The 69,514-nt window shown below is 37.6% G+C and overlaps 1 protein-coding gene across 1 annotated transcript; it reads right to left on the bottom strand.

Moving 5' to 3' along the window:
* Window positions 1-10,770: 10,770 nt before the first annotated feature.
* LOC130927508 (vang-like protein 1) lies at window positions 10,771-51,017 on the bottom strand. The gene is made up of 8 exons (XM_057853396.1): window positions 50,864-51,017; window positions 40,500-40,722; window positions 39,217-39,388; window positions 26,270-26,874; window positions 23,703-23,836; window positions 16,312-16,462; window positions 15,188-15,422; window positions 10,771-12,654 (listed from the first exon to the last, which is right to left on the bottom strand). The coding sequence occupies exons 2-8, from the start codon at window positions 40,559-40,561 to the stop codon at window positions 12,394-12,396; spliced, it is 1,620 nt and encodes a 539-aa protein (XP_057709379.1). The 5' UTR covers window positions 40,562-40,722; window positions 50,864-51,017; the 3' UTR covers window positions 10,771-12,393.
* Window positions 51,018-69,514: the final 18,497 nt, after the last annotated feature.

The following is a 69,514-nucleotide window of genomic DNA, read 5'->3' as shown; positions in this document are numbered from 1 at the left end:
TCAAAATTTTGAGTTCCAGTGGGTGAGCCCCGGGGGAATCCCCACTGCCATCTTAAGGGCTGTTCCAATTCCAAAAACAGCTAAGTGAACTTGGTGAGATGGACTCTCAAAGGGCTCAGTGATCGAGTGAAAAACAATGGTCACTCCGGAGCTCCCTGTATCCCACAATGCATTGCAGTGGTACACGGAAAATATGTCCATGCGGTGGTGATAATGAAGCTCAAATACCGTTGGCCGCTGTCTATTTACCACCAAAGAAGAAGAAAATGAATGGAGGAGCCAGCACGGTGTTTGAATGTGATACCAAACTGCCTTTGGAATTGTAAAATTTATCATTGTTGTTAATAAATAAAAATAAAAATTTGACTGTATGTGGCAGTTATGGCAGGACGTATGGAATCACAGGAGTGCCAAAATAAATAAATAAATAAATAAACATTAAGAGAAATAAATGAATAAATAAAGACTAAAGTTACTTTATTATTGACTTTCACTTTTGTCGGGAAAAAAAGGAAAAAACAATGACAATAATTTGTCATTGATGTTTCTATTTCGCTTGCCATTTCTATTTTGCTTTTTACGAAAGAAATGGTCTGTCAATCGAATGGCGTTGGGAGGGACTGAACTTAAACTTCAAATAGGATAAATCTATTTGAACAACAAATATGTTGACAGATTGACAGGTATAGACAAATAAATAAATAAAAAAATGCCCAAATAAAATTTCATACAAAATTTATAATTCTGATAATTCCCAGGTACCAACGTATTGCCATCAAGCGCGGAATACTTCTCCGGCTTATTGACATGAGTCGCAGTATATTTTGTGCGATGTGGAATAATGGTGCCACCAGGGGGTGGCGAGGCCTGGCCACGGCTGCCCCCAATGAATTTGTTGGCTACCCCACTGGTCACCCCACTCACCAGGATAATGTCAGATTGTAGTAGCTGCGGAACTCAAAATTTTGACTGGACTATTATTGACTATGTACATTAACACAATATAATAGTATACAATAAACAATATAACACCATCAACAAAAGTATTTCAGAAGGTGTGTCTTGAAGTCTTTCTGACAATTTTCTACTGGCCTGTGTATTACCGCAACATAGTAAAAACCTGAAATTATGGCTTTTATTTTTTGGTGTGCTACCCCAAGGTTTTAAGTGACCCCATTTGGCCACCCCTATGAAGAATTTCGGGAGGCTCTACTGATTTGAAATAGGCAGTATAGCGCTACTCCAACACCTTGTGGTTGTTCCATGATTTTCTTGCCTGTGAGTGAACGAGGGCAGGTGTGTTCCATTTACGTCTTTCGCTCCCCCTCGGCCCACTTTCCCTCCACCCTCCAAGTGGCCTCAGTGTGACGTCACAGCAAGTGCTCAGGGCAAGTGAGTGAGGGCAACTCAAACCGTGATTGGAACGCAGCCTGGGTCTTTGTCAGTCACGTGCCCAAACTAGCGGACACGCCCCCAGGTGCCATGTTGGTTGTACCGCGGATGTAAACAAAACACAACAATAGTCGCTCCGACGCCACATTACTGCCTCCAACTTCATCACTGGATATGACAAACTACCCCGTTTACGGTATCAGTGCTTACACAAATGAACAGTTTAAAAACTATAAATCTCTCGAAGCTCACGGACATTTCACGAATGGCTGGGTGCAGGCTCTCTTCTCATTTCGACCGCAAGACTGCGAAAACACAGCAGTCACTCTCGTTGCTCCTCCCAGAAACATGGTACAGCTCTTACTTGAACATTGTTGAACTTGAATTGTACCTTGACTATCATCTTAAACATTACATGACTAAAACAGGTGAAGGAACTGTCATAATGACATACAAATTCATGTATATTACACAATATATTGTTTCAGTGTTGACATTGCCATGCAAAGATGTGCACTTCTCTCAATGTAGGACTTGTCATGTGAAGTGGGACAAATTTACTTGAACACTTTATTCTACAACTAGTGTTTTTTTTTTTACTTTGTATGCACATATTTTATATTTCCTTGTATTGCTATTTTCTTTTTACCATTGTGGTGCCGCTGTTTTGAGAATTTTAGTAAAACTTGTATATATAAAAAAAAAGTAAAACTGTGATGCTTCTTGTTTTGTTAGCAAACATCGTATTTCCATACAGTGTTCTCCACAACATTGCTTGACTGTAATTAGTAAAGAAAACTACTTTTCATTATCAAAACCAGCACTAGTTCTTTATGTACCTGAGAGGCAAAGACTCAAGAAGACTTCAAAATTGTCATTGACATACTTTATTAAACAGGTTTAGGTCATCTAAAAACGTATAAAAACTTTGCTTGCACAAATAATACAAAAAGAAAACTAATTGTACTAAGCTATTGTTGGGCAATGGTTTGTCAGGGCACAGCACACAGTGACAACCTTATCCAACATTGTGGCTTCTTCACCTTCACATGGAAGAATCATGTTTATGGGTTTGGTTCCTGTTAAGATCTTATACTTCTGACAAACATTTCCGATGACCCTTTCAACATGGATTCTCAAATGTGCTATTTTCCGAGTTTCCTCCACATCTTTAGCTGCTAACTGACAGCGGCCTTTTGTAAATGCTGGGAGTTTGACCTCTGCACAGAACATGCCCACACATTCCTGTATGTCAAAACCTCTGTCAGCCAAGACAATGTCCCCAGGGAACAAATTATCAAGAAAACCACTGTTCAGGGTTATATGTTTGTCACTTGTATGACCTCCCCAGCCTTTTGATGAGAAACAAATGGCTCCCTTAAGTGTAATACCTATTAAGTACTTCATATTGTGGTGGTGCTTGTAGCTGGAAAACATTTGGGCACGTGCTTTCAGATTTGATGGTTTCTCTGTGAAAATGTCAAAACAGTCAATAATCACAGTCTGTGTCACATCCTGACTGGTGGTGAGCGTCTCATCCTCTGTGATTAGCTGATCACCTTCTTCTCCAGCTTCATGTGTGCCCTCTTCAGTCTGTAGCTGACCACTTTCTTCTCCAGCATCAGGTGTCCCTTCCTCATTCTGTTGGTGACTGTTTATTTCACCAGGTTAAGATGATCCCTCCTTGGTCTGCAGCTCTTCAATGTTTGCATCCTGCTGGACCCCCATCTCTGGTGTTTGCAATGTCTCTTTCCGTAGCTGCACACGCCCAGTTCGTCTTGCAGAGCGTGCAGTGTTTGTCGGTGTAACAGATGTGTGTCCCAGATGTAGGGATGGTGCCCAGTCTGGGTCAGTCTCCATCATTTCATAAGCTGGTTCACCTGCAATCACATTAGGTTTTATTTAGAAAGTTAGGTAAGATTGGATGTTTCCATGGCATTTCACAATCATAACCACATAATAAGACATGTTACCATCCCATCCAACCATACCATCAGATCTCTCAGATCACAAGAGGAAATGTCACATATTGATAAATATTTCTTTGCATTTTTGCTGTTTACCTTTATCTTTCCTATCATTCACTCTGTAATGTTTTTATAAACAATGACTGAATAAATTAAACACTGATTTATCACAAACAGATTAACCCATTTCCACTGCCCTCCCTCTTTGTGAAGCTGGCTAGCTAGCTAAGGTTAGCCAATGATAAAATAGCGACTTTAGAAAAGAAAAAAACAGCATATTCAGTATCAATACTTAAACAAAAAAAGCTCTGACTTGCCTTATGAAAATGCCGAGAGCAAACACGCATGAAGTCACCCTTCCGTCTCACCGCTGCGACCCAGGCCAGGCCATCCGACGCCTCTTCGTTAGTTCCTCAACCTGCTGTCCATAACCTCTTTTCCAAGTGGGGAAACGAAAAAATCTTATGTCGTGGTCAACTTTGCTGCCAATTTTGTCGTATGATTTAGTATGGCAGTCTTTCACACAACACGAGTGTCCCATTTTTATCAAAGACAATGATGAAAGCAAAGACGATTCTCACTGTTCAGTTGTTTATACCCAAAATGGCGATTTGACCCACAATGCACTGCAGCTTTTGCAAGCGTTGCGTCACCTGACAAAGACCAATAAAGGTCTTGTAAGCTCATTTTCAGGATTTGTTTCTAAATACATAACGTATATTTGAATGTGCATGATGATAACATGTGCAAAGACTGAGAACAATTTAGTGTTGACTTGCTGAGTTAAAGGTATAAAGTCTTTTTCACCTAAGTCTACAGGATGGTCAAGCCTAAATTAGGGAATTATAAATACATAAATCAAACAATTTCTGGTCCACCAATCAAGAAAGTATAATTGACTGTAATTGCCTCAGGATACCACAAGATAGCACTACATTAGCCACCAGTTGCCTGAATCTGATGTTGCCTTTCAAAATAAAGGCACAGTACTTTGAGACATACAGTACTGCTAATCATCTGTTTGTCAGTCAGCCTATTACAGTTCTTTTTCTAGAATTTTCATGAGAGTACTTTAATTCAAATCACGAGGTGATCTAATGTGGTCGTACGGCTCTTGAATATCATAGATATTTTTAAAAAGTCAAAAATTTACTTTTCCCAAAAGTCAACTTTTTTGACATATTTGCAATGTGCCGAGAGTCCTGGCATGTTTTTGACAGGTTTCCTGGCGCTCCTGGGCCCATAAGTGTTTTTTGACCGTTTTTTAAACTTTGAAAAAATGCGTAAGCGCCCCCCCCTTTAAAAAAAATCAAAAATTGACTTTTCCCAAAAGTAAACCTTTTTGGCATATTTTGGTGGTGCCGAGAGTCCTGATGTGTTTTCGGAATATTTCCCGGCGCTCCTCTGCCCAAAAGTGTTTTTTGACCGTTTTTGAAATTTTGAAAAATTGCGAAAGCACCCCCCCTTACAAAAAAGTCAAAAATGGACTTTTCCCGAAAGTTAAATTTTTTGGCATATTTGGGTGGTGCCGAGAGTCCTGATGTGTTTTCGGAACATTTCCCGGCACTCCTTTGCCCCAAAGTGTTTTTTTAACATTTTTGAAATTTTGAAAAATTGCGTAAGCACCCCCCCCCCCCATACAAAAAAGTCAAAAATGTACTTTTCCCAAAAGTAAACTTTTTTGGCATATTTGGCTGGTGCCGTGAGTCCTGATGTGGTTTTTAAACGTTTCCCGGCGCTCCTTGGCCAAAAACTATTTTTTGACCGTTTATGAAAATTTGAAAACTTACGTAAGCACCCCCCTTACAAAAAAGTCAAAAATTGACTTTTCCCAAAAGTCAACTTTTTTGGCATATTTGAGTGGTGCCGAGAGTCCTGATGTGGTTTTGGAACGTTTCCCGGTGCTCCTTGGTCCAAAAGTATTTTTTGACCGTTTTTGAAATTTTGAAAAAATGCATAACCACCCCCTTACAAAAAAGTCAAAAATGGACTTTTCCCAAAAGTCAACTTTTTTGGCATATTTGGTGGGTGCCGAGAGTCCTGATGTGGTTTTGGAACGTTTCCCGGAATTCCTTTGCCAAAATTATTTTTTGATTGTTTTTTAAATTTTGAAAAAATGCGTAACAACCCCCCCTTACAAAAAAGTCAAAAATGGACTTTTCCCAAAAGTCAAATTTTTTGGCATATTTCAGTGGTGCCGAGAGTCCTGATGTGGTTTTGGAACGTTTCCCGGCGCTCCTTTGCCAAAAACTATTTTTTGACCGTTTTTGAAATTTTGAAAAAATGCGTAACCACCCCCCCTTACAAAAAAGTCAAAAATTGACTTTTTCCAAAAGTCAACTTTTTTGGCATCTTTGGGTGGTGCCGAGAGTCCTGATGTGGTTTTGGAACGTTTCCCGGCGCTCCTTGGCCCAAAAGTATTTTTTGACCGTTTTTGAAATTTTGAAAAAATGCCTAACCACCCCCCCTTACAAAAAAGTCAAAAATGGACTTTTCCCAAAAGTCAACTTTTTTGCATATTTCAGCGGTGCCGAGAGTCCTGATGTGGTTTTGAAACGTTTCCCGGCGCTCCTTGCCCAAAAGTATTTTTTTACCGTTTTTGAAATTTTGAAAAAATGCGTAACCACCCCCCCCCCCTTACAATAAATCAAAAATTGACTTTTCCCAAAAGTCAACTTTTTTGGCATATTTGAGTGGTGCCGAGAGTCCTGATGTGTTTTTGGAACGTTTCCCGGCGCTCCTTGGCCCAAAAGTATTTTTTGACCGTTTTTGAAATTTTGAAAAAATGCGTGACCACCCCCCCTTACAAAAAGGTCAAAAGTGGACTTTTCCCAAAAGTCAACTTTTTTGGCATTTTTGGGTGGTGCCGAGAGTCCTGATGTGTTTTTGGAACGTTTCCCGGCGCTCCTTAGCCCAAAAGTATTTTTTGACCGTTTTGGAAATTTTGAAAAAATGCGTAACCTACCCCCCTTACAAAAGAGTCAAAAATGGACTTTTCCCAAAAGTCAACTTTTTTGCATATTTCAGCGGTGCCGAGAGTCCTGATGTGGTTTTGAAACGTTTCCCGGCGCTCCTTGCCCAAAAGTATTTTTTGACCGTTTTTGAAATTTTGAAAAAATGCGTAACCACCCCCCCCCCTTACAATAAATCAAAAATGGACTTTTCCCAAAAGTCAACTTTTTCGGCATTTTTGGGTGGTGCCGAGAGTCCTGATGTGTTTTTGGAACGTTTCCCGGCGCTCCTTAGCCCAAAAGTATTTTTTGACCGTTTTGGAAATTTTGAAAAAATGCGTAACCTACCCCCCTTACAAAAAAGTCAAAAATTGACTTTTCCCAAAAGTCAACTTTTTTGGCATCTTTGGGTGGTGCCGAGAGTCCTGATGTGGTTTTGGAACGTTTCCCAGCGCTCCTTGGCCCAAAAGTATTTTTTGACCGTTTTTGAAATTTTGAAAAAATGCGCAACCACCCCCCCTTACAAAAGAGTCAAAAATGGACTTTTCCCAAAAGTCAACTTTTTTGGAATATTTGGTGGGTGCCGAGAGTCCTGATGTGGTTTTGGAACGTTTCCCGGCGCTCCTTTGCCAAAAACTATTTTTTGACCGTTTTTGAAATTTTGAAAAAATGCGTAAGCACCTCCCCTTACAAAAAAGTCAAATATTGACTTTTCCCAAAAGTCAAATTTTTTGGCATCTTTGGGTGGTGCCGAGAGTCCTGATGTGGTTTTGAAACGTTTCCCGGCGCTCCTTGGCCCAAAAGTATTTTTTGACCGTTTTTTAAATTTTGAAAAATGCGTAACCACCCCCCCTTACAAAAAAGTCAAAAATTGACTTTTCCCAAAATTCAACTTTTTTGGCATCTTTGGGTGGTGCCGAGAGTCCTGGTGTGTTTTTGGAACGTTTCCCGGCGCTCCTTGGCCCAAAAGTATTTTTTGACCGTTTTTGAAATTTTGAAAAAATGCATAACCACCCCCCCTTACAAAAAGGTCAAAAGTGGACTTTTCCCAAAAGTCAACTTTTTAGGCATTTTTGGGTGGTGCCGAGAGTCCTGATGTGTTTTTGGAACGTTTCCCGGCGCTCCTTGGCCCAAAAGTATTTTTTGACCGTTTTTGAAATTTTGAAAAAATGCGTAACCACCCCCCCCCCTTACAAAAAAAGTAAAAAATGGACTTTTCCCAAAAGTCAACTTTTTTGGCATATTTCAGCTGTGCCGAGAGTCCTGATGTGGTTTTGGAACGTTTCCCAGCGCTCCTTGGCCCAAAAGTATTTTTTGACCCTTTTTGAAATTTTGAAAAATTGCGTAAGCACCCCCCCCCTTACAAAAAATTCAATAAAATTGACTTTTTCCAAAAGTCAAATTTTTTTGGCATATTTGAGTGGTGCCGAGAGTCCTGATGTGATTTTGAAACGTTTCCCGGCGCTCCTTGGCCAAAAACTATTTTTTGACCGTTTTTGAAATTTTGAAAAAATGCGTAACCACCCCCCCTTACAAAAAAGTCAAAAATGGACTTTTCCCGAAAGTCAACTTTTTTGCATATTTGGATGGTGCCGAGAGTCCTGACATGTTTTTGACACGTTTCCTGGCGCTCCTCGGCCCAAAAGTTTTTTTTTACCGTTATTGAAATTTTGAAAAAATGCGTAAGCATTCCCCTTACAAAAAAGTCAAAAATGGACTTTTCCCAAAAGTCAACTTTTTGGCATATTTGGGCTGTGCCGAGAGTCCTGACGTATTTTTGGTACTTTTCCTTGCACTCTGTGGCAAAAAGCGTTTTTTGACCATTTTTAAAATTTTGAAAAATGCGTAAGCGCCCCCCTTACAACATAGTCAAAAATTGACTTTTCCCAAAAGCTAACTTTTTTGCCATATTTGGGCTGTGCCAAGAGTCTTGATGTGTTTTTGGTACGTTTCCCGGCGCTCTCTAGCAAAAGTGTTTTTTGACCGTTTTTGAAATTTTGAAAAAACCCTTACTATAGTTGGCCGAGCGCATTACCGGCTACATCACAATCACGTGACAGATACTTAAGAGCCGTGCGCGTTCCGGCTGAGTTCAGAGTTCACAGAGAGTCCCATGCGGCCGTACACAGCAACTCGCCAAGCCACAAGCTGTTTGGGAGGCTTGCACAGAGAAAACCTTTCCTCACTCACAATCATAAACGCAAACGTCTGGAGTTCGCCAAGCCGTATTGGGGCTTCAACCGGGACAGTGTGCTTTGGTCAGATGAGACCAAGATTGAGCTTTTTGGCAACAAACACTCTAAGTGGGTCTGGCGTGCCACAAAAGATGCACTTGCTGAAAAGCACCTCATACCCACTGTGAAGTATGGGGGTGGGTCAGTAATTCTGTGGGGCTGTTTCGCTTCCAAAGGCCCTGGGAACCTTGTTAGGGTGCATGGCATCATGAATGCTTTGAAATACCAGGACATTTTAAATCAAAATCTGTTGACCTCTGCCTGAAAGCTGAAGATGGGTCGTCACTGGGTCTTTCAGCAAGACAATGACCCTAAACATATGGCCAAATTTACACAGAAATGGTTCACAAAATCAAGCTCCTCCCATGGCCATCTCACTCCCCAGACCTCAACCCCATTGAACACCTGTGGGGTGAGCTGAAGAGGAGAGTAGAGAGGAGAGGACCCAGGTCTCTGGATGATTTAGAGAGATTCTGCAAAGAGGAATGGCTGAAGATCCCTCTTTCTGTCTTTTCCCATCTTGTGAAACATTGTAGGAGAAGATTAGGTGCTGTTTTGTTGGCAAAAGGGGGTTGTACAAAGTATTAACACCAGAGGTGCTAATAATTGTGACACACATTGTTTGATGTCAAATAATTATTTCTTTCTGTGGGATTTTTTTCCCCACTGAATAAATGCACTTGTATTGATGGTTGGATTTTTCTCTTTTTTTCCATTAAGGTCCCATATTATTTAGAAAGAAAGAAAAATATTAGAAGCTAAAAAACACATAATTATTATAAATCCAATAAATATGGAGGGCACTGTATTTTTCTTGATTGAAACAACTTTTTCGATTGAAGTAATGTTTTGTGTTCAGGTCACTTTTTGGCTAGGACATTTGTGTCTTTATTATGCAATAAAAAAAATAAGTTGCTTCCAACAAAAAAAAAAAAAAAAAAAAAAAAAAAAATCCAATCAATCAAATAAAAAAAAATTCATAGAAAAAGTTTGCGCATGCGTCAATCATCGTTTAACAAAGTGAGCAGCTTGAGAGAGTTTGAGCAGACTCACTATGAAGCATTTATTAAAGCCAAGCATTTTCTTCCTACTTTATTCTTGTTTAAAAATAATTCGGTGGGACAGTAACAATGTTTAAAACGTATCATAATTCTTACATTTTGAAGTGCTTAAAAACCATTTATAAATGATACTTTGGGGGGGGGGGGTGAAAAAGCATGTCTTATATATATGTATCTTTTTTCCAATGTTAAATCTGAATAAATACATTGAACACGCACAAAAGATTGGGGGCGGGGGACCGCTACTTCGCGGTTTTCACTTATTGCGACGGGTTCTGGTCCCATTCAACCACGAAAAACGAGGGATAACTATTTCTGAAAAGCTTTAAGAAGCAAGAATCATTCCCACCACTCGTCGGGCCGTTGTTGTGCCGACACCGGCCGTCAGCTCAAGTCCCAGCCGAAAATAACGCGTCGGGACGACGGGATCGATGGGAGGCGCCCCCCTCCATCCGAGAGCATGCCCCTTTATTTGACTCAACAGTGCGTTTCTTCGTTTATATTACCGCTAAATACACAAACTTGACGCTAACTTAACGGGAGCTATTTTTTCACGGGAGATTTTTCTAGCTCTGGCAGTGTTCAACGCAAGCTGCAATGAATGGCAGTAACTTTATTATATCACAAAATATGAAAACGATTGAAACCATTACTCACCAAATTCAATCTGCTGGCAAATACAAGCAAGCGTGTATGCTGCGCTCTGGTCTGCCCCGGTGTGGATAAGGCCTGCTTTTTGTTTTCGCAGCTTTGCAATGCAACCAAAGGCTCTCCAAGAACTCCATGTACACGTGAAGAGTGCGGGCGGTTGGAATAATAGAACGCAGTTTGGGCCGATGATTGGTTGTAGTCAGCGAAGCAGCCAGAAGGATTTGCTGACTGTCCAAGTGTCACTTTTTTAAAGGACCGATTTATGAAGTGTTCAGTTTACGTACTAAGTTAACCACATTATAATAATTAAATAAAATCTCCCGACCCCCCCCCCCACCACCACCACCCAAAAAGAATTTCTCCTCGGATCTACGCAATTCACGTAGGTCACCCTTTTTTACTTCAAAACGTCGAATTTGAGGTGAGAGATTTTCATGCCTGAAGTTCCATGGCAGCAGTGTTTACTTGGCATGTTCTTTTTAAAAAGATTACCGGCAGAAAACAAGCAGTAATAATAATAACATGAGTTGTATAAGAGGGCGTCAATGTTGACCCACTTCTGGGTTACGATGGCGACGTCATGGTCTAAAAATAGCATTGGTGCGGTACGCTATTCCCCCATGCCTTGGGTGGGTTTTCTCCGGGTACTCTCGTGTAATCGCACATCCCATGATGAAAATGCACTGTAGGCTGTTTGAACATTCCAAATCGTCCGAGGTTTGAGTGTGTGCGTGAATTGTTGTTTGTCTCCTCGTATTTAGTAAATGGTTTACAGCTAATAGTTAGCGGAGATAGGCTCCAGCACCCCTGCGACTCTTTTGAGGATAAGCAGCTTGGAAAATTAATGAGTGAATAGATTAATTTAGTTGCTAGTGTTATAGGCTTATGATCCTTGAATTGCCCTAAAATACACAAGGGAAATAGATATGCCTAAAAATCAACAGGAAGTGACCTGATTTGAACAGGAAGTGATCCAAAAATGCCCCCAAATTAAGAGGAAGTGACCAAATATCAACAGAAAGTGGCCCGGAAATTCAACCGGAATAAAAATACCCAATAATACACGAAAAATTGATCTGGAAGTGACCTGGAAATGCCACAAAACCAACAGGAAGTGACCTTTAAACGCCCAAAAATCAACAGGAAGTGACCCAAAACGCCCCAAAAATCAACAGGAATTAACCCTGAAATGATCCAAAACATACAGGATGTTAAGATAAAACTGAAACAACAATAATCTACGATTGATCGACCACCAAAATAATTGTTAGTGGTAATGTAATGATTTAAAATTCAGTACAAATGCATTTTATTTACTTTTTTTTTTTTTTTTTTTTTAAACAAATGCCAATTGGACACAGCTCCTGTGACCAAATGTTCAGTAGTACAAAAAACACAAATACACTTATATGTCAAGACAATGTATGTACAGACATTATGAAACTCTAAACTACATCAGTGACATCAGTACATAATTATGAAATGCCAATATTAAATCTAAAATGCAGTTTTGACATGTGCAGTTAGTCAAGTGATCAATAGGTGGCAGTAGTAAAACAATCATCCTGACTACTACTCAGATCCCAACACAAGTGAATAAAATCCATAGCTTATGTCACCCAATATTTTTTAAACTTTTTTTGTTTTTAAAACTGCTCCCTGTAATCACGTAATGTTCATATATAATATGCCAAGTCTCATGCTTTTGAGAAGTTTTGTAATACTTTTGAAGATATTAAAAAAGACCTATACGTTACACTCAGAAAAATGAAACATCAACTTTGTGCTGATGGCAATGGTTGAAGTCATATCCACAATGTTGTTCGCACAAAGTAAAAAACAAAAGATTAAAAGTCCAAGCAATACACAATTTTAATATAAAAATTATGCAGGGAATAATGCACATTGACTTATAAATACTGTACATTGTAGGCTAATTCAAAACTAGCAGTCAAGTTTTTGTTATTTTTCTGGCCACGCTTATGGCAAACGTCTTTTCCAAAACGCATTTGTGCATCTTAAAAAGTCACATACTGTTCCACATGCATACACAATAATGGGTCCTTTCTTTTTTTTTTAATCCAAAAAGGATATCCAGGTCATCTTCTGTAAGCAAAAACCACAAATCTAAATGTTGTTAAACTGAAGTTTCCGACTGGAGCAGAAGAACAAACTTGTGCGATTTGGGGTCGACGTAGGATTCGCTGACCCGGATGTACGGGATGCTCTTGACGGTGACGGCTAGGTTAAAATCAAGGCAGCGGAGCGTAAAGTCGGCGCCATCCTTGACGCCGCTGGTGACCGACGCCTCGCTTACGAGTGTCCACTGGTCGGCCAGCCAGCGCTCGGGGCCGTACTGCAGGGTGGGGCCCGGGGACAGGTATGTCTCCAGGAAGGCCTGACCGCACGCCACACAAAACAAAAAAATATTGTTGTAAATTAAAACTTTTCAAAATATATTTTTTCATTTAAAACAACAAATAAATGAATAATTTAAAAGATCAATTCAAAAGTAAGTGTTTTTTTTTTTTTTTTTTAACCCTTATAACCAAGTTTCCTGAGGGAAATAAGGGCGGCACCATATTGGAAAATGTCTGCCCAGAACTTTAGAAAGAAAAACATGAATTACGGTTGAAGTAAGCAGTGTTTTGACAGAGTTAAAACTGTAACAAAAAAAACAGAGGAACCCACGGAATCTCCAAAAGTGGATTCAGCACGATGTAGATGACACTCCGAGACTAACTGCGCTGTGCGTCAACTCCTGGAGGCGCCTATATATATACTGTATACAGTGGAGAGAACAAGTATTTGATACACTGCCAATGACTTGTTCTCCCCACTGTATGGTTTGAAGTGGAATGTTTTGAACAGCTTCCAGCTTCAAAGCGCCAGTGCGGATCAACCTCGCCATACGCCTTTAATCGAAACTAGCTGCAGACAAGAAGTTAAGGATGTGATTTAAACCTAAGGATATACCTAAAATATTGTATGATAGTTCTTATCACTTCGTTGATCATTCATGGACACACTTATAACAACCTGTCAGCCTGTGATGACGTGAGGTGTAGATTGATACGCCAGCCATTTGAGTGACCAAAATGAGGTGAAATTACAAATAATATTACATTTGCCGAATGCAGAAGGGCTTACACGGATTTTGTTGTTACAAGGAAATACTACAAGGTATGTACATATAAACAAAAATAGTACGCCATTCTTTTTTATTGCAGAAATTAATCGCAATAAAACATTTGGACAATATGATTCCATTTCTCGTTTTATTTGAAACGATTGGTGCATGTGCAAAACAGGTCAATAAATCACAATTTAGAAAATTATTAGAAAAATAGCAAGAATGTGATATCAGAAAGGAGAGCTCCGGAGCCTCGACAAACTTTCACCTGACATTACGGAGACCCTCAGCGGCCTCTAGACGGGCTTTCTCCAGCTGTCCTCTGTAATTCCTGCTCCAATAGCGTACCTTAAAGTTGTTGCAGTTAAAAAGTTCGTAGTTGGATTTTGGGATTGAGCTGGCGGTCCGTCGTGAGGCGAGCCACCGTCTCCCAGCCCCAGCCTCTCGGCCGCCCCCATGAAGAACGCACGTAGTCTCGATGTACTGTATGTCCATCAACGTACAGTAAGTGTTGTTATGAGGCACATCAACTTGTCTTCCCTTGCCTAACAGCGTTTTCCACCTGTAAACAAATGAACAAAAAACTTTTTAACTCTTGCATGTATGCGTTGGCATAATTGTGCCATCCAACACTGACTGATTAGCAACAGGCTAGATAATTACAATCATCGTAATAAAAATATCAAAGGCAACATGGAAACAAAGGTTTCATGCTCAAGATTTTAGCTTTAGTATTTATTGAGCACTGGACACATGAAAATGCAGGGATAGGAAGAACATACCTTCCATAACACAGCGGCAAAATGGCTACAAAAACACCCGGTCTTTGTGGTGGCACGAACTTAGTTCCAAATCTGCCTTCACGAACATGTTGTCCTCCCCTGTCGTGATGATGGCAGATGGATGCGGTATTTCCAAATTGTCTTTTTAAAGGGATTTTAATGAGTAATGTTACTCCAGCTCCACTGTTTTGGAAGGAGAAATTCTAAAACGGAAGTTGCGAGCAGACATGCGGGAGTAAAGCAGATGTACCTCGGAAACTTGCCTATAAGGGCATATGTGTCATATTTTATATATTTAGTTTGAGCAATATGGTATTTCTTTCCCCTGAAAAATTATATTTAAAATATTTTTGTTTGTTTGTTCCGATGGACCACTAAAGGCTCCAAATTTAAAAAATTTCAATTTGCTGTCAATTATTCAGGGGTTTGTGCTTGAAAGTTAAAGTAGGTACCATATGTATTTTTAAAATAAAATACATACGATACATTTTAAATAAATAAATAATCAAATATAATAAATACAAATCAGGTTCTAATTAAAAATGAAAAGTAATTTAAAAAATCTTTTAAATGTAAATGTATTTTTTCAAACATTTATTACAGTATGAATTAATTTAAAAATTAAAATTCATAAGATTTGAGTGAAAAAAAAAAGTGAATATTAATTTGTGATGGAAAATAATAAATTTGAACAAATCATAAATAAAGTATTTTAAATATAAAACAAATTATGTTCAAAAAACAAAAAATTATTAAAGAAATTAATTCTTTTAAAATGTGGAGTAGATCTAAAAAATAATTCAATTGTAAAACAAATGCAAAGCTTTTTCTTAATGTAGAATTTTTTAAAAATAAAAATAAAATTTCAAAAAATGATTTTAAAAAAATGTTAAAAATGTAAATTTTTTAGAACATAAATAATAGTAAAGAAAATAAATAAATATAAAGAAAGAAAAAGTGGAGACAATAAACATAAATAAAGACATAAAGATTGATGAGAACTTGAAGCAACTGACCTTGGGGCTCATGTTATTAATGAGACAGAAAGCCAAGTGCTTCTGGATACTCTCCATGCTGTGGCACTGCTGCCTCCTGGTGGTGCGGAGGTACTTCTGCAGGGCACGTGCCATGGAGGGGAAAACGGCTAGCGCGGCCTCACGCACGTCCATGATGTCCGAAGGGGACGCACGCTCATCCTCCTTCTTCATGCGACGCACATGCGTAAAAGCCTCTTCCACTGCCACCACTAATCTAAAAAAAAAATACCAACTTGGTCAGAAATCTTATCTAGCCCTGCTGCAAACCATTATTTTCAGAGTCCATTCATTATTCTTGCCATCAGTCGACTAGTCAACACATAAAATATATAAAAATATGGTTATATTATTCTGGTCTTTTACATTTTAGCTGGAAATGTGCATTGGAACCAAAACCATGCATTGATAACAGTTGGGCTAGAAATACTAAATATTGAGGTGTATGGTTATTTTCTAAAGGGAAAGCAAGTATTTCAAACTCTCATTTTGACCCATTACAAAGATAATCATCTGCTTTTATTGAGGATTACATAAATCTGGGAATATTTACTGCCCCCCCATTAAAAAAACAAAATCAATTAAAATACAACAAATTGGTATTTGTTTTTTCCACCATGTTTTTTTTTAAATTTATGTATTATAACAAAAAAATAACAAAAAAAAACTAAAACAAATGTTTAAAAATCTAGTTTTTTTCTTGTTTGTTATTCATTTTTTTTAAATAAATAAAAAATCAGTTAAAAAATGTTTAGTCTTTTTTTAACTAGAAAAACAAAGGACATCAATTTTAACAATAATAAAAAATAAATAATAAATGAATAATAAAATAATTATAACAGTTTTCATTTTTTAATTAGTTTTTAAGTTAAAATATGTTTGAAGTTTTTTCCCTTCTGTGATTTTTTTAGAATAAAAAATAAAAATAATAATTAACTATCACGAGGCTCAAAAAAGATTTTGACCATCTTAAGGTCAAAAATGTCTCGAAACGCTTTATCAGCTATCAAAAAAGTTGCTCGTCGATTAGTCGATGATTGGCGGCAATGCAAATCTTATCTTACGTAAACATTGTTGCCCATTTTGTATTCTATCCTGTTTCTTACCTGGCTTTGCGTTTACGGACTCGCCTTTCGTAGTCCGCCTCCTCGTAGTACAGCTCGTTGTGGGCGCTGTCTTTCCGTTTTTGGGCGGCTGCGACGGCGGCCTGGGACTGGCTCCCGTTGGCGGCTGGTGCACCTGCCACGCTCCCCGGAGCTGCGCTCGACAAAAGGAGAATGGAGGACATCACCTTGAGCCTAGGAGGTGATCTCTGACATGTTAATAATGGACTGTGATTCAACCTTCACACCCATAAGCTCATCACTGCTTACATCAGCCACTTGAGAGCGTTGATTTAACTCTTTCAATGCCACTGATTATGGTAGACTTCAAATCATGTAGCGCCCAATCATCCCTCTGCTGTCAAATGACACGAGTTTATCAATAGTAGACCATCCGACCCATTTGAAATGGGAGGTTCAAATGAATGTTTCCAGTCAGAATAGAATAGACGTCAAATGCCATCAGTGGCACTGAAGATGAGCATTCACAGTAGTGTTGTTTTCGTCAATGATGACGATAACAAAAATATTTCGGCGACGAACAATTTTTTCATTACGATGACGAGCTAAAAACATGTCTTGAGAGACTAAAACACAACCAGACGAACGCAGTTTTCGTCTAATGAGACGAGAACGAGATGTAAATGTGCTATATTTTCCGTCGTAAGTTCACAATGTGTGACATTTAGCCTGCATCGTAGCAGTGTTTGGTCGTGTCACTCATGTGACTTGCTGTGACACACACATATTTACTCACCGGTTTCCTCTCCAGGCTCCAGACTTGCCTTTTATGAAACACTTCAGGTGCTGCTTGGTAAGTTTTGCTTTTTTTATCTTGGCTAGAGGTACAATGTTGCGTTAGCCTTTAAACGTCTGTGCTGAGCGTTCATCACACACTAAATGTAACTTTAGCATTAGCATAGCATTCGCATTAATCGAGATGAGTGTCTTAAACTCTTGGAAAACCTTTTAGATACAGTTCGTGGCGTCCAGGTAAGTTTCATTAATTGAAAATAATGTACAGTGGTACCTCTACACGCAGAGTTAATTCGTTCCAGGACCTTGTTTGTAAACCGAAATGGTCGTATGTCGCGCAGGATTTTCCGATAAGAATACATTATAATTCCATTAATTTGTTTCGCAGCCCGAAAAACTACATTAACCCTTTAACACCGAACGTGTCGGCAGCGACGCGTATACGCATATTGTTTTTGAAGCTTCGTCACGCTGTAATTACATCACCCACGTGCCGCTGGTTGGCCTCGTTTGAAAGTGTGGAAGTTGATGTCCACACCAGTTTTTATTTGAAGTCAATCGGCCAAGAAAAACGGGAGATTATGTCATTTGAGTTTTATAGTTTTATTGCACTCATAAATATGCATTAAAACGCTGCATGGACCATGTATCCATCTCCATATTTCCATCATTTCTTGTCCTTTTTCAAAACCGAAAGCAGCACGAAAGACTACATATCCCAAGAGCCGTTGTGATGTCAAGAAGGACGAACCGAATGTGATCATTTTTAATAAATTTCCCAGCGAGGCGCCAACTATTGAAAGGGAGGCATGCGAGGCAAGCAACGGCCGGTTGGTTTGAGCAAGCGACTTTGAAACGTGCAGAATGAATCTAAAACTACATTTAGCCCAAGCTAATGCATTATTTCATTAACTCAAGGAAGAAGATGAGCCGTATTTGTCGTTGTTTTCTTGGGATGAGTCGGCGTCTCGGCGAGTAGAAGTGACAGCAGCGCGCAAACGGCGAAAGAGTAGGCTGTGTGACGTTGCGTGTGGGGACGCAGCTCTGTGACCTGTTCAAGAAGAAGCTTTATTGAGTGCTCAAAAAAAAAAAAAAAAAATTTATTGGGTCGCATGCATGAAAAATTTGAATGAACTAAACTACTTGTCAATATTTTTTAAAATACTTTTTTTCAATGTTATATATATTTTTTCTTCACTATAGTCTTTTATGTAGATGTGTGTTCGAGAAGCTTGATTGCATGTACGTATATACTTTTGATAAGGTGATGGGTACAACACCTAACTTCACAAAGAGATATCCTCCAAACCCTTTTTTGTGTTAGATGATAGATTACTTTTTTTTCTTACTATTTTGCACAGTATATAACCTGTTTTGACCATAGTATGTGTAAAGGCCAAAAACGAGGCTATGACCATACCTGCTGTTTGTGTTGAATTGTCAAACATAAAACTATTCAATCTTACTTTTTTCTATTGAATGTTTATCCTAACAAGTTGAATAAATATTATCAAGCTTCAAAACGGTTGGTCGAGCATGTTTGGTTGTCAATGGGACATCAACATTACAAATTTTGAAAAAAGATTTTGGGATTTTTTTGTCTTTTTGGGTCCAAAATGTGGATTAGAATTGTTCAGTGAAGAAAACAACAATTTAGACATGAAATTCAAGGTGTCCTGAAAAAAGGGACCCAACTTGGCCATTGTAAACATTTTTTTCTTTGAAATATAAAGGCAACATCAAATGCATGCAAATTCGGCCAAAATAGGCTTAGGTGTTAAAGGGTTAAATACTAAATAAATACTGCTGGTACTATTACAAATGGCAATTACACATAGCAAAACAAATAAAGTATTCATAAAAACCGAAATAATAATAATAATAATTCCTGTAATAATGTAATGAATCGGGATGTAATGTGGCGGACGTGTTTTGCGTGCTGTGCGTGCCACGAAGATCGTGATGTCCTTGTAGACTTTATAATTATGTGCTTCCCTGTCAATGTTCATTCGAAATTGTTGGAAACATTTAATTTATTTATTTATTTATTCATGGACTGAAACAATTCTGAGTAATTATCGACTAAAACTAGACGAAATTTGTCCTGAATTTTCATTGACTAAAACTAGATAAAGACACTTTGTAATGACTAAAATATGACTATGACTGAAGAGTATTTCCGTCCAAAAGATTAAGATGAAAATTAAAACGACTGCCAAAAACAACACTGACTCACTGACTCACTTTCAGTCCTCCCTGTTGCCAGTGAATGGCACGCCATGAGTTAATTGTAAATATACAATAACAATAAACAACAAAACAATATACCTCTACATACGAAGTTAATTTGTTTCAGGACCTTGTTTGTAAATCGAAATGGTCGTATGTTGAGCAGGATTTTCCCATAAGAATACATTATAATTCCATTAATTCGGTTCCACAGCCCGAAAACCTACAATAAATCCTTAATAAATACTGCTGGCACTATTACAAATGGCAATTACACATAGCACAACAAATAAATTATTAATAAAAACCTGAATAATAAAATATTAATAATTCCTTTGATAATGTAGCGAATCAGGTTCTAATATTGCGGACGTGTCTTGCGTGCTGTACCTGAATGCAGTGCAAAGATATAAAGGTGCGGTTGAGATTTTACTTTCTCTTTTTAATGTTTTGTTGTTGCCATCAACTGGGGCGGACAGTAGGCGTGTTGTGTTGCACGAGTTCTGAAATATACAATAAAAACCTGACGAAGCTGGCGATTTCTTTGGCAATGTTACCACAATAATAATTGTCACCTTAACTTACTGTATAAAGACTGGCGAAAGGAAGTCGGAGGAGGACCGTCAAGATCGTAGACATTCTACGGCCGTATTGTTGAGCCAGTTCACCGATGCGCAGTCTACGCTCATATTTTTCTATCATTTCCGTCTTCATTTTAATGGTAAGCTTTTTACTTTTTCACCACCTGCACTAACCTTCTTGGAACCTGTGTGGATTTCTCTCACAAGAAAATCCGCCATGCGTCTCGGCGCTGTCATGTAGTGGTATTTCGAACATGTCATTGGATGTAGAGACAAATGGCGAGTCAAATTTTACGTTGGATGTCGAAAAGATCGTGTGTCGAAGCGATCTTATGTCGAGGTACCACTGTACTGTTTTCCTGCTGAGTGTGTATTATCATCACGAAGATGGTGAGGTCCTTGTAGACTCTACAATTATGTGCTTCTCTGTCAATGTTAAAACAATTTATTTTTCTTCAGCTTTTAATGTGCAATGACTGTTTATGACCTTGTCTTTTATTTATTTTATTTTTATGTGTTTGTTTTATCTTTGAAAGTTAACTTATTTTCCTGTTATATGGTATGTAAAGCACTTTGGACTCCTTAGCGGATTTTTTAAATGTGCTATACAAATATATTTGATTGATTGATTGATTGATTGATTGATTGAATGTTCATTTGAAATTGTTGGAAACATTTTACTTATTTATTTATTTATTTATTCATTTATGGACTAAAACGTACAGACAAAAACAATTCTAAGTAATTGTCGACTAAAACTAGACGAACTTTGTCCTGAATTTTCATTGACTAAAACTAGACGAAGACATTTTGTAATGACTAAAACATGACTATGACTGAAAAGTATTTTCGTCCAAAAGACTAAGATGAAAATTAAAAGGGCTGCCAAATACAACACTGTCTCACAGTCAGTCCTCCCTGTTGGACATCTATCGTTGTCAATGGCACACTATGAGTTAATTGTAAATATTATATTACTTGAGACCTGGCGTCCACATACTAATGTGGATATCACATTTTGGGTTATGTAGGCCACACTAAATGTTAATATTTTGGCCTCCGTGACCCAAAATGTGATAATCACGTACAGTATCTCAACGCCAGGTCTTTTTTAAATGACCAAAAATTAGTCACTAGCTTGCCGTATGAAGTGATAAGCAGGCTAGAACATTCATTAACCTGATGTGCTTGTGGATGCAAAATGAGATTGGTGCAGGTGAAAAGATAAAATAGAACGTAGAAGATGGGAAGCTTAAGTATGCGAGGAATGAATTATTTAAAGCTTGAAATCCCACCACCCCCTGGAGGCCTCTCTGTTGAAAAGGGGGTGGGGGGTGGTGGGATATGCAGCCTTGAACTAACATTCTCTCAACTAGAGGAGCATCTACAAATATGACATTGTGACGTTACAGGCTGGGAAAAAGAAGCATTAGTAGGGATGCAGTGTACTCATTATGTCACGCACGGAGTGATTTCCTGTGAAAGTGCCTTGCAAGAGGAGGGAGGAGTCGGACATGGCGCTACTTACGCTTCCGCAGCAACCTTCTCAGCCTGCTTCGCAAAGCTGCTCACAGAAAATGTGGCCAATCAGCCCACAAGATGTAGTGGTTAGTGCTTTTGCCTCGGTTTGGAGGTCAAGGTTGTCAGCCTCAGTTTTATCAGGACAGTGAAAAACGGGGTGTTTGAACTTTGTTGTTAACGCAAAAGACCAGTTTTTTAATATGAAGGAGGGCTGCCTTGACTAATCAAAAACGAATTTATGTTGAAATTAGTCTACTATTTTGTTAAAGTTGATGAATAAATTAGAAACACTGTTGACTGATTACTAGGTGTACATATATATATATATATATATATATATATATATATATATATATATATATATATATATATATATATATACTAGGGCTGTCAAACGATTAAAATTTTTAATCGAGTTAATTACAGCTTAAAAATTAATTAATCGTAATTAATCGCAATTAATCGCAATTCAAACCATCTATAAAATATGCCATATTTTTCTGTAAATTATTGTTGGAATGGAAAGATAAGACAAGATGGATATATACATTCAACATACGGTACATAAGGACTGTATTTGTTTTTTATAACAATAAATCAACAAGATGGCATTAACATTATTAACATTCTGTTAAAGTGATCCATGGATAGAAAGACTTGTAGTTCTTAAAAGATGAATATTAGTACAAGTTATAGAAATGTTATATTAAAATGCCTCTTAATGTTTTCGTTTTAATAAAATTTGTAAAATTTTCAATCAAAAAATAAACTAGTAGCCCTATTCTGTCCTCAATGTGTGTGAGTACACAAATTGACAGATAGCGAACATAAGTTCCAAAAAGAAATCAGACGGTGTGGCAAAGTAGCATGGGCTTTACTGAAGTCATCTCTTTTTGACAGGAGCACGTTTCTTGTATTTTTGTAAAACTGAAAATAACAAGGCAATGTGTCAATAACTTGCATAAATCACAAAATAACATAAAATGTACACACACGTGTCCATTTGAGCAGTAGCACTAGCCAATTAGCTCACAAGCATCTAACAATGTAACTGCATTTCACCATATATGTGAACAAATTCAAATACACATCATCAATAACTATCTAATGCTCATGAATATAAACAAAGGAGGAATATAACTCACAAGCGATGCATGTATTAGACACAAACAGTGTGATGGGGCTATGAGAACTGGCACTGAATACTGGATGCGGACGTTAGCTGGTCTGAATAGCACTGTCTATTAGTGTGAGTTTGCGTCGACATATAATCACGTCAAAAAAGCGCGCCCAAACCCAAATAATCAGCTGCACTGAATCGCCAGCAGAGGGCGACATTACGCCACATAACATATGCAAGTCACACCCAAGCGCCAGCAGAGGGCGGAAAAACTCCATAAAACACAATTAACAAGTTGGCCTTTCACTGTACTGACATTTAAATCTGTCTGAGCGGGCCTAGTGCGTTAATTGCGTCAAATATTTTAACGTGATTAATTTTAAAAATTAATTAACGCCCGTTAACGCGATAATTTTGACAGCCCTAATATATACATATATACACATATATACACACACACATATACTGGTATATATATACGCACACACATATATATATATACACACACACACATATATATATATATATTTATATATATATACAATATAAACATTCTCTTATCTATTTATTTTCATTTATTATTCATACAAAAGTATCTGAAGCTTTTGGAATTTCTCACATTTCTGCATAAAATCACCAACAAATGTGATCTGATCTTTGTCAAAATCACACAGATGAAAATACAGTGTCTCCCCCTTCTGTCATTGTTTGCATACTATCCTGATTAAAAATAAAAACCTGTAAATGTTTGGTTTTAGTTAAAGCAAGTTAAAGTTTTTTCATCTTTGTGATTTTGCCAAAGATCAGATCACATTTCTTTATGTTAAAAAAAGACAAACAAACAAAAAATAGAAAAACCTAAATATTTTCCTAAATGATTATTGTCATTCTGTCATCAGGAACTTTCTAATGAATCCAAATGAAAAATTTGCAAAGATCTGCTTTTGCGCTGGAGAACTATCATACACTTACACAATGTTCCTAGCACTTTCTCAGCGCTGTATTTGGCTCCAAATTTCAATGCATATTTGCAGCTTAAACGTAAAGCCCCGAGTAGTATAAACGTAATTTATACATGAGCAGATGTATGGAGTAAATAATGGGTGCTGAATGGCCAATGAAAATAAGGTTTTGTTGCAGCTCTGCTTAGGGGTAGTGCTGTATGATATGGCAGATGCTGTGCCTACCGTCGACGTTGTAAACTTTGAATCCGGCCGGGTGCTTGGCAGCGCGGTGCTTGGTGGCCGACAGGAGCGCTGGGTTGTGCAGCGGGAAATCTCGGTAGTAATACTCCAAGACAGTTAGAGCTGCGTTCTGAATGCTGTGGGATGCAAAAGAGAGAAAAGCTCTCAGCATTGATGGTAAGAACAGTATATTATTTGTCATTTAATTTAGTTATTTAATTAACCTAAATGGTTGATCTCTAACTGCTATGCTATCTGGGACTTGTTTGACGTCACGCCAGCGCTACTTTCTGTTAGTTTTGAGCGTTGCTTTCAAGTTGGGAAGCTGGGGTGAACGGCAGTTAACATTATTAGAAGGCAGAGAAAGGGTAAACGGCGCGGGCTCGGCGATGCCCCCCGTTAGCTCGCTATTAGCCCGCTAGCTTAACGAGCAGCTTTTGTTTTCACCGCTGGACCGGTGCCACTAATAGCTGCCATTTTCCTTGTTGAATTGCCCAAGATTTTGACCTCATTTTTCTCGGAATTATTGTGCAGCCATTGAGGTATGTTTTTGTAGGCAAATATGTCTCTATTGATTGACTTTATAGCATTATTGTACACACTGTCATGATTGTATTTTCTAAATGTGTGTTCATAGTTTGACAGTGACAAATAAATGAATGTCAGTTCTAAGAAGAACTATGGTGTGATTGATGTTAAGGGAGAGAAGAAATATCTACAGTATCTTATTTTTTACTTAATTTTATTAATATGATGTATATGACATTTCGTGTAAAACAGATGGAGGACTTGCTTATGATACAGCCAAACATAACTGTTGTTTTCCCTTGGAATTATGGCAAAGACTAAGTGTTGTTATCAACCTATCCTTTTGTTTGTTTTTTTTTTATCTTTTATTTTTGTGCGGTATTTTTTTCTCCTACTTATACTAAATGGGCCATGAAAAAAGACTGATCAAATTGTTTTTTTCTGATTTGGCTGAGAACTATCACATCATGCCCATGTATCCAAAAGCTCAAATAAAAAGATGTCTACAAAATTTTTTTAATAATAATACAGGTTTTTGGATAGTTATTTTGAGATTAAGGGTGCTTAAAAGGTAAATTCCAAATGGAACGGAACTCGTTCGTTAACTGGGGACTCCCTGTATTTAGATTTGCAAATATTTATTCCAATGTATATATTTATTTCATTTTTATTTTGTAATGTCAACATTTATTTCATTTTATTAAAGAAATATCGGTAATTGTATTAGTCTTTGTCCATCAAACTGCCAAAACAAAAATAGGAATAAATTAATAAATTGAAATAAATTAGGGCTGTCAAACGATAAAATAATTTAATCGAATTAATCACAGTTTAAAAATCAATTAATCGTCATTAATCGCAATTTAAACCATCTCTTAAATATGCCATATTTTTCTGTAAAATATTGTTGGAATGGAAAGATAAGTAGTGATTGAAAATACACCACAAGGTGTCAATGGCGAGTTTTAAATTAATTAGAGATCTAGCCAAGGCAAAGTCTGAGTAAGTTTTATGTACTAGTATATTTTGCATAGCTATCTTGATTGGGAATGCCAGTTCTCTTTGCACTGAGCACTTTTCTTTTTGTGAACATTATTTTTTGAGAGATAGGAATATTATTTTTCCTGTGCTTTCACTTCCGCCCAAATGCATGATGGGAAGTTGGGCAACCATGACTGTCAGTGGCTGCAAATGGTATACAGTATGTTCTGCGGTGTGTTCAATTAAGCGTATTAAGAAAACGGTCGGCTCCCGCTCCGCCCAAAAGATTGCTGGGAAGTTGCGCAACCATGACTGTCAGTAGTGGCTGCAAACGGTAAACAATATGTTCTGCGTTGTGTTCAATTAAGCGTGTGAAGAAAAAAATCGTTTCCTGCTCTGCCCAAATGCATGATGGGAAGTTGGGCAACCATGACTGTCAGTGGTGACTGTAAATGGTATACAGTATGTTCTGCGATGTGTTCTATTATGCGTGTCAAGAAAAAGATCGTCTCCTGCTTCGCCTAAATGCATGCTGTGAAGTTGGGCAACCATGACTGTCAGTAGTGGCTGCAAATGTTTTCCAATATGTTCTGCGTTGTGTTCAATTAAGTATGTTAAGAAAAAGATCGTCAATGAATACCTGTGTCCACTCGCATTTTTCTGCCTTTTCGCTCCCAATGTGCTAAAACGGCGTCATTGTTAACTGTAAGAAGCAACGCATGAATGGGTAATTCGGTGCATGCGTTAATTGCGTCAAATATTTTAACGTGATTAATTGAAAAAATTAATTCCTGCCCGTTAACGCGATAAATTTGACAGCCCTAAAATAAATATAGTATATAAATACCCAACTAATAACAGATTTATTTGCAGTTAGGTAGAAAAAGGTAGATATCCAGTTCATTCTTGCTGTGAATGCTCATTTTACAGGCAGGCAATGAGTTGTATTCATTGAATTAACTTTGGCAGTCATTCATTGCCTGACAACCTTGATTTGGACGTCCATTTCCGTCAATGGCAGCCAATGAGATTGTCTCCCAAAAAACATAACTTCAGTTTACCTGAGCTGTCCGATGTTGTAGTGTCTCGTCTCTCCGTCAGTGGAGCGAATGACGCATATGTTGTAGCATGGTCGCAAGTGACGCAGCTCAAGCAGCACCACCGCCAGGTAGTGGACAAAGAGCTGCGAGTCCACCAGTGACACGGCGAACTGAACCACGCCGTGGTAGTCCTCGTCCTGCGCGTCCAGGATCCGGACGCCGTAGAAGAGCCAGTAGGACATGGCCAGCAGTAGCGTTAGAGTAGAGAGGAAGGCCCGGCACGCGCACACCCTGGGCAGGCTGGCGCGGGCCGGCCGCAGGAATAGCGCCCAGATGGCCGTTAGGAGCATCAGCAGCTTGAAGGAGAGCGACAGGAAGAGACCCTCGCAGGCGGCGCCGCAAGGCTGCAGCCTTTCCGGCCACATAACCACAGGCAGGAGAAGGAAGACCAGCGGGGTGGCCAGAACCATCACGCCCCCGCACAGGCCCGCCGCTAGCGGCAGGTAACGGCGGAAGCCTCGGGCGCGATCCTGGAGCCCCTTGCCCAAGCCCACCACTTCCTCCTGAGAAATGCTCAGCTCCGATGTGCCCGTCACCGCCGTAGTGGTTTCGCCCCAGTTGTCGTCCTAGTGGGGCAGCAAAAAATGAGAGAATTTGAGAACTTGGTTTTTCAGGCTATCACTGAGTACTTGGACTGCCAAAGTTAACTTCGTTAACAAAGTTAAAGCAACACTTGGTAACTTTTTAGTTTTGGTCGATTTTAGCGATGACGGTGGACAAAAGCAGTAGTGTTTTGCTTTAAGGTAGACAACGTTTCCCATGAGGACCAGCTCACACCTGCACAGTATCGAAAAATAATCAATCAATCAATCAATCAATCAAAAATCTCCTGGTCGCCTGCAGATGGATTAAACCATATTTCTGTTTCCATTGCCTGTGTGGAGGATAAATAGTAATAACGTAATGAATTCAGTTGTAGCTAGCTAGCATAGCTAAAACAATAGCATATGATGGTTAGCAACCGCGTGGCTTAGTGTGGCTATCCCTGCCACCCCATCGAACTCGTCAGCGCTGACGATTTGGGTTGAGGGGCTGGGGGTGTCACACCAGTGAGTGAAAGCCGGGCCAATGTTTATTCTACATATCCAGGTAGCCTCCCTTTTTTTCCTCCTTAGCCAAAACTTTTTGTCTCCTTTGTTGCTCTGCCATCTTGGCTTCCGTCTTTATAATGAATGGGAAAATGGGGAATTGACGTATGCCATAAAGCAGGCAGCCCATTTGTAGTTTTTTTTTTTTTGTGTGACAGGGATCCTGCCACCCTCTCCAAAGTTAATTCGTGCAGGTGAAAGTGATACAGACCCCCTCAAAATATAAAAGAGGTGCCTTTCAACTAGTCAGTTGACCTATCATCACAAATGTTATGAAAATATTTTATAAAGGTTGAAAAGTTACCGAGTGTTGCTTTAATCTTTGGCTGCCATTGATAGCAATAGATGCCCAATCCATTTTAAGTTAAATTTTATTCATTTCATTTTTAATTTTTTTTGTTTGATTTAGTTATTTTAGTTTATTGGTGGATTTTTGTTTTTCTATTGTTTGTTCCAAGATTTATTTCCAATTTTATGCATTTAATTCAATATTAATGCATTTCCACTTTTTTTCATTTTGTGTATATTTCCATTCTTATATACTTAATTCAATGTGTTTTTCCATTTCTTCTTGTTTGATTTCAATTTTCATTTACTGTATATACTTTAATGCTCATTTCCATTGGCTGTTTGATTGGCAAAGATAAATACCGTAACTTCATTTTGCACAAGAGAACATGTGTGCCAAAATGATATGAATAAAAGAATGAAATAAATTAGGGCTGTCAAACGATTAAAATTTTTAATCGAGTTAATCACAGCTTAAAAATTAAGATATCGTAATTAATCGCAATTCAAACCATCTATAAAATATGCCATATTTTTCTGTAAATTATTGTTGGAATGGAAAGATAAGACACAAGACAGATATATACGTACAACATACTGTACATAAGTACTGTATTTGTTTATTATAACAATAAAACAACAAGATGGCATTAACATTAACATTCTGTTAAAGCGATCCATGGATAGAAAGACTTGTAGTTCTGTAGTTCTTAAAAGATAATGGTTAGTACAAGTTAAAGAAATTTTATATTAAAACCCCTCTTAATGTTTTCGTTTTAATAAAATTTGTAAACTTTTCAATCAAAAAATAAACTAGTAGCTCGCCATTGTTGATGTCAATAATTACACACTGCTCATGGTGCTTAGGCCTGTCGCGATAACAAATTTTTGCGGGCGATAAATTCTCTCATAAATTATTGCGATATGCGATATTATTGCGCCCCCCCCCCCCAAAATTTTTTTTTTTAACCAATTTCCAATAACACAGTATGAATACAGTATATATATTAATAATACTAAGTAATATTAAGTACACCCATTTACACACAATAAATGTTACTCTTAAATTTAAAAATACTTTTTAAGAAATCCCAACTAAAAACAATAGACCATGCCTCTTTTGAGTAAATGACAACAATATCAATACCGCAGAGTAACACGGAATAATTAAAATGTCTTTTTCAAGGGGAGATAAAATTGCACTTCAAAAACTTAAGCATCAGTGACGTGCGGTCAGGGGAGGCAGGTGAGGCAGAGCCTCACCTGTCATCATGACAAAAAAATAATTATAGCATCAAATTTATATTAATATTTGTCCACTGCTCTTTATGTATGACTCATTTCAAACATTTTTTATAGTCAAAATCGCTGAATTTGCCTATTTCCTGTTCAAATAAAGAAATGAAACGAGAGGTGCGGCAGCAACGAGTAAAGCCTCACCTCTGAATGCGCAATCCATAACAAACTGGGTTGGCACATGGAATTGGAGCGTGCTGGTTGCCGTACATCTGAATGTCGCCATTATAATGTTTCCAAATACGTTCATTTGACCTGATTTTCCACAGTCTGGCTAATGTCTTTAACCCTTAAAGTTTAATGTTTGTTGGCAACATATTTAGTTTTGCTGATGGGAAATAAAACCGCAGTGAAAAGGCACAGGTTGCGGCAGATGGTACTCTGCCGCACTGAAAGGGGGCGTACGTGAAACTGGACTTTCTGTCAAAAGTGGACGCGATTAACACAACACCGGAGCTAAAAGGTTTGCTTCAAACTACGGGAAAGAAGATAACTCGCGCTTTTCAAACGGACTGGTACACCCGAAAAGACTGGCTATGTGTCTGTCCTTCGAAAAATCGCCTTTGCCGCTTTCCATGCCTTTTCTTCTCAACTTATGCCAATGTCTGGACTAACACGAGATATTGTGACCATAAAAAAACTACCACGAAGCCTCAGCAAACATAAGAGCTCGACCACTCACATTCAATGCCTGATTGCTTTAAAAACTTTTGGAAGCTCAAGGATCGATTTGGCTTTGAGGAACAGCGGAAGCTCAACGGTAGCATCCACAATTCTAAGGTAAAGGACAACCGAAAGAGTTGTCATCTCATCTCATCTCAAGAGTTGCTCTATAATTGGAACACACCCTTGAACACACTCTTAAAAAGGGGAACCACCACCCCGGTCTGCCAACCCAGAGGCACTGTCCCCGATGTCCACGCGATGTTGTAGAGGTGTGTCAGCCACGACAGCCCCACAACATCCAGAGACTTTAGGAACTCCGGGCGGATCTCATCGACCCCTGGGGCCTTGCCACCGAGGAGCTTTAAAAATTTAACAAAATTCACCAAAATCAAAAGAGATTGTTGAAACAATAAAATGGAATTAAATAAATAAGGTGGCTGTCATTGACGGCCATAGACGTCCATTGAATTTGTACTGAGAGTGGGTTTCAGACTGGTTGTGAACACATCTGCAGAATATTTGACAGCATTTTTATTAGCAAAGTGACAAAAGCAAAAGAGGAAAATGAATGTCATAACACACATTCCTTCTTCTTCATTATTACAGAAGTAAATCTATTTGCAGACTTTGGACAAATCTTTAGACATGCTTTGAAGCATTTTTAGGGCGACGCGCACACAAAATAGATCAATCCTTCCCCCGCCTGTTATCATAAATTAGCGTCATATTCATCTTCTCATAACTGCCACCGCAAACACTTTTGGATTGTCACTCATTGCTGGCATTAGCTATTCACCGTTGTCTTAGTGTGAAGACGTGCTGCATAATTCTCCAAAACGTGAGGATAAAAAAACAAGGCGGCCATTGTCAGTCTGGGTGATAGATAGTGAAAGGAATTCATTATTGTATTTTTATAATATATTTTATCAATTTGTTGCATGCCATTGACAGCACTAGACGTCTAATCCATTTTGATTGATCGCTCCGCCCAGTCAAAATGAATTCGACGTGTAGCGCTGTCAATGGCATTGAACGATGAGCATTCACAGCAAGTCCTCCCAGTGTAAATAAATTGGATGTCTGTCGTTCTCAATGTCAGGCAAAGAGTTAAAAAGTACATTGATGAATTCATGACATGTTAATAAAAACTACATTTACAAGAAAATGCAACTTTTCGAGAAATTGATTTTGTTTGCTGATTGGTCAACTTAAACTAAATTAAAACCTGGGGTCACTTCCTGTTGATTTTCAGGCATTTTGGATCACTTCCTGTGTATTTTGGGTAATTTCTGGGCAATGCCCTGTATATTCTTGTCACTTCCTTTTGATTAACATTGGTCAGTAGTGACAGTGTAACAATATCTCGATACGGCAATATATTGCGATATTTTGCAACCCGATGGCAATGGGTTATCGATGTGATCCCGCCAAGTATCAATACTTTTATTTGACATATTGGCCATACAATGGAGTATGGATGCTGTAAACTGCTCATTCAATGTTTGTTGAGCAATTCCTTGGTTATCCACAAGGGGCAGAGGTGGTTAAGGTAAAGTGCGCGCAAGTCCTCTAGAGAAGAAGAGAGGAACCTACAAGTGGGATGAAAAAAATATAAAAGTTTAGCTAGAACGGTGGAGTAAAAAGTGAGAAGAATGTTCCTACAAATCAAATGTGTGGACACACATGAGATTTTATACCAACAAGAAAGGAAGTAAGGTGAACAAGGACTTAGCTGTACAGTATGTAAGTGTAACCCAATAGATAATTGGGTATATATTTTTTAATTAAATAATAACATGATCAAACTTATTATTTATTTTATATTTGCAATTTAATTATTTTAGTTTACAGCTGATCTAATTCACAAAATGTGAGCCAGTCATAATTTCTCCAGGAGACATCAGTGGTTGTGGTTTGTTCCCTCTATATGTGCAGACACAAAATTTGCATTAGATTTATATTTTACAGCAACGTTGCACAGAAAAGGTGTCACTGTTTAATAAATGACAGTATTTTTTTCTGTTCTGAAATATCTTGTTTTTCATTTCAACAGTATTATTGTAGAATATCATTTATCAATTTTCTGACCAATTTATCGATAATCGCTGTATCGCAATATTGGGAGATGATCGTTATCGTGAGCCTTGTATCGCGAATCGTATCGTGGGGTGCCCTGAGGTTCCCACTCCTAGTCAGTTGTGGTGGGTCAGTAATAGAATTCTCATCTGCCACGCAGGAGGCCCAGGTTTGATTCCTGACCGATGCAACTTCCTTTTACCCATGCTTCTACCTCTCAATCACGTTGCCCTCTGGCAGGCGCTACAGGGCCATAACAGCCAAAACAGACTGGCAGTTTCTTCCCAACAGCTGACACCATATTCAAGTCAAGTTTGCACTGAAATGTCACCGCACTGCTAACACCACAACATTGTCACATGTCGATAAGTAATATGATCTCAGACATATCCCTATCTGGGTACTGTATACGCAATTTGCAGTTACATTATAGCATTTTTGCACAGTTACATCAATATCGATGCACAAACTGTCATATGCACTTTCACATTAAGTCAGCCATCTGCCTCTTAGTCTGAGTACTGTAAATTGTCATATACGTACTGTTATATTGCCACTATAGCACCACTTGCTGCTCGTCACTTATTCACTTCATACTGTTTCATGTGGTGCATGTTTTGGCGAAGCTTTAAAGTGATCCTCTAACTTAAATACATGTAGGCTCTAATAAACCACAATTGTTCTCTTGCACTAAAATATGTTGTTAGAAACACATAAAATGTTAAATCAATGGCAATATTTTATAATATTTAGTCCATATTTTGACCGTTAGTTGGCGCCATGGTTTGCGGGCTCACAGTGATGACGTAATTGGGATCTTTCCAAATGTGCAGCGTGTTCAACAATTGATTATTGCTGCCTAAACTTTTTGGATGCAATTTCCAGTCAAATGAAAACAAGGGGAGTGAAGTGAGTGGTCAAGGTGGAATTATTATTTTTAGTGAATAAATCTGCATAAGTGGAAGCTTCTCCCCCTTTTTGGTCCCTGTATGCACGTATCCTACCCACCACGCGTTACAACTGGCGCCCGAACATTTTTCCTGGATCCTCAGTCAAGTAAGGGATCAGTCTATTTTCTGGATCCGACGGTCCCACCGCGTCTGCAATATTGGTTTCGGATCTGTCCATTGTTTTAATTCGTTGGTCCCACAGCGGCTTTTCGGATCAGTCTATTTTGTGGAATCAACGGTCTGATCGCGGCTGCGATATTGCCATGGGATCTGTCCTGGATCTTCGAGTGAGTAAAAAACGTGGATTTGGATTACTATTGCTATCTTTTTTGTTGACTATTCTTCGTGGGAGTTTTCCCCAAATCATACTTAATAATCAAAGCACTATGGCACGCTACAGTGACGACAGTGACTCTGACGTGGACCTTACAACAATGTTGGAGTTCGTCAGGGAACGCGTGTTTGCGTACTGCTGAGCTCCCAACTGAAGAGTGGTCGAGGTGGAAATATTATTTTTTGTGAATAAATGTGCATAAGTGGAAGCTTCTCCCCTTTTTGGTACTTTTATACACGTATCCTAGCTACCACGCGTTACAATGTACAAGACATGGATTACACAAGGTGTGCTCTTTGGCCTGTACTGTATGTAAAGCACACGACAGCTCTGGATGCTAACAATCTACATAATTATATTGGGATAAGTTTGAAAACGTAATATGCTTACCTTGAATATCTGCTAATAAAACCGGAGTTCCCAACGGCATACACTCTCGCTCCCAACTGGAGTTCCCAACAGCACTCTCTCGCATCACCAGTTTTGCCCTATTTTTGTCTTATCAGGTATTTGCTGCACGCATTTTTCCCTGAAGCTCGTCTTGTGAACGACCGACAGTGCTGTCCTGCTCTTCAATTTTGAGATTTGGTTCAAATAGGAAGGGCAGAACTGACGACATGTTGGGAAAGCTAACGAGTAACACGCTGGAATTTCGGCAATGGGACCGGTGACGTCCCGCACTGCAACGTAACAAGAATGGCGACCTATCACTTAAAATAATTTTACAAACCTTATTAAAACAAATTTTTTAATTTTAATATCAAATTATTATAACTCATACTAACATTTATCTTTTTAAGAATTATTTGTCTTAAAAATAGAGGATCCCTCTAAATGCCATTGTACTCTGTACAATGACAAAAAAGGCTTTCTATTCTATTCTATTCTATTCTATTCTATTCTATTCTATTCTATTTTGGGTCATGTCCTCAAGAATAGACTCCGGTTATGGCCATCAATAACATTCGACTGTTCATTCTTTGGTATAGTTTAGTACAGTATTTAAGTGAGTATAGTATTTAAATAGTACCGTATTTAAATGAGTCTGATTTGAAGGGGTAATGAATTCCTCTATGGTGGAGTGAATGGGGGCAGGGAAAAAGACAGATGATGTCACGGTTGAATGTGAAGGTCGACCACTGCAAGCGTGGCTCTACTAATGCTCATTTTGTTCCCTTACAACAAGGATAAAATTACAGCACAATATCCAGTTTATCATTGGTCATGGAATTCGTTGCTGTAAAAATATTGCATCAGAATTCTCTTAAACCATTGCCTGACATTAAAGGTGATAGACCTCCAATCCAGTTAGACTGGGAGGGCTTCTTGTCCATAACCAAGAATAGAAGCTAAATATTGTGTTTTTTTAAATGTACTTTTTTTTTATTTAATGAAAAAAAAAAGTTTTCTTTTTTGTATATTGATTTATTCAATTATTTTATTATTATTATTATTATTTTTATTTACAATTTTTAATAAAGAAAAAAAGCGGGGAAAAAATCAGGACACATTTTACCCCTTTTCATTCCCTTTAAATAACAAAGAAAAGAAGCAGTAAATATTCTTTTATTTGTAATTCCATTTTATCATGTTGTTTTAAAAAAGGGTGAAAAACGGCAAATATTTTGATTTTTGGTCCGTGGAAATTTTACGTACATTATATTTCAGCGGAAAAATTTAATCGTTGCACGTGATTTACTTTCATGGGCCACACAAAATGATGCAGTGGTCAGTATTTGGCCCCCTGGCCGCCAGTTTGACACCTCGGCATAAAACAATAACCCTGTGACAGAGCTAATACACAAGCACCATAAACACTCCGAGGATTATTGAGATTAACGCTGCACTAATCAGCCTGGCAGATCGCTACGTTAATGCAAAGAATGGACAGAAAGCCTCAAAAAGGAATTAGCGCGGCGTCAGGGGCCGAGGCTAGGGCCAGGCTGATTGTCCGCTACGGCCACTATATGCTACCAAACGGCACACATAAGCCTCGCTGGTGACCTTAGAGGTTAAGACTGCATCAGTCGAAGCAGCTAACAGACAAAAGGCCTTCCAAACAGAAACTATATTTAGTCTGAATAACAGAAAGTAGGGTTCACACAGATAGAGTGGTATGAAAAAGTATCTGAACCTTTTGGAATTTCTCAAATTTTTGCAAAAAATCACAATCAAATGTGATCTGATCTTTGTCAAAAATCACACAGATGTAAAAACAGTGTCTGCTTTAACTAAAACCACCCAAACAATTATAGGTTTTCAGATTTTAATGAGGATAACATGCAAACTATGACAGAATGGGGAAAAATAGGTAAGTGAACCCTCTGCCTAAGGAGGCTTAAAGAGCAATTGAAACCATTTGTTACCAAACAATTTAAGTCAGGTGTGTGCCCATTCACTGATAATTAGTTTAAAGCTGCCCTGCCCACTATAAAACACACACCTGGAAAGAAGCGTCTTGATGAGAAACATCGTCTGATGTGCATCATGGCTCGGTCAAAAGAGCTGTCTGAAGACATGCGATCAAGGATTGTTGATTTGTATACAGCTGGGAAACGATACAAAACCATATCTAAAAGTCTGGATGTTCATCAATCGACAGTCAGAGAAGTTGTCAACAAATGGAGAAAGTTTGGCACTATGGCTTCTCTCCCAAGGAGTGGTCGTCCACCGAAGATGACGCCAAGAGTTCAACGCAGAATACTCAGAGACGTAAAAAAAAACTGTAGAGTGTCTGCTAAAGACTTACAGAAATCACTGCCACAGTCCAATATCTCTGCACACATCAACATTATGTAAAACTATGGCTAAGAATGGTGTTCAGGAGAGCACTCCGCCGAGGAAGCCACTGCTGTCTAACAAAAAAAAAAAAATGTTGCTCGTTGAATGTTCGCAAAAAGGCACTTGGACACTCCACAGAAGTTTTGGCACAATATTTTGTGGACTGATGAAACTAAAGTTGAATTGTTTGGAAGTAACACACAATGTGTGAAGAAATGTTAGAAATTCCAAAAGGTTCTGATACTTTTTCATACCACTGTATACAATACTTAATATTTGTATACATCTAACTAGAAAATAAAAGTTCTAGAGAAATTGTGTGGGGATGCTTGTCTCAACCAGTGGTCACTTTCTGTAGATTATCAATTTTGGGGCACTTCCTTGGTAGCTCAATGGCTGCCATTGGCAGCGCTAGATGTCCAATACATTTGGACTAGGAGGAGCAAATGAACTTTTGTTCCCATGGTCACATTTTATTTTTAAATTATTATTATTATTATTTTTTTAAATATCAGAAATATCAGAAATAAAAAAATAATAACTTGTGGTTTGTTTCCTTTTTTACATTATTGTTTAAAATACTTTTAAATGAATGAATACATAAAATATTTATGAAATAAATGATAAATAATAAAAATAATACATATATGAATATCTTGTAAAAATTATAATTAAAATGTTTTTTTAAACAAAATATAAAATTTAAATAATATGTATTTAAGTCAGTCTAATCATTAGAGCTGGGAATCTTTGGGCACCTAACGATTTGATTACGATTCAGAGGCTCCGATTCGATTATAAAACGATTATTGATGCACCCCCCTCCTTTTTTTTTTTTTTTTTAATATAAAATAAAGTTTTGTACATTAGTTCCAAAATTGTTCAAAAATACTCTCAGGCTAAACCAAACTACTATTTCAGTATCAAGTTAACATATAGCAGTAAACAAATATACAAAAATAACATTAAATAAAAAAACTCCAGTCCCCATTCTGTATCAGCAGCTTTAAACTACATTCAATTAATTTAATGTTGTGAATCAACCGTTAAAGTTGTTAAAATTGCTCCCGTTATTCCATAATTTCCCTTTTGTCTACTTTTGACATGTGAAAGTTTTAAAACTATTTTAAAGATAGATTCAAGTCAATATTTTACCGATTTAGGAGTATTTTAGATAAAAAGTTAATTAGGTTTGCTTGGAAGGTTCGCTACAACAGCATTGCAGGGAAGTTTACTGCTTTAAGATGGCGGCCGTTTACTAACGCCCGCATCTAGCTTTTTGCAGATGTGCTGCTACCGCTACCGAGTCTATAATCCACCTAGTCCTATATAAATGATATCTACCGTAACATTATGTAGCTTAGCTGTACTTGTAGCAGCTTTTCGGCAGCAGTCAGGTATGTTGTTGTGTTTTTTTATCTCGTGGCATGAGTTGAGCTAGAGCCGTGAGTTGAGCGTTGGCATTACCCGAGGGGCCGGTTAATGAGAAGCATAATGTTTAGCTACTCCCGCTCCGTTCCGTCCCGAAGTCCGCGCGGCGCGCTGAGTGTGTTGTACTTCCGCTTTACTTGGCATATTTCAATAATCGGAATTTGGATGTTTGTGAATCGTTCTCGAATCTTCCACGGCCGAATCGCGAATAATCTAAGAATCGGAAATTTTGCACACCTCTACTAATCATCATACTGCTGTGAAGATGTCCAATCGTTTTGAAGAGGAAGGGCTTACAGCGAATAATTGGACGTCCATCTCAATCAATGGCAGCCAATGTGTAATGAAGTTCAAAAAGGAGTATTTGGACCATCAACAATGTCTCTAAACGATTCAAGCACTCTCAAAATAGTTTATCATCGATTAGTTGTGGATTAGGCCATTCATCTTGCAAACGAGCAAGAGATTCCCTTCAAATGAGAATACGTGGTTTGCCTTTGGGAAACCCCATCTGTTGCCCTCGGGTATTAAGTCCTAACATCAGAGGCTAACAAAGCAACAGAGTGTTAGTGACGCGCGTGCGAACACGGCGGACGACACCTCTCAGCTTTCCTCAAAGCACCGAAAAGTGATCTAAGGTAAGAAGAACGTACGATTAGCACAGATTAGTTTACAATGCACACAATAGACGGAAGGTATGAGCTGGCAGTCACATGACATCCTGGAATGTGTTTTTTTTTTTCTTGGCAGAAGGAGAAAGAAAAGGTCAAGCCTCTGAATTTCTTAAAAAGAAGTTTACAAGGGAGGAAAATAGAATTCCTGTGAATTCTGCCTAGCAACAGCAGTTATGACAGAAAATGACATCACGATATGGCAAATACGTTTCTAATATTGGGATCAAGCTGCAAAAGTAACAATAATCCTTAGTGATCCCGTAGCACTATTGTACTGTATTTATTTGTATAATGGTAAAACGGTATACAGGGATTAAGCGCCGTGATTAAAGCTTACATGCAGCACTTGAGTGAGGGGTTGCAATGATGAATCGACAACTAATAACTAGAACTATATATGACACCTCTAGCTATTTTGATAGTCGATTAATCACTTGGAGAAATTGTTGACTTAAAACTGCCCAAAGGCTCTATTTGGAGACTTAATAGTACATATTATCTTATTTATGTATGTGAATTTTCTAGTTTCTGATTTGTATTTGTAAACATTTCCTTTATTATTATTATTACTATTATTATTGGTTAAAAAAAAAAAAAAAAAAAAAAGAAATTTTCAAATAAAAACAAAAGAGGAAAAAAATAACTAACCTCATCTTTAATATTTTCCTAATTTTTAATGTGTATTTTTTCAATTAAAAAAACAAATAATGTCCATGTACTAATTTATATATTTCAAAACGATTTTGAATAGGAAAAAATGTAAAGAATTATTCATAATAGTAATGTTCTTAAGTTTTAACATCTTGATGTTGATTTGAATAACTAAAAAAAAAAAGTAAAACTTTATTTATTGTTATTATCAGTAATATTTTTATTGTTCAATTCTTAAATTCTTAAAAATAAACAAAACTGGTAAAAACAGTAAAAAAAATATTTTGACAAAATATATTTAAAACAAAAATAATGAAATCTTTTTTCCCAATTTTATAAAAAAAAAAAAAAAAAAAACTAAACATTCTTTTTCCATTTTTCTTTTCAACAAAACACACTTTAAAGTGTTTAGGGTTTTAAATTCTTATTATCAATCTTAATTTAAAAACTGAAATTATATCTTAATGCACAGATTAATTTTATTTTATCTGATTTTTTTTTTCAATCTTTATTTATTATCTGAATTCAAAAGCAAAAGAGGAGAAAACTGTAAATATTCTCTTATTTATACTATGCATTTTGTTTTTCAAAACAAAAAAAGTGGGGATGGGGGAACTAAATATTCTTATATTTTTCTGACTGTGAAAATATGGATTTGTTCAACCCTGTTTACCTGTGCTTCGTCGGGCGGATCGGCCCCCGGCGAGGCCTCTCCGGGCAGCGGCTCGCCATTGTGCACAGGCGAATCCTGGGACGACGTCTCCGGGGGATTAATGATGACAGATCTCTCTGAGCGACTGCTATCTTTACTGCCACTGGCCTTGTGACGTTCGCGACCTCGCTCGCTAGACAGGAGGATGGAAAAAACAGCGTCAGGTCAAGCAGATAATCGTATTGTGGCATTGACTTGACAACAAAATAAGATCAATAAAAATTCTCACAGAGTTGGCAAAAATGTAAAATTCGTGCAAAATTTGACAAAAACTTGGCGTCCTTCATTTTCAATGTCACATTTACTACCTCCCATAAAAACATTCATTCACTCTTATTAATTTTCAACTCGCACCTTTTAAAAAAATCTCCATTGATGGTCACTACATTTGAAAGAAAAAAAATAACTGTAATTTCCCCAAAATTAACAGTTAGGTACTCAAAATCCACAGAAAGATTTCTAAAATCAAGCAAAAGTTGAACGTCGGTGAACCAAAGTGACCCCAAAACTACAGGAAGTGATAGGCCTAAAATCAACAGGAATTGACCAATGAACAAGGAGTGACTTGGAAATGCCCTTAGACCAACAGGACGTGATCCAAAATGTACAGGAAGTGACGCAAAATCCACAGGTAGTGATCCATAAGTACCCTAAAATTAACAAAGTGATATTTTAACACTATTTCTATCGCTCTGCGCATCATCTTAAATTTATTTCAGCCCCTCCCCTTGTCCAACCACACCTGCTCTTTACGCCCACAAACCGGGGCCCCCTAGAGGTCCGGGCCTGAGTGCAGCCGCACACCCTCAAGCTCCGCCCCTATAGTCACCCTAAAATAGAATAACATAGAGCCAGTATGCGCAGTCTTCGTTTTCCTGCTTCTGCGCATGAGGGTCCGTTTAATCTGCGTGTTGTGGACTGTGAGTGTGTAATACTTGAACGGGCTTAGAAAACGGGCATGTAAAAAGACCAGATATGACAACAAATTGGAATTCTGCAGTCTGAATCTAGCCACTGAGTCCAGCCACCGAGCTTGAAAACAATCATACAATTTCAAAAATACATGAGATTCAACTTTTCTCAGCATATCGTTTCCGTTCCTATGCACATTTCAAGCTAAAATGTTTATGCTAAAGTAATATAACAGTAGATAACGTGGTTTACCTTCGAAACGAGACGACTCGTGGCATAAGTAGTGATTGTTCGACTGTCAAAATAATGCTTTGTGGCAGCCCTAAACTCACCCATGCCGGTTTGACCTCCCCGAGCGGCTAGAGTAGCCCGAGTGGGTGGACTCGGTGTCCATTCGGCTTGCGTTGGCGGGTTCCTTTCTTGTTGCTGCGGAAGGCGATGAAATGTCCTCAGGAGGACTGGGGTGGTCGCTATGGAAACAGGCCTATAAAAGACCCTAGGAATCCACGACCGCTGGCTACAACCTTGGACAAGTTCTTTGGCAACCGCACTGACCTGGAACACAATGGACACAACACTATCATTAATGTTGTTGTACACTTGACTGCTGCAATATTAACATATTGTCTGCTTTTGAAAGCAATTGTCGTCAGATTCATTTGAACCGAGATGTCTTGCATGGAATGATCATGTTTCAGCGCCACTGGCGGCAATAGATGTCCAATCCATTTGGCCTTGGAGGGATTGCAGAAATTGTTCAATTCCTCCGAGTTCAAATGGATTGGACATCAAATTGGCAACCAATGAGTTAAAAAAAAAAAAAAAATCATAATTCATGCAGAAAATAAAAGTAATTAGAACAGTAGTAAGGTAGTAAAAAGAAATGGGGGAAAATTATTTTTTCCTGTATTTCTTTAAAATAAAAAAAAGCAAAATCATGTACGTACATAAATGAGTTAATGAAAATTTTAATAAAACTTTGAATGATCATTTTAAAGATACATAAAAAAGAAAAAAATATCTTATTTACTGATTTTTCCTTTTTTTTGTTATACATTTTGTTAGACTTATAAAAATAATAAACATTTTAAAAGATAAAAAAAGAATATTTGCTGTTTATCTCCTTTTTTAATTTAAAATTCACATTTTATCACACTTTATTTACAAACTAGACCCGAAAAAAAATCCTTTTTATTGTTTTTTGTTTTAAAATATTTTATTTTTAAAAATAAATTTTTTTCAAGTGAAATTAAAATAAGTCAAAGATATACCAGTATGCTGTTTGTTTGTTTTTTAAATGCAAATAAATATAAATAATAACATTTTAAAACATTAAAAAATAAACATATACATTGAAAAATCATTAGCCGCCATTGACAGCAATAGGCGACCAATCCATTTGGACGGGAAAGGGAAAGCAGCGAAGCTCCTTCCAGTCCAAATTGTTTAGACGCCAATCGCTGTCATTGTCAGCCGATGAGTTCATTTATGAAATCATACTAAAGCTGTTATGGAATTAGGAAATTTGTTGATCTGTTTCTTGAGTTTGAGCGTGGTTAGTGGTAAAATGGCAATGACAGTACTTTATTGTTTGGCCAAAGTAAAAACGGTTCATTTTTCATGTAACAGTGGTTTGGCTTTCATTGTCAATGGCAGCCAAAGAGTTAATAGAAATATACCAACATTCTGGCTAAAAAAATATATTTTTTGCTGTGGTCCATCCTCCCCCCCAAAATAGGAATAGATAATTATGCTACCAAGCTAAACCAAATCACAAATCTCATCAGAATATTTTTTTCATGGACAAGTATGTAACAGATATGCTTGGAATTTGATATGACGTGATCTTGTTTTGGGCCACATCGCCCAGGCCTACTTTAAATCTTAACTTCAAAAGTTAAAGCTTACTTGAAAGTCAAGTCAAAGCATGAAATTCTTAGCGTGTGCTAAAATCAAAGTCAATCACTGGCAATTTAAAAAGGCGCAGATGTTTAATTGTAGCAGCGATGAGGTTCAAATGTGCGTTTAATGACACTCATGTTTTATTCATCACATACGGACAGGCAGTCATTTGAAATGATGGACTCTGGCCTGATGTCTCATGGCCGTTGTCATGGCAATCACCTGTCTAAGCCCAGTGTTGCATGAAGATGACTCGCTATACAGATTGTTTACAAGCTATTTGTCATCTCCACAGCCACATCTCAATACTGTCTTATTTGTGTCCAATTCCTATTTCATTAATTTCAGTTCTTCCCTCATTTTTTATCATATTTTTGTGTTTGCAATTTTTGTATTCAATTATTTATCAATAATGCAATCTATTTTCTTTGTGTTGATTTTAGTGCTGCAATGATTACTCGATTAACTTGAGTGATTCGTTTAGAAAAAAAGATTCAAATTTGATTTTGCTGCTTAGAGTATTCGTTTAAAGTGGCGCTGTAATGGTTTGTTTTGAAAGTGTTTGCATTTAGTTTTATTGATTTGGGTGGATACACTACCCACTAGAGGTGATAGTGAATATGACATAACTCATTTCACATGGCTGAATCCAGCTGCTCCCTGTTAAGACCAACATAAGCTAAATTTATGTTTGAGCTAATGTTTTTTTTAATGCAGTCGTAATTTAGTTAGTTTGTGGGAATATGTGTTTGAACCATTTGTTGAGCGCGCTGTAAAAAAAAAAAAAAAAAATTAGCATTTTATAGCACAGAAGCTACGGGACTTTTGCTATGTAAGTTAGCCAATTGTTCTTTTTTGTACTGAGATGTTTTAATTTTTTATGTTCCTTATCCGATTATTCGAACTAACTAGTTCATCGACTACTAAAAGAATTGATAGCTGCAGTCCTAATTGATTTATTTCATTTTTAGACTACTTTTTTCACTGACTGGTATTTATTTTGCTTAGTATTGATTTCATTTTGGCAATTTTTCGTCAGTTTTTCATCTGCACAGCATGAAATATATTATGTCATTGTGATGCTCATCAAATTACCAAAATCATAAATAAAAAGTGAGATGAATACACATTGAAATAAATCCATTATATTTTAAATAGAAAAAATTAAAAGTGAAATGTACACATTTTACAATAGATAAATGAACATTAAAATACATTTTATATGTATTTTTCAAAAGTAGAATTCAAAATATTTTTTTCTTTAACTCATTGGCTGCCACAGATGGTGCTAGATGTCCAATCCGTTTTGACTGCGAGGGGCAACTAACCAGATGTCTAGCTTATCAAGTCTATCAACGTCTAGCACCATCAATGGCACTGATCATACGCTGCAAAATGTATTGGACATCTATGGCAGCCAATGAGTTATTGAGTGTTTACGCAGGTGTAAGTGTGGCACAGTGACATTACATTTCCGTGTCTGGAGCATCCTCTGTTGCCGTGGCAACACCGGAAACAGAAGGCCCCAATTAAGCAATAACAATCAATCACACTGAGAGATCTAAAGACCAGACTTGTTTGTGCGCATGCGAGTGGGGGTGCTGAATGTGTTACACTGGGTACAATGCCTTCAAGTCACACGCTTAAATGAATAAACTGACCATTTGACTAAAAAGGGTAAAACCTCGTCTCCCGGGTCAGAGGAAGCCGAATGTGGGCCAAGTCGAGAGGTGGCACTGAACTGGGCTGGAAAAAATGGCCGCCACAGGGCAAAAAAAGATCCGTTTCAAGCCAACAGGATCATATTAATGCATTCACTGGTATTCACAGAGTATGTGTTGTGGTAGTTGCTAAACAAAAAAGAAAAGTTATATCAAAAAGGTGTCAAACTCGAGGCCAGGGGGCCAGGTCTGGCCCGCTACATCATTAAATAAACCTTTGGCTCTCAAAGGCCAAAATAGTGCTAAACTCGTGAAATTAAAACATGTATCATACTAGCCCAACAGTAAGAAAGTAAGAATACAATGAATGAACTGATTTTTTTTTTTAAACCCCGAGTTTTGGCTCTCAAAGGCCAAACAGTGCAACTTTCATGAAATTATAAGTAATAATAATTGACCAAAACATCCTGTGTCTCTATTAGCCTCCCTCTCTGTGCACCAGCAGCAACACACACTTACCTACTTAGCTTAGTTTACTTCTACAGCACATTTGAAAAGGCATGCCACCTGTCCTTTGAAATAAGGAACCGTTCCGAATTGGGAATTAAAAGTTGTGCTCCGTATTGAACCAATACGGAATATATGGCGGAAAACACTCAGATGACTTGAAGTTCCGCTCTGAGAAATTTCAAAATAGTCCTATATGCATGTGTGATACATCATTGGAAAGCTTAAAATCTCAATTTTTCTGGGGGAAGATACATTTTCAACAGGAGGGAATTTAATAAATTAAAAAAAAAAAAAAAAATCAAACAGCAAAACCCTAACTGGAGGTAAGAGCACGCTAGACCATAATTGAAGACGCCACGATTTTGACAAGATATTATCGCGTACTGACCTTTTTCCGATCCAAAAACTCCATGTAGCATGTATCATCAAGTGTCAAGACACAGATGTGAATGGCCACAGCCGGATTTTGGGGGGACTTTATGGGTGAAACATGGTCATATAACACGGGTCGCTATGCAGAAATCGCAGACATCAAGGAGTGGTTGAGATGTTCTTTTTCATATATTTACCCTTTTAAACATTTTTTTCCATTTTTCTTTGTTTGGATCGATTATTTATCATCTAACATATCGAAGAAAATGTGACAGTTAGAAAAAAATAATAATAAAGCCATTGTTATGAAGTAGATATCTGTGACTTATTTACAGACACCATTTTTTCATTGTGACGTAATTTGTTTAAAAGTTTAAAATATGCGAGTGAATAATTTTTGAAAGTCGTTTTTTTTTTTTTAATGAAATATTAGACATCAATTAATGATTCTGAGCTAAAAATTGGATATTTTGAATAAGAAATAAAATTACTTTCCTTCTTTTTATGGCTGGGTTGAAACAAAAGAGGTTGCTCGATGTCTGTAAACGGGGGTTTCCAGGGAATACCGGACAAATTAAAAATAGTTTGGGGGCTTAATAGGCCATGAATCTGCTATGGCAGCATATAGACATATTGTTCTATCAAACACAACAGTTCTTTTGGCTTAAAATACAGCAGTTTATTTTTAGAAGGGTGCAAGTGCAGAAACTGCTTTTTTAGTCTTGTCTGTGTTTTCCGCCATATTTAAACAGATACATTTCTATGCATTTTAGGAGATTGGGGGATGTCGCTTACGGCTGGTACTCGCCGATACCACCATTTTGTGCTGAATCGGCCCCCCCTGCCGATACTGGTATCGGTGCATCAGTAATCGCAAAACTCATGTGCATTGACTTCATGTTTCTCGCTATGATAAAATCTAAATAAGATTTCTGTTGAGAAAAAAATATTTAGGGTTTCCTTCCTTTGAAAAATTATAATATTGAATTAATAATAAAGTCAAAAACAAATAAAAAATCAATAGTAAAACGTTTACAGTTTTCCCCGTTTCTGTTTCTCAATTTTTTTTTAAAAAACTGAATATTTACCATTTTTTATTTGCTAGTTTTTTTTTATTTCATTTTTGTTTTTGTATTCATAGATGTAAACAAATGAAAATAAATAAAAATGTAAAAGAAACCAGATAATATTTGCTATAAATAGGCTGAAAAAAAGATTTGGAAAGATTTGAGCTCAACAATACCTCTAAAGAATTCATTGACTATCAAAATAGTTGTCCACTCATTTGATCATGAATTGGTTTTCAATTTATCATGGCTGAAGGAAACCATGACTACAATGTGATCCGCGACAAAAATGACTTTGACACCCCTGTCCTGTTAATAGCAGCAGCCAAAGAGTTGATGATATAACAATGTCAATTCCCTTGTTCAAAAAAACACAGAGTATTCCTTTGAGACATTTTACAGTAGAACGCAGCATGATGTCAAGTGACGCATGAGTGCGCATGCTTGCGGTCGAGTGAGCCTGTAAGAGAACGAGGAGCGAGAAAGTGACACTAATGTAAAACAAACACTCATTAGTCTGTTTATTTAGTGGGTCATCACGTGAGTGCATCCACTTGTCAGGCGGCCTTCCCAAAGACAAAACATAAATTTTTCATGTAGTATTGTTGAACTACAATATTATGCGCAACAAGGATTTGTAATCAGGATGAAAATTGGGTGAAAATTATCTGATTTTTTTTTTTTTTTTTTTTTTAATTTAAAGACTATAAATATCAGAGAATATTGAGTTTTTTACTCCAGTCTTGTTAAATATTTTTTTAAGTGAAAAAGTTTTTAAAAAAATTTTTTTTTTTTTAAAAAACCTTTTTCACTTAAAAATGTTAAATATTTACATGCAATTGGAAAAATAAATGACAAATAGAATAATTATAGATTTTTGTCCCTTTAAACTTTTGTTTAATTTAAACAAAATGTAACATTTTCTTTTCTTTCCTTTTCTTTTTTTTTTTAAGGGATAAGAGAATATTAATATTAACTCATTTGTTTGAATTGGACGTCTATTACCGTCAATGGCAGTCGATGGCTTCATAATTCCATATCCAAGCATCACTAAATGGGCAGATGTTTGCATAAATATCTAATTTTGATGAATTTGCAAAGACAATCTGCTTCCATCAAGGACAACAGAAATCTGAGAATATTTTTTCCGTTTTTTTTAATTAAAGATTTTTTTAATTAAATAAAAGAACATGAAAATATGTTTCATTTTTTTTTCTTAAGTAAATATAAGTTGTAAGAATAAATAAAATAATAGAAAAGGGAATAGCTATTGATCTTTTTCCTTTAATATATTTTTGTAATTTAAAAATAATAATAATTCCACGACCAAGCATTACTAAGTGTGCCGATGTTTGCAAATATCTAATTTTGATTAATTCAAAGATGTATATTGACAATGTGTCAATTTTTTCTTCATTTTTAAATCAAAATGTGCTTTTGAAAAACAGAATAAACAGAAATAGAATTGTTATTGATCTTTTGCCTTTTTATGTTTTTTTTTATTTAAAAAATGGAAAACAATTAATTTTTTTTAAATTATTATAATTCTGTGACTGATCAACATTAAAATTCATTTGCAGATTTTTCCAAATATCTCATTTTTATTAATTGCAAGGAAATTGCTTTATTGAGGACTACAGAAATCAGATTTTCTTTCTTTTTTCTTCTTTTTTTCCTTTTTCAAAAAAATGTGTGCAAAAATCTCTTTTTAATTTAAAGTATATACAGTATACTGTATATTTTAATTCAGTAAAAAAATATTTTTAAAAAAGAGAATGTCCCGATCGCATCATTTTGCACCGGAGTATTAGTCACCTTTCTTTTGGCAATGCAATTGTATGTATGGATAATTTTGTTTTGTTTTTTAGCGCTTAATAAAGGCAGATTAATATTTGCTTTTACTTTGTAAAACAACTATTACTATTGCATATTTAAGGCATTTAAATGGGTCAGGGGTTAAAAAGGTGAGAAGGGTGTGGAGGAAATATGTTCAGTTACACTGTACAACTACGGCTGTCCAAAACGACTAATTTTCTCCCGGTTAGTCAGCCGACTATTTTTACGATTAGTTGACTAATCTAATATTTTTTTTTTTTTTTTTTTTTTTTTTTACTAATTTAGCAATGAAATTGTTGATGATGCTTATTAATCCACAAAAACATTTTGGAACACTTAAATTATTTAGTAAACTACAGATAAACATGTAAATAACAACAATAAATCACAAATAAACAATTAGGTCAAATGCTGATAGCATTAACTAGTGCAAAAGAATGGAATGTAAACAGATTCAGAACACTGACTTCGCCTTTCCAATATCATTCAAAACAATTCTTAAAAAAAAATATCTAGCATTAATGTTATTGTATACGAAATAGAAAAGGGAATAGTTATTGATCTTTTTCCTTTAACATATTTTTCTAATTTAAAATCAATGATGATAATTCCATGACCAAGCATTACTGAGAGTGCCGATGTTTGCAAATATCTAATTTTGATTAATTCAAAGATGTATATATATATATATATATATGTATATATACATACACTTTTTTTTTCATTTTTAAATAAAAATGCTTTTGAAAAATAAATGAATAATCAGAAAAAAATAGTTATTGATCTTCTGCCTTAAGGTTTTTTTATTTAAAAAATGGAAAATATCTACACAATAATAAATTTTAAAAATTATATATATTATAATTCTGTGACTGATCATCATTAAAACTCATTTGCAGATTTTTCCAAACATCTCAATTTTATTAATCGCATCAAAAATGCTTTATTAAGGACTACATAAATCTGAATATTTATGGTTTTTCTATTTTTTTTCTTCAAAAAAAGTGCACAGATTTTCATCTTTTTAAATTTACAGTATACATACAGTATATTTTAATGCAAAAAAAAAAAAAAATTAAAAAGACGTTCGCATCATTTTGCACCCGAGTATCAGTCACCTGATTTTGAGAAAGCTGCCGATAGTGAGTCCCGAACCGATACCAGGGGAAAAAAAGAAAATTGAGCAAAACATATTACAGTACTGTAATGTTTACAGTACTTTCTCTTCCCCTTTATCCGGGAGTATATTTTTGTTTCTCTTGGCAATCCAATTGTATGTATGGATTATTTTGTTTTGTTTTTAAGTACCTACTAAAAGCAGATTAATATTTGCTTCAATCTTGTAAAACAATTATTACTATTGCACAGTCACCGTAATTTTCGAACTATAAAATGCACCTGACTATAAGCCGCCACCCACCAAATTGGGACACAAAAACGGCATTTGTTCTTAGATAAGCTGCACCGGACTGTAAGCTGCAACTGTCCTTCACTGTATTATGGGATATTTACACCAAAAGATATTAACCGGTAACACTTTATTTGACAGCAGTGTCATAAGACTGTCATAATTATGACATGACACTGTCATGAGCATTAATGAATGCTTATGACAGATGTCATTTAGTGTGATCCAGCAAATTATCTCACTTTTGAATGGATGTAAAAGATCTGGAGCTGGACATAAATAGAGTTAGTGACAAAATTTGCTGGATGACACTTAATGAAATCTGTTATTAGAATTCATTAATGCCCATGACAGTGTCATGTCATAATTATGACAGTCTTATGACAGTCTTATGACGCTGCTGTCAAATTAAGTGTTACCTATTAAGCCCAATAAATCAACAAATAACTGGACTATAAGCCGCAGGATTTTAAATGAGGGAAAAAAATTTGTGGCTTATAGTCCGAAAGTTACGGTACATAGTCCAACTTTTCTCAGGGCGTGGTTTTTGACTACAGCTAAATTGTAAACCCCAAAGTAATATGACAGTAAATAACCCGTAGTGAACTGATGAGTCAACACAAGAGAAAAATACTCGGTGAATAATTGCCGATCAAAATAATGTAGGGCTTCAACTAACGATTATTTTCATAATTGATTAATCGGACGATGAATTAAACAATTAATCCATTTAATGGATTAATGTCACTTCTTTCAATTACCTTCACAATTAACCTTTAATGCGGTTTTCAGCATGTTTTAAGTAGCAATGATGACAAAATGAAAAATCATATTCGTTGGCAACTAATTTATAAATCAATGTAAGCGATTCGTTGTTGCAGCTTTACTAAGAAGCGAGTTTAGACAGTAAGATGTCCGAAAATTGGCAAAAATGTGAATTGTTGTTTTCCAAAGTAAAAGCAGATTATTGTTCATGTCCTACTTTGACTTAACAAATATATAATGAAGAAATCTGGTAATATTTACAACTGAGAAGTGATATATTTGTTAGAATTTCAAGAATTTAGACAAGTTTAGGGTGAAGAAGGTCCTAAACGATTAATCGGTTATCAAAATAGTTGTAGATTAATTTGCTAATCGATTAGCTGTTGATTAATCGACTCTAAAATAATAATTAGTGTCATCAAATGCCAAAGTTACGCTAGTGTGCCAGAAGCGCCATGCATCGACACAACACACAAACACAAAACCATTCCGTTCTTCAGCTCTGGTAACATCGGGCCACCCAACAAAATGAGGTTAGGAATGCTAGATCCGGCACCTTGTATGACCCGGCCCGGCCCCACACTTCATCACATGCTGAGGCCTAGTTGCCATGGCACCTGCACCCCCCTAGTGCCACACCTCTTCATACTTCTGATCTCTTGCATGGCAATTGATGTCCAACCGATTTGAATTGAGAGGGGCTGGCAGAGAATGAACGTTCATTTGCTGCCATCATTCCCAGTTCAAATGGATTGGACGTCTATTAGTGACAACTAATTGAAATTTACAGCAGAATTATGTTTATGGAAATTGAATAGCCTATTTTTGAAGTGAGTTTATCACTGTACGTCCTAGCCATTTACAGTGCGAGGGTGGCAGCGAATTAACGATGCCACTCTCCCACTTTAAAAGGATTGGACGTCTATCACAGTCAATGGCAAACTGAGTTAAAAAGGGCTACATCCCGCTGCGCTAGCAATGCGATGCAAACGTGCGCTTTTCTCTTCCTAGATGACAAAACCGTGTCATAGTTGAATTATACGCTATCAAAATGGGCTTTGTGCACGACATCACGTGACCAGAGACCTGATTTAAAGCGCTAATGCTGCCGCAGGTAAAAGGCGAGCAGTGGATTCAGTTCCACGTGGATTCCATTCGAAAACGACGCTGCTTACCTTTCTTCCTCATCGTTCCTCGCGCGGAGAGGCAAATGTGGCTGCCCTAATAGGAGCGAGAGCGGCCATTGTGCAGACGAGAGGCGGACGGCAGCGGAAGGCACCGTGGAAGCGAGCTTCTCTTCTCTCTCCCCTAGCTCACACACGAACACGGTGATGAATTCAATTAGAGTGATGAAGCCTTGGGACGCCAGAGGGCGCTATTTCAAAGTTGTTTGCAGTTTACAGGATGTTGCCACATAATCGTAATGCGCATGCTTTGACACTGACTGAAATTAAATGTCTTTTTTTTTCATGTCATTTTAAAAATTTTAATAAATATCAGACGGCCATCTTGGGACGATATCTAAGGGACGCTGACCCTTTTAGTGACTATAGATGACGGCCATTTTGGGAACTTATCTACAGGAACCCTTATCTTTTTGAGCAAATGAATATTTTTGGCCATTAAAATACATAGTAATTATTATAATTGTTTAATAATGTGCTTTTTATGTATGAATACTTTTAATAAGTAAATTAATTTATAAATGAATAAAATGTTAATAGCAACAAAATTAATAAAGTTATAATGAATACAAACTGCAATAAACCCTTAAACTTACCCTTTTACAGAAAAAGTGATTATTTTTAGTCATTTTAAATATACCTTATTATTTAATCATGTTTTTGTTGTTTCTATTTTATTTTTATATTAACAAATGCTATTAATCTTATTTGTATAATATATATATATATATATATATATATATATATATATATATATACTGGACTGTCTCAGAAAATTAGAATACACAATATTCTAATTTTCTGAGACAGTCCTGTACATTAATCCACCATTTAAAGCAGGGGTGTCCAAACTTTTTGCAAAGGGGACCAGATTTGGCGTGGTAAAAATGTGGGGGGCCGACCTTGGCTGACGTCCTTTACATAGAACAATATACAGGACTGTCTCAGAAAATTAGAATATTGTGTATTCTAATTTTCTGAGACAGTCCAGTATATATATATATATATTAGGGCTGTCAAAATTATCGCGTTAATGGGCAGTAATTAATTTTTTAAATTAATCACGTTAAAATATTTGACGCAATTAACGCACCTGCCCCGCTCAGACACATTTAAATGACAGTATAGTGAAATGCCCACTTGTTAATTGTGTTTTGTGGAGTTTTGCTGCCCTCTGCTGGCGCTTGGGTGCGACTGATTTTATAGGCTTCAGCACCCATGAGCATTGTGTAAGTAATTATTGACATCAACAATGGCGGTTTACTAGTTTATTTTTTGATTGAAAAATTTACAAATTTTATTAAAACGAAAACATTAAGAGGGGTTTTAGTATAAAATGTCTATAACTTGTACTAACATTATCTTTTAAGAACTACAAGTCTTTCTATCCATGGGTTGCTTTAACAGAATGTTAATAATGTTAATGCCATCTTTTTGATTTATTGTTATAATAAACAAATACAGTCCTTATGTACCGCATGTTGAATATGTATATCCATCTTGTGTCTTATCTTTCCATTCCAACAATAATTTACAGGAAAAAAATGGCATATTTTATAGATGGTTTGAATTGCGATTAATTGTGATTAATTACGATTAATTTTTAAGCTGTAATTAACTCGATTAAAAATGTTAATCGTTTGACAGCCCTAATATATATATATATATGTATATATATATATATATATATATATATATATATATATATATATATTCATATATATGTATGTATGTTTTGTGGAAGTCCCTATTTAATTTTATTTACTTATTGAATGTTGTATGTATTTGAGTGTCCTCTTAGTGTTATGGATTAGACGTCTATTGTCGACAACCGCAGCCAATGAATTCACCCATCACATGAACGGCTTTATAATCCCCCATGTCCCATTTAGGGTCAGTTAGATATCCCCCTTCTTCCTGTCATCCTCCTTTGTGTACACTGTACAGCATAGAAAGCGAGTAATATTACTCCGACTGCGGTGGACGCGAATAATGTCCCTTGCCCCCCAGGCCACATCACATCACAAAGCAGAGACGCACATCATTAAGGCACACGAGAAGGAGCGCAGAATGCCTATGACTAAGATCTAAGGTCAAAAGTGAGGTCACATGCACCGACTGTTTCTCAGATAAGTCACAAGCGGAGGTTATGGAACCTATACTGTATCCAAGACATTATTTTTTTGTGTGTGTGAAGCTTTTCTGCAAGCTAATTGTACATGTACATCTGTGTTCGTGTCTCCAGAGATGGATGGGGGTCATCCGGAGAAACACCTGCCTCCTTCTGTAGGAAAACTCCCACCCCTATTGTTTTTACATTGACTACACAGTTGCTTTGATACACTCAAATATTGTTTTAAAAAAATCCCCCCAAATAAAATGAAATAGAAATATAATGAATTCAAAATGTAAAAAAGTAAAATTAAAGAAATTTTGAAAACATAAACAATTTATTAAAAAGGAGGGAATTTTAATAAGTTGAACCAATGAGTTAAATGAGTGTCATATTAGGTTTAATCACTGGCGACTAGTCTCGGGTGCTCCAAAGTCAGGTTGATAACATCCAACACACACACAACCCAATTGGGGCTATGAGCAGTTTTCCAAAAAAAAAAAAAAAAAAAAAGGGAACCGTCAATAGCAGTTTAGTGCTTAGCTGATATTTGATTTTAACACAAAAAATATCATCTGGGAGAACTGACAATGAATTATCATGTTTCGGTGTCATTGACAGCGATAGACGATAGATGCCCAATCCATTTGAACTGTCGTCATGCAAATACTGTTTGAGATTTTTAATTTTCAAATTCCTTTTATCTTTATTTAGTTATTTATTTATTTATTGCGTTTTTACGTTAATTGGTTAACTCCTTCAAATGTCTACACAAAAAGAAAATTAATTTGCAGTTATCAACTCTTTCTATTCCGAGTGACAGAAAACATGAAGTTGCAATGCTGCACTCTTGTGGTAGTACTTATGTGTGCATCTACTTGGTTGAAAAGCACGGTGCACTATTGCATAGCCTCGGGTTTTTGGAGATGTTAACATAAAACAATCAAAAATATAATACATTATAGTAAATAGAACAGGTTCTTCGAAATTGCTCCATATTCAACTTTCAATTTTCTAACGAAGATGCAGCAATTTTACTGCATACATAAGTCTTTCAGTGCCATTGACGATGACAGACGTCCAAATCATGTGGCTCTTTTCATTCTTCTGCTGTGGACTGTGAGGATGTGACAGTGAATGAATTTCAGTTTTCTTCCAACCCACCCATTTGTCCATTAAACATGAGGACGACTATCACAGTCACACTTTCTCACACACCTCTTTTTCACTCTTGCACACACACAAATTATAACAAGAACGGTGAGCAAAAATCCCAGAACCACACGGGGGGACCTAGTGAATGACCTACAGAGAGCTGGGACCACAGTAACAAAGGCTAATATCAGTAACACAATGCGCCGCCAGGGACTCAAATCCTGCACTGCCAGACGTGTCCCCCTGCTGAAGCTAGTACACGTCCAGGCCCGTCTGCGGTTCGCTAGAGAGCATTTGGATGATCCAGAAGAGGACTGGGAGAATGTGTTATGGTCAGATGAAACAGAAATAGAACTTTTTGGTAGAAACACAGGTTCTCGTGTTTGGAGGAGAAAGAATACTGAATTGCATCCGAAAAACACCATACCCACTGTGAAGCATGGGGGTGGAAACATCATGCTTTGGGGCTGTTTTTCTGCAAAGGGACCAGGATGACGGATCTGTGTAAAGGAAAGAATGAATGGGGCAATGTATCGAGAGATTTTGAGTGAAAATCTTCCATCAGTAAGGGCATTGAAGATGAGACGTAGCTGGGTCTTTCAGCATGACAATGATCCCAAACACGCAGCCAGGGCAACAAAGGAGTGGCTTCGTAAGAAGCATATCAAGGTCCTGGAGTGGCCTAGCCAGTCTCCAGATCTCAACCCATAGAAAATCTGTGGAGAGAGTTGAAAGTCCGTGTTGCTCAACGACAGCCCCAAAACATCACTGCTCTAGAGGAGATCTGCATGGAGGAATGGGCCAAAATACCAGCAACAGTGTGTAAAAAGCTTATAAAGAGTTACAGAAAACGTTTGACCTCCGTAATTGCCAACAAAGAGTACATAACAAAGTATTGAGATGAACTCTTGGTATTGACCAAATACTTATTTTCCACCATTATTTGCAAATAAATCCTTTAAAAATCAAACAATGTGGTTTTCTGGATTTTTTAAAACATTCTGTCTCTCATGGTTGAGGTTTACCCATGTTGACAATTACAGGCCTCTCTAATATTTTCAAGTGGGAGAACTTGCACAATTAGTGGTTGACTAAATACTTATTTGCCCAACTGTATATGCTCGGATAGTAGCTTAGCCCATGCTGTGTGGGTGTGTGTGCGTGCGTGTGTGAGCGTGCACATTTTTCTGTCGTACCTAGTGGAGACGTAGACGCCGCATCCTTTTTGACTGAATATTCCAGCCAGGAATATTTATGATCATACGTTGAAAATAAGGTTATTGTTTTTTTTTGTTTCCCATCATTTTTAGGGGAATTCTAAATCAGGCTGCTTAGGACAGATATGCTTTAGGCATAGATCGTCGTCCATTGAATATGGTACGCCCGGTGGTGGCTCTGATGTACAATTAACGTCTTTAGTGGGGCAAACTGAAACTCCACTCAACATTTTGCTGGTGATCTCCGGCGTTTCATAGTCCACATATTCAATCCTTGGTTTTCGCTCAGTAGTTGTTGTCGCTAATGAAAGTTTAGGTTTGAAAAAATTATGTATATCTATCTTGCATCTTCTGTCCTCAGGTGGTTTTGGCTAAGCAAAGCAAATGATCGTCTCTCAGGTGCTAGTCACATGATCTGTTAAAAAATAATTTTGGCCCATCATAAAAATATTTTTTTTTGTTCATTTCATCCATTTTTATTGTTTGTTTTATTGCTTTACAACTTTTATAGACACCATTTTACCGGCAAAGTCTTAATTCTAAATTCATATACGTATATCAGTCAATTACATGCAATGACATTTTAGGTCACCAGGGGGGGCTATGACCCCCCAATCTCTGCGTATGACGCACACACTCACATTGGATATGCATTTTTATTGTGTCATAGCACATATCTTCACTGTCACTTTAGATTCCACTTGTACTTATTTTAGTTGTATACAGGACTGTCTCAGGAAATTAGAATATTGTGATAAAGTTCTTTACTCTCTGTAATGCAATTAAAAAAACAAAAATGTCATACATTCTGGATTCATTACACATCAACTGAACTATTTCAAGCCTTTTATTATTTGAATATTGCTGATTTTGGCTTACAGCTTAAGAAACCTCAAAAATCCTATATCAAAAAATTAGAATACTTCCTCAGACCAAGTAAAAAAATAATTTAATAACAGCAAAACTAAATCAAACATTTGAAAATGTCCATTGATGCACTCAGTACTTGGTTGGGAATCCTTTTGCACGGATTACTGCATCAATCCGGCGTGGCATGGAGGCAATCAGCCTGTGGCATTGCTGAGGTGTTATTGATGCCCAGGATGCTTCGATAGCGGCCTTCAGCTCATTTGCATTTGTAGGTCTGGTGTCTTTCATCTTCTTCTTAACTATACCCCACAAATTCTCGATGGGGTTCAGGTCAGGGGAATTAGCAGGCCAATCAAGGACAGTGATGCCATGGTCAGTGCACCAGTTACTGGTGGTTTTGGCACTGTGGGCAGGTGCCAGATCATGCTGGAAAATGAAATCCTCATCTCCATAGAGCTTTTCAGCAGATGGAAGCATGTAGTGCTCTAAAATCTCTTGGTACACAGTTGCATTTACTCTGGACTTGATGAAACACAGTGGACCAACACCAGCAGCTGACATGGCTCCCCAAACCATTGCTGACTGTGGGAACTTCACACTGGATTTCAAGCAACTTGGATTTTGCTCCTCTCCAGCCTTTCTCCAGACTCTGGCGCCTTGACTTCCAAATGAAATGCAAAACTTGCTTTCGTCTGAAAAGAGGACTTTGGACCACTCTGCAACTGTCCAGTGCTTCTTCTCCATAGCCCAAGTCAGACGCTTCTTCCGTTGTCTTGAGTTCAGAAGTGGCTTGACCATGGGAATACGGCTATTGTAGCCCATTTCCCGGACACGTCTGTGAACTGTGGCTTTTGATACCTGGACTCCAGCTTCAGCCCACTGTCTTTGAAGCTCCCCCAAATTCTGGAAGCGGCTCTTCTTCACAATTTTGTTAAGGCTGCGGTCATCTCTCTTGGTTGTGCAGCGTTTCCGGCCACATTTTTCCCTTCCAACAGACTTTTTGTGGATATGCTTTGAAACTGCACTCTGTGAACAGCCTGCTCTTTGAGAAATTTCTTTTTGTGTCTTACCCTCCTGATGGAGGGTATCAATGATGGTCCTCTGGACAGCAGTCAGATCAGCAGTCTTCCCCATACTTGTGATTTAGTTTACTGAACCAAGCTGAGTGTTTTTAAGGCTCAGGAAACCCTCGCAGGTGTTTCGAGTTAATTAGATGATTCAGGTGATTAGTTGAATAGCCTACTTGTATACTTTTTCATGATATTCTAATATTTTGAGATAGGATTTTTGAGTTTTCTTAAGCTGTAAGCCAAATTCAGCAATATTAAAATAATAAAAGGCTTGAAATAGTTCAGTTGATGTGTAATGAATCCAGAATGTATGACATTTTTGTTTTTTTAATTGCATTACAGAAAGTAAAGAACTTTATCACAATATTCTAATATATACCTTTTATATATTTCTCTTACTTTTCTATGTTTTATACTTTTGACTATGCTGCAATACCTGAATTTCCCCTATGGGGGATCACCGAAGGAATAATTTATCTATTTTACTTCAAATGGAGTGGATGTCTATGCTAGAAGTGGCACCTAATGAGTTAAGAATAATTATAATATACTGTATTCTCAAAACCCAGCCTGAATCATAGCCATGTTATCAGGGTTTATAATAAACCAAACCATTTGTGAATTTCGGTTCTTTGTGTATAGAAGTTATAAATTTGACCACTTAGTTACAGTTACGAGAGTAAATGTAATTCGGTACTTTCCACACATGCTTCTCACAACCACTTACATTTGTTATTGAATCACTGAAGCGCGCCTTTCACTTGGAGGCCAAACTGATGATTGACTTTGGACACTGTCGATGAAACTTGAGTGTGTGGCGTTCACAGTTCACTGAACACTTGCAGAAATTTTGGCCGCCTCTTCCGAGGCTGACAAACGTGCAAGATCTTGTTCAACCACTTCAACGTCTATGCCCGTCAATGGCTCAGTTTACATGGGCTCCTTCCAATGGCATCCATTGCTTAACGGTTGCTGTTTGTTTGCTTTAAAACTAAGTACTGTATGTTTAGTCGGTCTGTACACACAGGTCAAAACATGTGAGTCAATTGGTAGCAACACTTGTGCTGTAAAAGGTTCCTAACACCACATTTTGAAAAACAGCACCCTGTCAAATTCATGGAAAAACACTGGTTGTATTTTACTAAAGGAAACAGGAAAAAGTTTTAAAAGCTGAAGTAATCTGACCTTTTAGCTAGATTGCCGGAAACATGCCAGCCGAACCGTCGGACTCGCGCTGGTGCAGCTCCAACGACTTGGGCCAGCGAAACCCGACAACCCGGTCAAAAGGCCAAACTCCACGCGTTCACGTTAATTTTAACCCCCTTTATACTGACTCCATTTTGAAAGCTGGTAGACGGCTTCGAAACACAAGTTGACAATTTATTCAGGTCAACAGAGATCAAACAGTAAGTCACACAGCAAATAGGTCCCCGACAGAGAGGCATTTCTGGATCCAGGGTCAACAAAACAACGAGCACATCGGAATGTCCCCGAGAAGTGACAGTTGTTAGCTAAAAGTTCAGTCTTTTTGAAGTCTGCTGTACCGGTGGGCTGTACGAAGGGTGTGCCTAGGTGATGTCTAGGATAATTCTTCTGTTGCAGATTTTGGCGGTCAAGTTCGTGCGTCACCATTCGTTGCTGAGTCATGGTTACTGAGGCAACTGAGGTGGGAGCTTCGGCCTACCTTGACGTCTGAGAGGTGGCGAGCTATCAAACTTAGAGTTGTTTTTGTTATCGGGTGTTGTGGTATTACAGGATGTCCCGCCATTTGTTCTGGACTGTCCTGAAGAGCTGATTGTGGGATTATGTGTTGCAGACATGGGTTTGTAGATGTCTTGCCAATCACCTGCTAGTCAGTGTCAATCTTGCTCAGTAAGCTGCATGACGCATGTGTTGGGCTTCCGTGGTCAGAAGGCATCATGTATCTCTTATGCCCTATGTCAAATATATTCTGCTTGTTTTCCTTAAACTATGATATAAATGCTATTTATTTTATATTGGGTACGTTATAGTAATACAAACAGTCCAACAGTAAATATGGGAAAAGATACTATTCCCTGATGGATTTCATTAAGTGTGTTAGAGTAATACAAACAGTCGAACGGTAAATATGAGAAAAGATACTATTCCCATCACAACGAATTATCGTAAAATTATTATGTTTTAATTGTTGATTTTACAACAACAGTCAAAAACTATGAATAATAAATCACAGTTTTTAAAAAATAATAATTACAGTATTTAATTAAATCATTACCGTAATTTTCTGTATTACAGTATTTGTCCTCACTAGGGTCACTGAGCCTATCCCAGCTAACTATGGGCAGAAGAAGTGATACACCCAGAACTGGTTGCCAGCCAATCACAGGACATGTTCACAGTGGCGCCCCCAGGGGGTGGCCAGGGGTGGCCAAGGCCACCCCTATAAATTTGTTGGCCACCCCACTGGCCAGCCCGCTTGCCAGTAAATCGTAGATTGTTGTAGCATCAGTTATGCATTTCATCCCAAATGCAAATCTGCCAGCACCTGCTTTTCCCCAGTAATTATTTTGTTTTGTTAAATGTAGACCTTATGCCTAATATATACATAACACAAAAAAACTGAATTGTTGTGGAACACATAATGTTGACTGGACAGTTATGGACTATGCACATTAAATCATTAGTAACATAAAATATTACACAATACAACAAAGTATATCAGAAGACGTGTCCTTAAGTCTTTCTGATAGTTTTCCCCTGACCTTTTTACTGCAATAACATAATGAAAACCTGAAATTATGGCTGTTAGGTTTGGTGTGCCACCCCAAAATTTTAAGTGGCCCCATCTGGCCACCCCTCTGAAAAATTTCTGGAGGCGCCACTGCATGTTCATTATGTTCTACATTATAATCTGTTGAAAAAAATGTACTGACTAATATTTAACATATTTATACAGCAAATGTTACTGTGGAAATAAAAGAAAAACTGTATTTTTGCTCATATTATACAATGAACAGCATTACACATGTATACATTTTACACATAAACACATTTGATTTAAAAAAGACTTGTTTTTTTTGGTTTGTTTTTTAGACTTATTTAATTGATTTCACGAGGAATCTTTGTCATTCAGGGGAAAAACTACTAAAAAATTTAATTGTTTTAATTTTATTCAGTGAAATTAATAAGGTCGAGGATAATTTTTTTATTTTAGTACTTAGAATTTCATGATTTTATTTATTCATTTATTTATTTTTGACCAATTTCTCGTGAGTGTTAGGGGTTAAGGTTGGTTTAGGAATACCAATGGTGGCACACCACCATCTTGTTTGCTCATAGTGTAACCTCTGAAAATGAATGGACATGAATTTAGTTAGAAAAAAGTAATAGTTTCTACAGCACACACGACTAATAAACATAGTCGATCGGCATGTGATTATTAAGATCGCCACAAGATGTCACCAGACCAAATATTTCTTCTTCTAGAAGCGAGGCCTGAAGTTTTTCTTAAACTCGCTCACTGCCATTGACTTTGACAGACGTCAAATCCCTTTCAACTAGGACGGTTCGCATTGAGTTGTCATGTTGTGTCATGTACTATTGACGGTGATAGAAGTCCAATCCAATTTGACTGCAAGTCTCTCCCAGTCAAAATGGGTTGGACCTCTATTGCTGTTAATGAAACCAATGTTAATCTCTGAAATAAAATTAAAGCCTTTTATGCAGTAAGCAGACTGTTGATGTTTTTCCTTAGATACTGTTTTGTTAGTGGTAATTGGAAAAAGTCATTGAGTGGTTGAAGTAAAAGCAGCTCTTTTTTACAGCAACTCTGGTTCGTCTGTTGCCGTCAATGGCGGCTAATAACTTAATTATTTTTTCTTTTATTTTTTACTTTTAAATTACTTTTCAATGTTTTTTTTTCCCTCTAAAGCTCCTTCTTTCCAGAAAGCATGCAACAGATGCCCTTCAGGCAAGTCTTTCTTGGAGTACAGTATGACACAACACCTCTTTATGTATGAAACCTACCAGCAAGAAGCCAAACAAAAGCCATGTGGTTAAAACGCATTATCCCTCGCCATCCGCTATATGGGTGTTGTAAAAACACAGCGTCATAAACAGCACATTTTCTTTAAATCTTCAACAACATAGCTTTGACGGCTTCCCCGTCATGCCCTCTTGGCAGGGGTGCATAAAAGTCGCACGGTAATCTGAAGCAGACCTGCCGCGGGATAGATGGCACATGCAAGGGATTGGACTTCCAGATGTGTGCCAGCTCGTGTTTGCCTTTGATGCGCTTGCCTCTTTCCTTTGAGAGCGTTAAACGACAACAAAAGAGATGCAGTGGTTGCCTCCGGCCTTATGTAATTTGAAAATTTCCAAGAAAACTAACACAAGCACGCAACATTAATGCATTCGCTGCCATTGACGGCGATAGACGTCCAATTCATTTGGATTGATTTTTTTCTCAGGTGAACAAATAGTCAATGAAGTTCACATTTTTTGTGGGTCAGAGTTGAAGGTGAATGAGAGACAATGGTGAATTTTTTGTTCATGCTAATACTTGACAATTGGAATTGAATGAATAATGTGTTAGGTTTTGTGTTGGGTTTTTCCTAGTGTGACTTGTCTCTGTGATTAACCATTGATTTCACCTGTGTGTGTTCTCCCAGTGTATCCTGCAATCTGCATCCACCTGTGTTACCCAGCTGTTCCTCGTCTCGTTACCCCTTGTCTGCGTGTGTATATAAAGACCCAGTTTCTTGTCACCCCTTGTTGTGTCAATGTCTGTCTGTGTCAAAGTCAAGACCTCTCCAAGCCTTCGTGTACCAGTCCCTCCGTTTAAGTAAGTTTTGTTTAGAACCTTGCCTTTTGATCCCCAGTCCTTTTGTTTGTACTTTGTGCTTTTGTTAGTTATAATTAAAACCATTTTTGGAGTTCTCTGCCACCTGCTTTGCTGCTTTTGTTTTCCTGCGTTTGGGTCCTCACACACCTGCCCGCCCAGCAATCCCAGACAGAAACTGTTAGGTTTTGTGTTGGGTTTTTCCTAGTGTGACTTGTCTCTGTGATTAACCATTGATTTGACCTGTGTGTGTTCTCCCAGTGTATCCTGCAATCTGCATCCACCTGTGTTACCCAGCTGTTCCTCGTCTCGTTACCCCTTGTCTGCGTGTGTATATAAAGACCCAGTTTCTTGTCACCCCTTGTTGTGTCAATGTCTGTCTCTGCCAAAGTCAAGTCCGTTCCGCGCCCTCGTGTACCAGTCCCTTCGCTTAAGTAAGTTTTGTTTGAACATTGCCTTTTGAGCCCTAGCCCTTTTGTTTGTACTTTGTGATTTTGTTAATTATAATTAAAACGTTTTTTGAGTTCATCGCCATCTGCCTCCTGCCTTGCATTTTTGTTTCTCTGCTTTTGGGTCCATACAATCTGCCTGCCCGCGCATTCCCTGACACAATGTCAATGTCAATGAATGTGAATGGGGAATTTTTACTGTTATTATTATTTTTTTTTATTACAAAATTAACAAATGAGTGAAGATGGGGTACTGCTGCCGTCGACTCGGGACGTGGTGAGTCGGGAAGAATACTATGAAGACCTCATCAATTCCATCGACACGCCTTCCTTTGAAGAAGTGGAGTCTGGGGACTGAGCTGTCCGATCTCTGGGGTTGAAGTCACTGAGGTGGTTGGAAAGCTCTTCAGTGGCAAGGCCCCGGGGGTCGATGAGATCCGCCCGGAGTTCCTAAAGGCTCTGCATGTTCTGGGGCTGTCGTGGCTGACATGCCTCTACAACATCGTGTGGACATCAGGGACAGTGCCTCTGGATTGGCAGACCGGGGTGGTGGTCCCCCTTTTTAAGGATGGGGACCGGAAGGTGTCTTCCAATTATAGAGGGATCACACTCCTCAGTCTCCCCGTTAAAGTCTATTCAGGGGTGCTGGAGAGGAGGGTCCGTCGTGAAGTTGAATCTCGGATTCTGGAGGAGCAGTGTGGTTTTTGTCCCAGCCGTGGAACAGTGGACCAGCTCTACACCCTCGGTAGGGTCCTTGAGTGTGCATAGGAGTTCGCTCATACTGTCTACCTGTGTTTTGTGGATCTGGAGAAGGTGTTCGACCGTGTGCCTCAGGGAGTCCTTCGGGGGTGCTCTGGGAGTACGTGGTACCGAGCCCCTTGGTAAGGGATGTTCAGTCCCTGTACGACCGGTGTCAGAGTTTGGTCCACATTCCCGGCATTACTGCAGCAGAAGCATTGACGGGTCTGGTTTGGTGACCTCAGCATTGCATTTCTGCTTTTTGCAGATGATGTGGTGCTGTTGGCTTCATCAAGCTGTGACGCAATTGGGATGAAGATAAGCACCTCCAAATCCGAGACCATGGTCCTCAGTCAGAAAAGGGTGGAGTGGCCTCTCCGGGTCGGGGATGAGATCCTGCCTCATGTGGAGGAGTTCAAGTATCTTGGGGTCTTGTTCACGAGTGAGGGTAGGAGGGAGCGGGAAATAGACAGGCGGATTGGTGTAGTGTCTGCAGTAATGCGGACTCCCGCACCGACCGAGCATTCGCTCGACTCGACATGACCTCGAGACTTGACTCGACTTTACTTGCCCACAACAGGTAAGATTAAGGACTTGATTGTGAATCGAATCATAGTGACTCGTGCAATTACTGCAGTGGTTCTTCAGCCTAGTAACTGTGAACTTTGTGGCAGCTGACTTCAGAAATGGGTAAGTTTGATTCCTGTAAGTGTTTTTTTAAGTGCTACAACAAGTTATAATTTTTTTTCTTAGCTTTGGCCGCAAAGAAAGTGCTAATCATGTATGCCCACCAGAGCCTGGCCTCTTTTAATTATGCTGCCAAAGACATTGCTGTGGAAGTTCTGACTATTAAAGCCTGCACGGTTAAAGTGTCTGACCTCTATGCCATGAAGTTCAAAGCCAGCACTACAGCCGTGGACATCGTTAGTGAAGGTAATGAGTTCAAAAAGCTTTGAAATTTTGTTTTGCTGCCCTTTTTAAATCTAGAATTGCTGACAGTTAACTTTTTGGCTGGCATTGAGAGTGAAAGCTGAACCAAAGTTGCTTTAAAAATCATCTGTTTTTACAGTGATCACACAGTTACTTTGGCGTATTAACTAACATGCTAACGAAACACATTAATCACCTTCCTACTGTCGTACAGGTGTCAAACTGGCATCCAGGGACCTCGATAAAAGCATGTGGACCCCAGATGTGTTTGTGTGCTCTTTAGAATCAATCTTGTTTTTCAGTTAAATCCCATAATCAAGAGTTTGTCACTTGACGTCGAAAATTTCGATATCAACCATACTAATGATTTTGATGGAAAATCAACGTTTATTCAATGTCGTTCTGCTATCTGGGCCTTTTTCCCTTTCTTCGTGAAAAAAAAGGCTTTGGCAAGCAATGGATCAGTATTGTGATTTGTAGAACCATGGCCCCTAAAAAAATGTTCACTGCGTATGAAGGTGAATGACTTCACCTTGCTGGCGTTAAACTGGTCTTTTGGTCTTCCACACAAGTTGAACCATTGTTCACATTTCTTCCTCTTTTTTTGGCTGCGGGAAACGTATGAATAAAACATCCTTCATATGTCGTAATGTCTGGGGTCGTTTCTACAAGTTCCATAGCAGCATGTTTACTCGGCATGTTCTTTTATGAAAGATTACTAGCAGGGGTTGTATGCGAGCGCACCTCTATGTTGACTCCCTTCCGGTTTACAATGGTGTCGTCACATAGTCTTGCGGTCTAATAATAGCATTCGTATGGTACGCTATTGCCTTCTGTCGATCAAATACATAAGGCGGAGTCAGTTAAGTGATTGGCTGTATCGTGGAGTCTGGCGTGCTGTGCTAGCATTTGGTAGTGTCTGGTCGTTAGCATTTGGTAAAGTCGATGGACTGTTATGTAAACTTCCAGAAAGCATCTAATCAAAAAACCGTGCGTCAAAAAGTTCCCCTCCGGAACACAGCATCTCCCACATTAGTTCCGTGGGTGAATTATGTTTGGCAGCTGTAGTGGTCACTACACTTTATTTCTTTAATTTTGACCCTTTTGGGGTTCCATGGTTTTCAAGTTTGGGTAAACAAAATTCAAAAGTATTTTTTGTATTCCCAACTTAACCAGGTCACTAGCAAATATATTGTATAGGCAGACCTCTAAACTAATACAAGGGTTAATTTAAAAAGCTACTGTAGATAATTCGACTGTTTCCCTTTTTTTTTTTTTATCAATAAAAATGGAATGGAACTATAAGATGAGCAATCATTCCCAGTCCTCTCACTTTAAATGAATTGGACGTCTATAGTTGTCAGTGGCAGCTTATAAGTTAACACTCCATTTGTCCCTGAATGCTCATTCAATATCTGCGTTGTCTTCCCGTAAACTGCCTTAAGGAACGTTTTAACGGCTGAGACGAACAAAGTTTGCTTTTCAACAGGAACCCAAGCAAAAGAATATGGTGAACAAGACTCTTGGTTCTTCTCGCACGCTCCAAATAGGTCTGTAATTCATTCTCAAGGTCTCAAGTTGAAAGCTTGAATGAGTCAATTTCATGTCAGTGCTTCCTTTGAACAAATCATCTTTGCACGCCATCTGGTTTCAAGTGTTCGCCTCCCTGTTTGCGGCCGGGTCAAATGTGCTTGCCAGCAGTTTGTTGCTTTCCACAGCAACTTACAAGTGCATGTGCGCATTGATTCTATTTTGTTATGGAAAAAATGAGACACTAGGCCTGGGTGACTTTATAGGTATTTGTAAATTTTCGTGAACTGACTCGAGCGAACGAGGCCGCGGTGGCGAACACGGAAGTCAGATCGAACAGCCCTATGAGACACGCACCGCCATAATGACCAGTTAGCTTGCAGCAACCTCTGCATATAAATAATGCAGGACCTTTTATGACCGTTGACAATGATTAACATCCAATCATGTGTCTTTTTTCATGCTTCTGCCGTAAAATTTAAATAAGTTTATCACGAGACATCTGATCCATTACTATAGGGATGTGGCAGAAAATTAACCAACGCTCCCACTTCAAATGGATTTGACGTCTTGCTCTGTCAATGGCAGCCAATAAGGAAATTATACGCTTTCACATGTCGACAGCAAATCATGTTTTCGACTATTGTCAAAGTCTTACAACCACTGTGTTGGCATAGAATTGCCGGGTTTTGAAGTGCCTTGTGTTTATATGTCAGGGACCAGTCGACGGTCTCTGATCTATTGTCCATCGTGCTGTGCCATTGTCCATCCAGTTCTCCCACTGTGGAGCCATTTTCAGAAGCTTCAATAGCAGGAAGTGGGCACCAATTCACCAGTCTCGGGAAAGGTCAATCTTGCTTTTCTAGTAACCCAAATACACAATACATATAGTTAAAACATCGTAATAAAACGGTGTATGGAACCTAAACATTGCCATTTTTCCAAAGCATACACGAAATAGAAAGGACTATACAGTATTGATGACGAAATCCAAGGTTTTGTGCTAAAAAATAGTTACAGCTAGTCTTGACTCATATATGATCATGTTTCAGTACAATTGACAGTGAATGACATCCAATCCATTTTGACTGGGAGGGCAGACTTGGCCCCAATATTAACAAACAAGTGTGACCTACATGACATGACCCAAATGTAATGTATATGTATGCGGACGCCAAGTCTTTATAGGGTCAGTGTTGTTTTTGGCAGCCCTTTTAATTTTCATCTTAGTCTAATACTTATTAGTCTCAAAGTCATATCGTAGCAATTTCAAAATGTCTTCGTCTATTTTTCGTTGATGAACACCCAGACAAATTTGGAATTAAAACGCTTTAGTCTAAAAATAAAGATTTTGAACAATTTCAAAAGAACATTGACAATCGAGCAGATATTGTAGCATCTACAAGGACAACACCAAATTGATGATAATACACACTCAGCAAGAAAAAAGTACTTTATTTTCAATAAACATACCCTCCTAGACACAACAAACTGTATGTAAAAAAAAAAAAAAAAAAGTTGCCCAAGAGTTTAAGACGATGCTCGCCATACTAACTGTTAGTGCTAATGTGAATGCTACGCTAATGCTACAATTTACATTATGTCTGTGATGATTACTCAACACACAGACCTTTAAAGGCTAAAGTAACATTGCATATTCTCCCTTGCCGAGATAAAAAAATGATTCTTACCATGTGTTTCAAGACAAGATAGTCTGGAGAGGATACCGGTAGGTGGGTGCAGCACGTTACATGACTGACACGACTAAACACTGATACAATGCAGGCTAACTACTCGTACAATAAGAAAATGTCACACATTGTTTGCATATGACAGAAACTATGGCGTATTTTGTCATATTCTTGTCTTGTCTTGTCAGACGAAAGCCGGTATTTGTCTCGTAACGTTTAAGTGTCCCAAGACACGTTTTTATTTCGTTATCTTTTCATTATCGTCATGAAAACATTGTTCGTTGACGAAAAATATTTTCATTGTCATCATCGTTGACGAAAACAACAATAATAGGGATACGTTGTGGTTTTTTTTTTTTTTTTTTTTTTAATTATCCAAATGAGTCACTTGCCCTTTGAAGATTTATGGGTAGGATTGCTTATTTTTCTTCTTTTCTATTTTAATCACATGCTTCACATGTTCGCCGTTATTCTTTGTTGATGGAATAGGGAAGACATCGCATGCATGGCTGCCATTTAACTCATCCCTCCATTTTCTTTGGAGCATATCGTAGTTAGCGTCGTAGGGAGTTGAAGCCCCTACCCCCTGACCTCAGACTAAAGAGAACCTAGGCCCGGGTGATTTTATCATAGAGATCATAGATCATAAAATTTGAGGACAAATAGTAGCCTGATTACTGTTTGGCAATGGAGTCCATGAAAAATAGCCCAATGTTGATGCTTTTCAAGGTATTTACGATACTCCACCTGAGTTAAGAAAATGATACATATTGTGCATTAAAAGATAAAATGCACTTCAAACACGTGGTGTAATGTAAATAAAAAACAGAAGACACAATTCACACGCTGACAAAAACTTATTCAACTCTAAAAATAATGAATATACCTGCACAAAAACCTCAAAAACATTCATTAAAAAATACATAGAACAACCCTAACAATTAAGCTCTTTGTATTCTACAAAAAATAATTTACAAAAGCAAGACAGAAGAAGCGATGTTCTGTCATGACAGATCTCGGCTACTAGTTTAACCAGTTTGCATTTTTTATTGCAATGTTTTTTTCTTATTCAGATTTGTTTCAAGACTACAGTTACAGTTAGACTTCACTTTGATAGTTAATGCAGTTATTGCAATTTTGTTGTTTTATCACAATAGATTGCTTTATTTACATTTCAAAAACCAGCAGCCATTCATTTACGAATGTGATTGCACTTTAGTTTACATATTTAAATGCTCAAGTATTAAGATTTGAATGAGGCAAAATAACATGCTTTTCTCTCAAATATATTGTTATAATCATTTGTTTAGCATAATTACAGACACCATGATTTTAACGAGATATTATCGCGTACTTACCTCGTTTTGATCCAAAAACACTGTGTAGCATGTCTCACCGAGTGTCAAGATACAGTTGTGAATGGCCACAGCCGGACTTTTGGGGGATTTTATGGGTGAAACATGGTAATATAACAAGGGTCGCAACAGACATCAAGGAGTGGTCGAGATTTTCTTTTTCACATATTTACCCTTTAAAACTTTTTTTTTTCAATGTTTCGTTGTTTGGATCGATTATTTATCATCTAAAATATCGGAGAAAATGCGACAGTAACAAAAAAAATTCGATTAAGCGATAGTTATGAGGTAGATATCTGTGACCTATTTACAGACACTATTTTTTTCATTGTGACGTAATTTGTTTAAAAGTTTAAAATATTTGAGTGAATAATTTTTTAAAGTCTTTTTTAAAAACTAAATATTAGACATCAATTAATGATTTTAAGCTAAAAATGATAGACATTTCCAATAATAAATATTATTACTTATCTTCTTTTTATGGCTGGGTTGAAACAAAAGCGGTTGCGCTGTGTCTGTATATGGGGGTCTCCAGTGTAAAACAAACAAATATATATATATATAGGGGACGCGAGCGATCCTGGAGAAGCCGGCGGGCATGTATAGAGAACTGGATGCGAAATGAACAACTCGCTGGCGTTAGTAAACAGCCGCCATCTTAAAGCAGTAGACTTCTCAGGAAGGCTCTTTTGTAGGGTACCT

This window comes from Corythoichthys intestinalis, chromosome 12 (assembly GCF_030265065.1).
Source record: "Corythoichthys intestinalis isolate RoL2023-P3 chromosome 12, ASM3026506v1, whole genome shotgun sequence".
NCBI lineage: Eukaryota > Metazoa > Chordata > Actinopteri > Syngnathiformes > Syngnathidae > Corythoichthys > Corythoichthys intestinalis.
The sequence above is the reverse complement of the archived record's forward strand: the minus strand, read 5'-3'. Positions and strand labels throughout refer to the sequence as shown.

Bases quoted from the DNA above. Each gene is read 5' to 3' on its own strand.
- LOC130927508 (XM_057853396.1), bottom strand. From the start codon at position 40,561: ATGGACACCGAGTCCACCCACTCGGGCTACTCTAGCCGCTCGGGGAGG. The intron at 23,837-26,269 runs GTAAACTGAAGT...TGCATCCCACAG, and splicing joins TACAACATCGGACAGCTCAG to CATTCAGAACGCAGCTCTAA. The intron at 15,423-16,311 runs GTAAGAAACAGG...TTTTTTTTTTAG, and splicing joins GTCCGTAAACGCAAAGCCAG to ATTAGTGGTGGCAGTGGAAG.